The 54746-nt window shown below is 41.4% G+C and overlaps 2 protein-coding genes and 1 pseudogene across 6 annotated transcripts; all 3 read right to left on the reverse strand.

Moving 5' to 3' along the window:
- Window positions 1-573: 573 nt before the first annotated feature.
- On the reverse strand, window positions 574-21920 carry LOC113016188 (OX-2 membrane glycoprotein-like). 5 transcript variants are annotated; one of them, XM_026158816.1, is made up of 9 exons: window positions 21699-21920; window positions 20015-20097; window positions 19745-19874; window positions 18047-18370; window positions 16919-17248; window positions 13931-14215; window positions 13490-13591; window positions 1639-1784; window positions 574-1012 (listed from the first exon to the last, which is right to left on the reverse strand). In XM_026158816.1, exons 3-9 carry the CDS (start codon window positions 19812-19814, stop codon window positions 1010-1012), a joined length of 1260 nt encoding a protein of 419 aa, XP_026014601.1. In that variant the 5' UTR covers window positions 19815-19874; window positions 20015-20097; window positions 21699-21920; the 3' UTR covers window positions 574-1009. The 5 variants fall into 5 exon arrangements, with proteins under 5 accessions (XP_026014601.1, XP_026014600.1, XP_026014602.1 ...); XM_026158815.1 differs by having other exon boundaries at window positions 574-1784; XM_026158817.1 differs by lacking the exons at window positions 574-1012; window positions 1639-1784 and adding an exon at window positions 2300-5342.
- Window positions 21921-22728: 808 nt separating this feature from the next.
- Window positions 22729-24088, reverse strand: LOC113016542 (OX-2 membrane glycoprotein-like; annotated as a pseudogene).
- Window positions 24089-30150: 6062 nt separating this feature from the next.
- LOC113016666 (OX-2 membrane glycoprotein-like) lies at window positions 30151-32021 on the reverse strand. Its single transcript, XM_026159663.1, has 6 exons — window positions 31831-32021; window positions 31422-31760; window positions 30970-31296; window positions 30711-30812; window positions 30499-30552; window positions 30151-30252 (listed from the first exon to the last, which is right to left on the reverse strand). Exons 1-6 carry the CDS (start codon window positions 31883-31885, stop codon window positions 30248-30250), a joined length of 882 nt encoding a protein of 293 aa, XP_026015448.1. The 5' UTR covers window positions 31886-32021; the 3' UTR covers window positions 30151-30247.
- Between the last annotated feature and the right edge of the window lie 22725 nt (window positions 32022-54746).

Consider the following 54746-nt stretch of genomic DNA (forward strand, 5'->3'; position numbering starts at 1 on the left):
GAGCCCCCCCCCCCCAAAAAAAAGTGTACTTGAAGTTGGACAGATGTGTGGGTTACGTCTTTGACTTTTAAATCAAGTTAGACAAGGTCGCCCTCTAGTGGCAGAACAGTAAACCTCTGTTTCGCACTTAGCAGCCAGCTGGCCTGATGATATCTTATTTCTTCCACGCTGTAGTTGAATAAATAAATCCTTAAAATATTCTAAAATGAAGTTGAGCAATGAGTAAAATAATTTCTTGTTAGTGGTCCAGTGCTTTTATTGTAAAATATACAAGAAAAGGACATTGTTTCCGCCAGATAAGCCTGTATAACAATCTTGTTTGGTATAACAGTCAATGTTTTCAGTCAAATTATTTGCTTTAATAACAGCGGGGTCACTGATAACACTGAAAATATATAGTGAGCTACTTGGAATTTTTTTCCTGTCATTGTTACTGTGGAAACTAAACAAAAATCGTTAGATGCTTCACCTCAGGAAGAAACATAAATAAACCAAAAACATAAACAAACAAAAAAAGAAGATAAAAACAGTATTATAAAAAGACAAGAAAAAAACGAGAAAAAACCCCCAGAAAAATTAGCAGAAGACATTGTTTTTGTTTTCATAACATATGCAAGTCACATGTAAAGACAGTTTTAATAATAATAACAATTTATGTAGTCCTGTGAAAAACTGCGTACATCCTTACTGCTTCCACTGGAATTAAGAGGGTAAGTAGCAGTGAGGTGCTGGTAATCAAATGTATTTGATTAACTGATCAGCTAATTAAGTATGAGCACCTCTATAAAAACAGAAGATCTGAAGCTTTTTTTTTTTTGCAAATTATGCCACAGTTTTTTACATGGATGACTCTACAATCCCCTTACCTCAGATTGAAACTGAAAAAATCTAAGAGCTACCCCACAGACTCTACAGGCCTCAGTTAGCATGCTAAATGCTCAACACAGTTCAGGAAGAAGACTGAACGTGTATGGCTTGATTGGAGGGGTTTCTGGGACAGTGCCTCTTCTCACTAAAAAGGACATGGCAACATGGTTTAGGTTTGCAAAGTTGCATCTGAAAGAACCACGAGATATCTGGAACAATGTCCTTTGGACAAATAAGAGCAAAGTACAGATGTTTTGTTATAATGCATAGCTCCATGTTTGCAAAAATCAAACTCAGTATATCAGCACAAACACCCCCAGCACGGTGGTGGAGAGGTGATGATTTGGGGTTATTCCTGTTGCCACAGGACTTGGGCGCCCTGAGCTGACCTCCTCTATAGACCAAAGTGTTTTAGACTTAGATGTGAGGCTGTCTGTCTGAGAGCTAAAGCCTGGCACAGCCAGGAAAATGATCCTAAGCACAGCAGCAAATCTAAATCAGAATGGCTGAAAAAGAAAACAAATGCCTGCAAATGTAAACGAACTGAAGCAACGTTGTACAGAAGACTGAGCAAAAATTCCTCCATAATGATACGAGAGACAGAAAAAGCCAAACACACCAATTCAAGTTGTTGTTGCTTAAGGTGGTTCCACAGACTACTGAATCATACTGTCTGCTTAGCTTTTCCCAGGACTGCATAGAGTCTTATGAAAAAGACTGTAGATGTTGAAAATAGTGTGATTATTTTAGGCATCCATTGTGTTGTAATACCTGACTTGTACTTAAAGAACTGCATGGCGACACTCCTTCAGCTGCTCCACTTTCCTTCCACGGCCCAAAGAAATGCTTGTTTAGGTTATTTGGCATATGGTTGTTCGTCTCCCAGACTGGATAGAGTGGAAAGTGGATGGATGCACCTATTTCATAGCAGCCGTTTTGAGACAAAATAATAGGAAACCAATGATGTTAGTTTATACGTGGTAATTGAATTCAAAATGAAACCAAAATCCAGTTTAAGCTTAAAAGCATACAAACTGTAAGGGTTAACTCAATGCACACTTTCAGGTTTTTTTTGGTGTGAAAATTGACTCACAAGTGAGTCATTTAAATAATATTCGAAAAAAAAAAAACAAATTTTAAACTGGTTAAAGCTATTTTAATCTTAAAATATTTGCATTGGTTAGTCACAGATTTATTCTTTTGTTCTTTTTTTTTTCCAAAGAAGGAGATGCCGTTATACCACTCACAGGTTCTGAAAGTAAAACAGTACAGTCACAGCAGTGGGCTGTGGAGGAAATGAGTTTCAGTATGTAACACCCACGGTCCCCATACATCACTGCCAAACAATCTCAAAAGAATCCAAGCTAGTATGAGGGTATCACTTCATACTATTGTGATATTCAGCAAAATCAATTAAAAGAAGCAGCGAAAAGACAGCAGATAAAGTTTTTTATTTATTTAACCCAGTGCCGATCCACATTAGCTTAAGATTTATCTTGCAGCACAAGTGCAGGACACTATTTAACAGATTTATTGATACAAAAAAGGAAAAACACTGTAAAAGCAACACAATCAGCTTGTTAGCTTCTTATCATCAAAGACATTTATTAATATTTAAACCTTCAAACTGTGTTTATATATAAAGATAACAGACTTCACTGTAGCATTATACTCTGAGTTTCTATGATAAACCAATAACTGCCCATGCAGGCCAATAAACCTAGCACTGGTGCTCCCTACAGTTTAACTCTGTAAATTATAATACTGTACAGCAATGGCAGCAAATGCAAACACACACATAGACATAGATGCACTCTGTGTTTCTTTTGAACTCAGATTACTCACCCAGACACATAGAAAGACACACAAACGCCTTCTATCTCTCAGACAGTTATGCAAACAGTAATTCTCAGGATTCATGTGCACAGAAATTGTTTGGGCGGTGTTAACCACCGAGCACACAAAGGTTACAGGTCGACCACCCGTCTCTGTCCTGCAGGCAGCAGCTAAAAATAACAAACTTTTCATTCTTTTCCACCACAAACCATCCTTCAGGGTGACTCACACGGGCCGGTTTACTAAAAGTCAGATTTTTTTTACTTTCCCGTAACTTGCAAGTTCACAATTGGTGCCGTTTTAGCCATCGTTCTTCTCTACATCACAACCACAAATGGAGGGATGTCAGGTGAAGCAACAGCTTCGCAGTGGTGATATTGGTGTCCCACAGCAATCAAGCAAAGAGCAAGTGATGTGGCTTGAAATGTTCAGCCACCTTAAAAGGTTCAGAAACAAAGTATTTTCACAATTACAAAGTCCAAACGGTTTTGGTGGTTTCGGTTTTTCTGTGTCACGTTTGTTTGTGCCTCTGGTCTTCCAATTCTGAAGAGATTTTCAGTTAATATCTGATGACACCTACATATATGTGACATCAACATTTTTTCTAGTTTAGCGATCTATATAAGGGTTTTAGAGATATATATGCATATATGCATATATATGCATATATATGCATATATATATATAGAAAAGTGTAGTTACAGTCATGGTCAGATGTTTACAAACACTCATCATGGACATGAATGTCATAGTAATTTTGGGCTTCCAATGATTTCTTTGAACTGTTCTTTTTCCAGGGTAGAATGATTGTACAGGATTCCATAAGTTTGAACTTATTTTGGATTTTCTCTAATCCACACAGGCTCAAACATGCATACAGACTCATATACATACATTTCCTTATTTAAATCTTTGAATAAGTGGCGCTAAAGGTTTTACATTGTCTTTAACTTGACAAGAGCAAAGCCTGTTAACGTCTCACTAGTCATCATAATTGACTACAACTGGTAATTTCAATTGCTAGCAAAAAAAGGATTTGTTTTTTCAGCACTCATTGGATTTACCAATATTGTAAAAATTGAGAAGTTCTAAGTAGGAGAATTGTAGATATCTACAAGTTGGGAAGGTCTCTTGAAGCCGTTTTTAAACAACTGCAGACTGTTCAAGCAAGTAAGTACAAGGTATTCAGATGCATCACCACTTTGCCAAGATCTGGAAAAAGACCAAAAGTGTCACCATCAGATTTGAGGAATTTGCTTAGGATGTTCAGGAACATCAAGGCTCAAGCGTGCCATGAGCTGGAAACTACTGGAACACCAGCAACACTGTCCACAGTGAGGCCAGTTTTACATCACCATGGACTAAGATGCCAACTCTGCTCCAAAACTGACACCTTCAAGCTCGACTACAATTTGTAGCAGCCCGCATGGAACAAATGCCTTCTGGAGAAGAGTTTCATGGTCAGATGAGACAAAGATTGAGCTGTCTAGCCACAATGACACAAGGCATGGAGACTGTTTTGCAGCCAGTGGTACTGGGGGCATTCCACAGAGTAAATGTAATAATGAATGAGAATCACTACCTCCAAATTCTGCAACTTCACCTCAAATCAACATTTAATTGACTGACAACACAACTGAGTGTTCCAACAGGACAATGAAACACACATCAAAACTGGTTTTGGAAGGTATAAACGGGCTGACAAGAAGCTGTTGGAATGGTCTTCTTAAACCTCAGCCATACTGAAAATTTGTGAACAACACTTTAAAGCCAGGTCTGTGTCAGCTAACCAACCAACTTAAATGAAGTCTACAAATTTTGGCAACAAGAGCGGTTTTTGCTTCTTGATGACTACCAAGTACATCTGGCTAAAGTGCAACTTGCTAAAGGACACTTAACCAAATGTTAGTATGGTGTTTCAAGCTTTGTGTAATTTGGACCCTGTGTGGATTAAAGAAAATCCAAAATCAGATCAAACTTGTTCACTCAAGTCTTGTTTTTTAAAGTAATTAAAGATTTATATTGCACAATCATTCCACCCTGGAAAAAGTAAAGTTCAAAGAAATCATTATAATCCTCAAATAACCATGACATTCATACCCTAGATGAGTGTTTGTAAACTTCTGACCACAACTGTAAATTTACATGACACTTCATGCAATCATATAGCTACTGAAAGTTGAAAAAATATATAACTCATCACACCATTTTCTGACATCAGAGAATAACTAAAACACACATACAAACACACACATGTACAGACACTACAACGACTTCTTAAGAGAGGAAGCACTGTTTAATCTCACCACTGGAGCTCCATTTTGCCACATCTACTTCTGCATCTCTCAGCCTTGCTATCTTTTATATAAAAGGGTTTCATCAACAAACATCTCCAGTGCTCTACCGTAAGTATAATAACTAGCATTAAATAATGTGGTTTTAGTTCTGTTTACTTTGTAGTAAATTGGTGTCCACACTAGCAGTACCCTCCCAGCTCAGCCCAGTGTTGGCTCAGCTCTGTTCCCTTCCTCCTTCCTCTGAATACTGAATTGAAGGGCACGGTGCTGAGCAGCTAGGTCAGGCTCAGAGCTTCACTGGACCTTCATCAAAGCAGCGGTGAGGGCAGACTCCAAATCAGTCTGGATAGAAAGAGACAGACACACAAAGTTATTTGCCATGCCTGCACCTTTGTCCCAAGAACACCGGAAAATTTTCAGTGTTTAATTTTCCACTTCAAAATCTATCACACAATCCTTCCTTGACAGCCTTGCATGTCCTGTTCAGACTGTAACCGCCTTTTCCTGGTAGGATGTTGTTTAGATTTCATTAGTAAAGAGACTTTTTCAGGTTGATGAGGGCAACATCAGGTTTCTAGGACATTGGTCCATTAGTCACTCGTTAAGTTTTCCATCGATTTTAAACCACTATCAAGAAACCAACCACACTAAGGCCAAAACCCACCCTATTGGTATTTTTTTCCAGACCTGCAGCACTTGTTCATTTAGATCATGCATGAAAACACAGGTGTGTATGTCAGTTTATCATGTTATCATTTTTATCTTCATTATATGTATGAAGTGTATGAAGTGAGAATGCAAAAACTCACAACACCAAAATGGTAAACGGCCTGTATTTGTGTAGTGCTTTACTAGTCCCTAAGGACCCCAAAGCGCTTTACACGTTCAGTCATCCACCCATTCACACACTGGTGATGGCAGCGACATTGTAGCCACAACCACCCTGGGGCGCACTGACAGAGGCGAGGCTGTCGGACACTGGTGCCACCGGGCCCTCTGACCACCACTAGTAGGCAACGGGTGAAGTGTCTTGTCCAAGGACACAACGACCGAGACCGTCCAAGCCGGGGCTCGAACCGGCAACCTTCCGGTTACAAGGCGAACTCCCAACTCTTGAGCCACGATCGCCTTAACCAAGCAAATGAATAATAAAAACATGTACTTATTGTTCTTCTTTGCAAGTTTCATATTGTCTAAGACAAAGTAGTCAGTGACAGGCACTATTAGTGTCACTGTTTGACAAATGCTTATTTACAGGTATTGAATAGCGAAACATTTCACTGGCCTAAAAAAAGTTCGCAAAATGTATATAAAAACACATACATGTACACGTACAGGTAATGACAACAAGGTACACGTATACGTAACATTTGCTCATTTTGACATCAGCTGATGATCTATTAGGATTTGAGAATTATAAACATAATTCCCAGAAGCTAAATAGATTTTTATAATCCTGGTAAAAAGTTCCATCCAGACTGTGTAATGTGTCTAGGAGAAGTCTTGAACAGACATGCATACATATGCTATGATAATTATATGGGTTAAGAAAAGCTAATGGACCAGTCTATAGCCATTTTCATAAAACATAGCTTTATGGAAACGTAGTTTTTAGTATGTGCATTTAAGACCACTGAAAAAGGAGCATGATATGAAAGATGGGTGTAGCAACTAGGACATGAGCAACATTCATGTCAATCCATCAAAAATACCGGTTGAGACATTGAAAGGAGTTACACAAGCTGACCAAAAAAATCCCAGTCTATATGGCATTGTCAGTAACTGGACTGTTTATAAACTCAGTCTTGTAATTTTAAATCCAAAGTGGCTCTTAAGCTGTGGCTATACATAACTGTTTGATTGATCATCCAGTTTTATTAATCAAGATCGGAGTTTGAGGTTAGTCTATAAAAAGAAGCCCTCAGAGTATTTCTAAATGTAAAAATGTCACAATATCATCGGCGACAGGGTGTATTAACTTGATATAAATCCCACTCAGGAATGCAAAAAGAAACACAGCAAGCCCTTACACGTCTGTGCACTCACAAAATCCCCAAAACGCCCCCTCATATCTAAAAAGATCACATACACAAAATAATGAAACACTGCATGAATTCCACAGACATAATTGCCTGCCACACCTAAATCTACATGTGGCAGTAATGTGAGTTATTTAGGAAAGTCTATAGCACCACTGCAAAATCGACACATGGAGGCTAAAAGACAATTAGAGCATCAGCGACAGGTTAACTGTGCTGTGAGTTAGTGGAAAATCATTAGTGCAGATGGAAATTAATGCTTGTTAAAGCTGTTTGTTGTTTCAGTGTGGCAACCAGTAGGTGTCACCTTCTCCACATTAGGAAGCTGTGTTCCTTTTAAGATAACATGAGACTAAAGTTTGTTCCTTTGTCCTCCCTCTGATATCTTGGGAGCTATCAGTTCTGCCCCCATGATTCAAGTGGTAACTGTGTTTGTGTGCTGGACCGGATGTGGTGCCAGCCCCATATTTCCTCTGGTGCCTCAGATTAAAAGATGCCACTGAAAACATTTTCTTTCCATGATTAAAGATTTCACACTCTTATCTTTAGTTGTAGTTCAGCCAGCGGCAGACCTTGCGGTCCACATATCACCACCCAACCACGACAAAAATCATGCAAACACTGCCCCAAATAGACCAGCAACATTTTACTGGAAGAGGCCCCGGCCTTGGTCCTTCTTCCCAGCTGAGATCGAGGCAGGCAGAGTGCGAATTACACCCACTGTTTGAGCAGGAACTACCGGGGCCTATTTGTGGCTTTTTCATGGTCTGTCTTCAACCGCAGACATTACAGTACCTCAATGGGTTCACAGTGGGTTTCTCTGGAACTGGGCATTTCAGAGACTTTTGTCAGCAATAGTTTTAGAGACCGGCTGGTGCACAGTGCAGGATTTTCAGCTTTTCCTCTAACTCAGAGAGGAAGTACAGATGTCCTGAGGTGAATTGCTTAAAAAAATGACATGGTAGGAAATATTAAGGCAAATTACATTACAAGCCATAAACTTAATTTTGTTAGTCAGAGCATCTTTGGAAACACATGGTAACCTGCTATAGTTTGTTTTGTTTTGGTTATTCACCAAAAGAGGTTATTTTGTAATTTGTTTCCAGCACTCAGCAAGATTTGAATCAAAACATGATGGTTCTTGTTGGTTTGGGTGATTATGCTGTTAATATCCTTCCCAGTCCTTATAAATTAGATTAATACTTTTAATTAATGCATAAACTGATGTTTTAACTGTGGTTGTTACTATTTTTCCACAGATATATTTAGGAAAAGTAATGTAAAAACAAGACTTGCATGGAGACTATTTCTTTGGTGGATTTCATGGTTTCATTAACAACAGTTCTGCTCTCATAACAGTGCAAGCTGAGTACAGCCAGGTCCCCTAGCATCTTATGTGTAGCTAAATCCGACAAATCACATGCAGCGACCATGCCTACAAAAATGACAGACAAGATTACAATTACAAGGTGGATGTTAACAAGCAATATTAGATCCTTAGCAGGACTGAAACACAGACAAACTTAGCAGAAGGTCGTTCTGATTTGTAAAAGGAATGTCACTCATGTTTGTTTCATTCTTTGTAAACTACAACTGGCCCAATTTGAAAACCCATTGAATAGTGTGCTGGCATAGTGCTGGGGAAAGTAACTAGCTTTTCTATGCTTCCAGTATTGCCAGGATGTCTGGATAGCTCATACCCGATTGAAGACTCCCTCTCCTGCGTGCCAGGAGACAAAAGCAGATAAATTTACAATAGCTAATAAAAAACGAAATTACCATGAGAAGAGTTTCTAGATTGCGTTTAATCAAATTAAATCTCTTGCTTGTTCTCTACACAAGATTTTAACCTTCATGCAGCCAACGCCATTTCAAAAACAGCTGGTCAAAAGAACTTGGACTTCAAGTGGACTATCAGAATCAGAATACTTTATTGATCCCTGGGGGAAATTATTTGAGCAGGAGCGACTGTAACAGGCTGCACGCTGGTTGGCGCATGCGCACTGAATGTGCTACAAAGGGAAACCAGAAACCATTCTAATCACCTTGAAAGTCAGTATTTTGTATGATGACCTTTATTCTTAAATATATCCTGAACTCTCTTAGGAAGCTTTGTAGTAATTTCTTTAAGTAGTTTTCAGGAATAGGTTTCCAGACTTCTTAAAGGACATTCAAAGCTCTTCTTTGGATGTTTCTGCCTTTTGTTCTGTTCTCTTGTCAACATGATGACACAGTACTTCAATAATGTTGAGGTCTGGGCTCTGGAGAGGCCAATCCATGACTGAGTGTTCCACTGTGTGTTTTTCTATGAAGATACCTTTTTACGGCATTGGCACTGTGTTTGTCGTGCTGAAAAATGAAGCTTTTTCCAACCAGATGCTTTCCAGATGGTATTGCATGGTCAATCTCAATCTGACAGTACTCTTCTGTTTTCATACTTCCATCAAGTTTGACAAGATCACTAACACTACTGGCTGAAATGTGTCCCCAAACTATGACTGTGCCTGGGACTTTTACAGATGGCTGTAGAAATGCACTATTTTACCTCTCTGCTGCCCCCCTCTGTACATATTGATAATGATTTGAAGCAAAAATTTCAAACTTGAACTCTTAACTCCATCAGACCTGTTGTCACTAATTTTCAGTCCAGTTATTGTGTAATTTGGCATACCTCAGCTTTTACTCCCAGTTTTCCTCAAGACCGTGACTTGAGCTAACCTTCCACTGAGATCGTTTCTGATGAGCCTTCTGAAGAGTCAGATGTCTCAGGTTCTGTGTGATTTGTTTTTTATTTTTAAGGAGACAACATTCAGATACTGTTCATCTGCTGTATAGTCTTTCAGGCATGACACTTCTTCTTTTGTCCTCCACTTGTCCAATTTCCTCAGATTGCTTAAGGACACACTGCACACCATACACCATGCAGACATAACCAGTTTTCAGCTAATAGCTCTTTGGGAATCACCTTGGTAGTCACCAAAAATACTATTTTCTGCCCTTCAAACTGTGTTATCTTTGGCATTTTTCACAGATTCAACAAAAGAAATGGAAAGAAATTGTTTTTTTGTTTTGCAAAATACTAGCAACAATCTACCTAAAGATACTATTTAAGATTGTTTTTCCAAAGTTGTGTGTCAAGAGTTTTTCACAGTACTCTACTTTCATATGCAAATAACTCTTGATCCATATGTATAAACTAGATCCAAGTATGGGAAAGATGCATTGCAGCTGAATTTTTACACGTGATACTATGTTTATATTGTGAATTGATCCTGTAACTAGAATTAAATTTTCTATTAATGACAGCAATGATCTTGGCTTAATCACTGTGTCATTAGGTGATATCATAAAATCATTAAATGATCAGTATACATGAAGCTGTCTGATTTTAAAAAATAAAACAAAACTTGTCAGGTTATCTAAAAGTAAAAACAAAGACACTTTGCATCACAGCTTTAACTGCAATCTGAATCACATCACAGTAAAAGCCTGTGTTTGCTCCACATCCCAACTTGGCCAAGACTGGGAAATACATATGGTAAGAGTGTGTCTGTACAGCTGAGTATGAGAGGGGACGTTGTTATCAACTGGGCAGCCTTTCAGCTTAGGACTTGTCACAGTTCCCTCATCCAGGCCCCCTTAATGTCTGCCTTCTTTCTTAGTCTCAGGGATTAGACCAAGAAAGAGGGTCTTTTCTTCTGCCTGCTAACTCCAGACAATCGGCACAATCACTTGTTATTCTGCTCAAGTCCCACATAGTTGGAAAACAAGGAAACTTGTGGTTCAAGGAATGTTTCAAGGAAACAAGGGCTTCATTTCCTGGGAAAAAATCTATTTTTACAACGAAGCCACTGCAATCTATTCAACATATCCCAAGCTCAATTTTCTGGTCAAACATGGCACAATCAATCACACTGCTAACATAGTATTTAAGAGTGTTCCTGACAAAAACAGAACCACCCTTATATCAGCAGCATGAATGGGGACTCTCTTGTGTGGGCAAAACCTAGCTTTGAAACTTGACATGAAGAGGTGACAAGGGTGCAGTGCAGTGAATTCCCACCTTTACAACATCGCTGAAAACTTTTTTTAAAAATTGAAAAAAAAATCTTTGAAAAATCAAACATGAAAATGTCCATGAGGGGATGGCATATTTAAGCTATAATGGATGATAGTTTTTTGACTGTTGTTGATGCGTGAGATTGTATTAGCTATGGATGTCAAGAACAGTCATGTGACCCAACCTTGACACATCAGCTCCACTTTTGTTTTTCTTCCTTTACAGCTTTTGTTTTGCCAGCCAGAACACCAGCTTCAAGCCAAGGCCTCTGTCAATACAGCACAAGCCAGAGTTTCCCTGGCTCCCTTTGGTGTGGAGGTAATTTATCATAAGGGGGAAATGGGCAACCACCCACATGCCACATTACATTGGCAACTCACTCAGTCATTATTGTGGGAAAGGTGTTAACAGCAGAGAAGGTAGTGTCAATGACCTCGGAGAAGGCATCTGCCATGTCGCCTAAGTGTGAAAAGAAGCTGAATATTGACCTTTAGAGGGTGTTTTCTGGTAACTGTTAGTGTGTTTCATGTTTTGTTATAATAAAAACAGCTGAAACATCAGAAATCTCCAACTTAACTGTAATTATATATATAAAAAATATAAACTGTAATATCCTTTTTTGTAATCAAAATTGGCAGACACAGCTATTAACATTGGCAGAACTAAGCTGTGAATGGTTTCCTTCCTGGCAGCTAAGTATCTTTCAGGCTATGCATTTATTGTTAATAAGCAATTTATGCTTCCTTGTATTCCTATTATTTTCCCTGTCTGCAAAACACAATGGATTAATAATGTCAGCTAAAAGAATCACATTTTTTATGCCCAATGGGAACTAAAAAAACAAACAAAAAACAAATACAAATACAAAAACCCACATTCTTAATTTCTAATTAGTTCAACTTGAACTCCAAAGACTAAGTTAAAGATGCCACTGTGACATCACCAACTAATGCTGGCTAGTTAGCTTGGTTAGTAAGGTACATCTGTACTTTTATACTATCTGTGGTATAAAATGGGATTCTATCTTCATCAAAAACAGGTCTTGAAAAAAAAAAAAATTAGTAAAGAGACAAATGAGTTATCAGAATCAAAATATCAGAAATTGGTAACTTATCATTGTCACCAAGAAGGGGCAAATTAGCTCTAGAGACCAACACTGTTTTATGCTCCAAAGATATTTCTTTGGGAACTGACCCACTTTGAAGGCTGATTGAAGTGGTCAATTGAGGAGCTGCTTTTATGTCTTTCTTGAAATTGTTTTTCAGTTCCTGATGTTTGCTCATCATTTTGAGAAGTTATTTATTCTCCCATTGCTACAAAAACAAATATTTACATCTTTGCTGTCAGTGTTGTAAATCTTTACTACGTTAGAGTAAGTTAGAGTCACATTTGTTTCAACTTGGTAGTGAAGACACCAACAATCTTAAAAAAAAAAAAAAAATTATATATATATATATATATATATATATATATAGTAAGTATGTAAGTATGTTAGAAAATAGGGATGACGAGAGTAAACTCTGAGCTAAAACTAGCTAAAATGTTAATGGTAATGATATATGATCTACCTCCTTTATATACAAGCATTCAATAATTTTTCCCCCTTTTTGTTCATTTTCAAAATTACAAATGACAAAATAATTAGGTTTAACTTTGAAAAGAAAACAAGTTTTATCTGTCAGTCCTTGAAGCAGTAGTTGTGCCACTGTAGTTCTTGGAGGCTGATTTGGTATGTCACAGTCCATAAATGCCAAGATGTTTTCTGTTCATGTAACCAGAAGAAATGTGGACACTTTATCACAGTCACGGTGACAAGAGGCACTCAAAACTTGGCCAGCACAGCAGGCCACTAGACAAACACTGCATATGCACTGAGGGTTTTTCTCACATCATGGACATCCTGTGATAAAGGAAAGCCTAGAAAACCTTAAGTAAAGCAGAATTTAATAAAAAAAAAAAACAACAACAACAACAAAAAAAAGTCTGGTAATTTCTTCTGCTTGACATATATAATTACATGGTTCCTCATAAAGGCTTCCCAGAATGACTGTTTTGCTGAACTTTGAGGGAATACCTCAAAGGGCTTCTCATGGACTTTCTTCAGCCATGTTTTCTGGAGCTACTAGGATTGAGAGTGCCAACCATATAAGGGAAATCTTCATATGGTCTCGTAACAGAAGTTAGTCTATGTTTGATGACAGGCTGTAATTTATTATTGCAAAAACTACACTCACTGCATTTCTGAAATGCCTTTTGACACCACTAAACGGCAAAGCTGGCCTTGTTGCGTCAAGCTAAATCCTAGCACTCCAGTAACTGAATGCTATTTAAGAAATGCAAATGTGAAGCTTTTTTAAAAAAAAAAAAAAAAGCTTAGATTTTAGACTCACCATCCGTACAGATGAAGCACTTGCAGAGACACACACACAAGCACAAGAGGAGGACCGCTGCCACACCGCACACAGAGATGAGGATAACCATGGCTGGACCCACTGTGGCACACAAACACACAAGCTCACATTTCCTCCAAAACACAGATGATGTCTAAAAGTAGGATATATATTATGTATGACATCTGGAATAAACATGTTAGGTGATGTGGTAAGACAAGAAAGGTTCTCTGTACTAAAAATAATCCTTCCCGTACTATGTGGCATTACAGGATTCGGGACCCCATCAAAGCAGCCATAATTACCCAGCACTAAAATAGCAGAGAATTCACATTTGTCAACAAAAGCTCCTGTTCCTAGTAAAGGAGCTTTTACACATTATGGCATATTATATTTGCTATAATGTGTGACAGGACAAGACATCATTCAGGAGGTCCTCACTGTTTGTGTTGAGGGACATCAACAGGGGTTTATTCAAACCCGGGTGGTGCACGATGCACTTGATGGACAGGTCGCTGAACAGCCCAGACTGGAAGAGTAGCGTGCTCGTCACTATTGTTGTACCGTCGCCTTGTTCGTAGGCCGACGAAAATGGTGGGCCTAGGGTTCGGTTGTCACTGCCGACGTTCCACATGATCTCCGCTGCAGGCCGGGACTTGGCCGTGCAGTTGGCCTCAGTGATCCCTGAAGGTGAGGTCACCTGGCTCACCTCTGGTTTGGGTAAAACTGTAGAGAGACAGACTGAGTTAATGGCTGCTTGAAGTTTATTTTGCAATTTTTCTTAGGTCATTTTTTCATTCTGTGTTACTCTTTTTTGGTATTCTTTTAGTTACACCACAGAAAACAAAGATTTGCTCATCTGCCTTCCTAATGAAGATGGACAAACAGAGAACATCGCCTGTCAATCTTTCTGCCCCGACGACACAGTGACACAAGTCGTCCTCCGACAGGCCTGGAAACAAAAGCCAGACGGAGAACAGAGCCAGAGCAGCTTTTACTGACTGTGTGTGTGTTTATGTGTGTGTCTGGATCTGGTGTCTGCTTCCAACAGTTCAGACAAAAGCAAAGCCTGTTAGGAAAGCAACATACGCACACACACAAACACACTAGGCTTTGTGTCTAGGGAAACAGTAAACCACTCATCCCCTGGGCTTGATCCCACATTAATCACCACTTTCCCCTCTGTGACACCCCTCTCTCATTATCACTCCAAAAGCACCCACACACGCACTCACAGAGGAAGATCAGCAACTACTCTCACTCCTGGAACTTTTGCTCATGATCACTAGAGCTACATTTAGTCTTCTGATGGAAATCTACGTCCCAACTGACGTTTTAACCCAAAACTCCTTTTTTTCTCTATACCACAATCTTGCACACCATTCAAGTCAAGTTGTGGTATACACTGATCCAATGCAGTTACACTTCTCAGGAGGCGCAGGCCAGGTTACGTGGAAGCTCACAGCATACAATTAAAATGGGACTCTGGTTCTGGCATAAGTTACTGAGTAGATCTGATGCAGAAGTATAATTCATGTGTAAAAGTGTAATAGTGGTCTAAGCAACTCTCTCTCACTGAGGGGAAAAATAGATCAGAACAGTAGTTAATGACCCTCTCCAGTACCTCTCACCTTTGAGCTGCCTGTGGTTTGTTTATACACTGCTTTTCCTTTTCCTGAGCTATATACAGGATCCACACACACATACACTAGTACACATTTCCTCTCAGCCCTCAGTATATTCTCATTGTGGTACATGTCAAGACCCTTTTCCGAGAGGGTGAAAGATAAGGCAGAGACCATAGAAAGGCGCCAGCACCAGTGTATTTAGCCCGAACTTTACAGCCACACCTTGTTTTTCCTCTTTTGTGTATCATGTTCTGGGTTAAAGTTAGGAGCAGGTTTAGGGAAGAAAACTAGTTTAACTTTCTAGCATGTGACACTAACCCATACCGTATAAATGTTCCTGTAAACAAATACAGGATTGGTAATATTAATAATATGTTTTACTTTCAGAGATCCATGTTCCGCGTGGGAAATTAACAATAGCGCTACTCATTGAACTGGAATGATCAGTTTGGTCAGTTCAAGGTCCCATGCCATTTAAATTTTTTTCCAACATATTATTTTTATTCTAAATGACACTAACAATGGGCACAGATTGATGGAAAGGATGGAAACACTTTTCCATGTCAACACCCAGCGAAATATTTATCTGACATTTCCTGGAAACAGCTCACATTAGTCATTTCCAGATGTCCAGAAATAGTCTTATCATCATCTTCATCATTATTATCATTATTATTATTATTATTAAGTGTTCCCATTATAAAATGAAAATTGTAGGTGTGCCTCCTAATACAACTAAAGCTAAAAGAAAATTGTTTTTTTTAATCTGCTCTAGTTTATATTTGCTAGCAAATGCTCATGCTCCAGTATTGTTTGTACCTGTAAGCTGTTCTATGTGTCTAAACACAAAAAAGAAAAAAACCCACATTGCTAGATCTTTCAGGATTTGTGGGTATAATTGATATGTTAGTGCGAAATAGCAAAAGGATAATTTCACAAGGTGCTATAGATGCAACAAGGCAAAAAAAACAAAACAACAAAAACATGCAATTTTAGCTTGTTGCTAGGTAGTTGCACGGCAACATGATTATGCCACAATATATGAGATAGATAAGAACAATCAGGGGTCTCAGATATACCTGTGTGACAAATTTGGTTCCTCAACTCTTAATTCTGAAGGACAAGTTGGTGGTCAAAGAAACTAACAGACAGAGATTTTTGTGTATTTCAATGAGAAGATTGCCGTTGCTCTGTTGTGGGATCTCCCAATCGTTTTATGTGTATATATGGAAAACTGGAGGCTGGGAGAGCAGCAGCAAGGGCCAACACATATAATAGGTACGACACTCACAAGCATGAAAGTAGGCTCTGTGGGAGATATGGGTTGCAAAGTGGCTTGCAGGTGGGTAGCAGCTGTTGTCAAGCTAAGGCAACTTAAATTGGGGGCTCTATATGAGATTTACCAATAAGATGTGTAGAAGGGTATCAGCTGACATGGCATGGTAATAAGATAAGCTACCATGACTACTTATCATGGCTACTGCCTGCCTGAAATAGCGCCTGAGCAATCATCCAGTGTATGATCCTTGCTTGTCTCAATTCGAGTGAGGAGGGTTGTAGTTTAACTTTGAAGAGTATATTCAAAGCTGGGGTTGTGGAGATTAGACATATATAGAGGCGCTGATTAAATATGGCTACTGAGTTGCTAATGACTAAATGTCATGACAACTTTGTCAGCTATATGTAATGACAGACTTTGGATAACATAGAATTCATCACCTAATAGGGAACAATTTCCAAGGACCAAATACAGTAAAAAACAAAACAAAACAACCAAGTAAACAAAAAAATAAGATCTCACCATAAACAGAGAGGCATGTGGTGGCGGCCCGGGTGCCATCTGGGTACGTGTGGAACTCACAGGTGTAGCAGGCCTCGTCCTCCATTCGGACAGCCTTTATCGTCAGCTCAGTGTGTCCCAGGGTTCGGCTCAGGCTGACCTGACCCTTGAACTGTTCCTCTATTTTGTAATGGTTGCCTTCAGCAACGGAGCCAACAGTGGTGGTGTCACCCTGCTCGGCTGTCTTCCTCCACAAGACCTGTCGGACCCTGCCAGGGAGGCTGTACCAGCATGAAAGGGTGGTCGGCTTTCCACTTATGGCAGTCTTATTGCCATCGAAATGCACTTTTCCTGGTACACAGAAAATTGTAGCCAAATCAAGTCATTTTTATTTATACAGCAGATTTTAAAATAACAGGAGTTGCTCCAAAGTGTTTTATAGTCATCTAGTATGGAAAAGTAGCTGTCTACACTGATATTCATTAACTCCATGCAGCTTTTAGGGTATAAGAGATGGTCTTTAAATAAGAATAATGTATGAGCACATTTAGCAGTAACAACAGAAAGCACTAAGGTTAGCAGCCTGGGTGGGCTCTCCTGCTCCTGCTGATCTGAGAGTTCAGACTTTAACCTGCTACTTCCGGTTTTACAGGATTTTGCTGCCCTCAGGCAAAACAAAGCTTATACTGTGCAATGTGACTTCCACAAATAAACACAGTTGCAAAAGAGGCTTTGACTTTATCATAAAGGCACAAAAGTTCAAATGTCAGTTGGAGCTGCTACCTTGAAAAATGCAGACCGAAGACTGTTGTTTTTAAGAAAACAGAATCAAGGGGATGTTATGAGAACCACCAGTAAGGATATTATTGCAGAATGGGTCTAAGGAGCTTGGAGGCTAGTGAAGAGGTTTTATCTCTCAATCAAGAAGCTTCTTCAGTTCCAGGAGAACAAGTCCCACTAGGGTTTAAATACCTGAGACTCTCCATCATTTGGTTTTAGAACTGAAGAAGCTTCTCAGATGAGAGCTTAAACACCTACAAGAAACTCAAAGTTCAGTCACTTCCACAGACATGACAGAATGGGAACATTCCTAAAAACGGCTCTGAGGTTAAAGCTCATTTTAGACATATTTGTAAGATTTACTCTCACCGATGATATTGAAGCACGCCAAGCCTTGTTGCGTGCCCTTGGGGTAAACATCAAAGATGCAGTGGTAGCAGCCGCTGTCAGCAGCCTGCACTTTCGTGAAGGTTATGTAGCTAGCGTTGTGATGAGAGACAGTGAGCTGCACATTTTGGTCTTGGTGACTGATGTGGGGTGACGTCCCCTGTTCGTACGCCAGAATGAGCTTGTGGTGCTTGTTGAGCCAGCGCACTTGGTAGACCATATCACCTGGCTCCGTAGTGATGTTGCAGCCGAGCAGTAAGGGACGACCTGCCTCTGCGGTCAGATTAGCGGGACCTAAAACCTTACCTGACGTAAGGCACAAACACAGAGTCAGCTCCTGTAACTCTAAAGACTTTTTCACTGGTAATTATGTGGGGAAGTAAGAGTAACACTGAATTTAAAAACAAAACCCTATTGCATTACAAAGTTGTGAGGGCTTGAAAAGGGGGCATCTGGACTTGTTTTTTTCTGGAAAAAATTTTTTATGTTTGACTAAAAGTGGTCTGATTGGCCTTTTTAATGCCCAGGTAATGGAGAACCTACAATGAAGTTTACACAAAAATACAAAATTCCATCCATCCATTTTTAGATCACGTGGGGTAATACAGAGGTGTTTCCAGGCTAGCCAAGAGACATAATCTCACCAATGTGTCCTGGGTTTACCCAGGACATACTCATTACACATCACAAGTAGAAGGAGGAGGGGACCTCCAGATCAGATTCCTGAACTCTATGACTAGATGGAATAAAATTAGAATATAATTTAAAATCTTTATTCTGAACCCTAAAAAAATAGGGTTCCCTAAATTTTCTTTAGGGTTTTTCAAATTTTACTGATATGTCAGTACAGACTTTGTGGTTGGTTTATTGAAGCACGCCAATAAACCAACCAGATCCCTAGTTTCAAGTGTTATTTGACACATTGTGGAACTCATTTATTAAATTCTGGTCCCACTTAGAGTAAGCTAGTAGGGTAGACTATCAATTACTGTCTTCCGTGGTGTGAGGCTACCTCATTGCTATTGTATGACAGTGCATTGTGCTCGGCTTCTAACTTGTCAGATGTGGTTAAAAAAATAAAACAGCAATGGGTAAAAGTCCTAGAATAAAATCCACAACCAACTGGTGATGACACGATGGCTAATTCCATTTTTTATAAACAGCTTTTGATAAACACATTTGCTGCTGTGCAAAAATATTGTGCAATTATGCATCGAACTAATGAGTCTAGTAAGGTATGTAGAAATAATCACATCAGCGACACGAAACAGAAGTCAAACAGGTTGGGCACAACTGCTTCAATCTTAGATAATTGCATTTTTTTTAACTCTTAAAAATAAAAAATAATTACAGCTATGATATAGAGCAAGAGTAATATGAAGACAAACCAGGACATATGCAGTTACTTTCTTGCAGAGGCAATTCCATGCAAAACCAAGCTCACCATTAAACAAAAACGAACTCAATAAAGTTAGAGTTTTCTCTTTCTGACTTTTGCAATCTCATGCCTACAGTTTGTAAGCTAACAGTCTGCTCTGAAAACAGCCTAGGCCATTGTGAAACTTTGGTTATAGCAGCAAGTGTAATCATCATGTAAAAAAGGAGGCTATAATCATTTTGCAAAAACACAGAAAAAAAGAAGAAACTCAAAAATTAAACACGCACACGTATCTGGAATACCTTGCGTCGTAGAGACAGCTGCTCCTACGATCCAGAGCAGCAGACGCAGCGGGATAGAGGACCCACACATCGCACACTGAAGCAGGGTAACCGACTCAAGCACTGACCCAATCTTACATCCAGACTGCAGCTGCACACACAAACGCAGTCAGGGAGTTTGACCACAACCTTAATCGCAGCGGGGAAACCTCAAGGTTAAGCACTTTTTACAGCTTCTGGCTAAATAAACAGGACAAAGAAAAAAGGAAATAATATTCCTAAAAATCATACCCCTGTCAGCTGTCCAGTGCTCTACTTGTTGAGCCGCTGCTGGTCAGAACTGTAGATCCTGCATGTTCTTGGGAAGCTGTCAGCTGTAATGGAAAAGCCAGAGGAGGACATTAGCAAAGACGTCAGCATCATAAGAAATTAAACTTTTTCTTTAGTATTCTTTTTTCTTTTGGACATCTGTGCATCCCACGGTTAGTTTCCTTTAAAAGTTGCTGCTATGGCGATTTGTAAGCATCAACAACAACAGATGCTGATTCAAGGAACATTACCTGGGGTCTAATAGGGGGTTTTATATCTTAATCAACAGCATGCGCTCACTCCGGTGAGCCCATAATTATCTGGCAACGCAACACAAGCACACCTCTTACATGTCTAGACAACATCAAGCCCTGAGGTTTCGACATCGATACCTGCAACCACAAAGGAATTACAGTGGCCGGATGCTGAAGATGGAGGTTGGAGGGAGTCATTAAGGTGAGCACAGCATGCACAAGGACATGCAAAGCAGAGGGTGTGCAATCACCAGCCGAGCCCAGCAGTGAGTAAGCTGTAAACATCATACTCTGGCATAGCTCTGCTCTCATTGTTTCACAGAGACAATAGAAAGTCACCACTGTGGCTTTACTTGTGAATTGTACTTGGCTTGCATCAGCTCTCCGCATCCTGGAGAAAAAGGCTGGAGGAATTTGGCACAAAGTGACTTTTGATTAAACTTGCTCTGAGTCAGGTGAAGTGGACTTACTGGTAAAGAGAAACCTGCCTAAACCACAAGACAGACCACGTCCAGACCTCACAGCTTTTACGGGCATTATTTTGCACCATTTACACTGTCAGCCATCTGGCTTCAAACAAGCTGCCTGCTCCTGTTGGGCAACAGTTAAATCACTTTTCCACTATAAAGCCATACTGATGTCTCACAGTAGGCTGGGAGACTCAGTCAACAAAGCCAAACAGATGTAGGCTTTTATTGTGAAAGTCCAGCCTAATTTTCTTCACATCCAAGGCAAGTCATCAATGGAAGAGACAGCGAGGGAGCTAGAAGTTGACTGACAACAACATTTCAAGATCAACAAGTGAGGAAGTGAAACCTGGGTGCCAACCAAAATCCAGCCTCAGGAGACAGACTGAACACATCTTGAACAGATTTCTAAAAATAAATAGATAAATAAATAAAACAACAACAACACACACAAAGATAATTTCCCCCACATTTAAAAACAAAGTTATCACATTTTTATTTTTCAAATAACAAAACGAATTCTCTTTTCATGAGAAAATCACTGTACTTAATAATATACTATATAATACTATAGTATAAAATAATAGGGACAGATTAGTGCAATGCATGAAAAATGCACAGTAAATATCAGTAAGCATATCTAAGTAAATATCAATCCTTTAAAATACTTTAGTCACAGGTGCAAAACAGGAAAAGTGTGATAAAGTTTGAGTTTATATTAATCCAAGTCATTTTAAGTCGATCACAGTCATTCGCTATGAAGGTTAAGGTCAAAGTTAGAGATGCTGTGAAGAATTTGACAGCAGGTGGGTTCAATTTAAACGCTCAAAGAAACAAATGCAAAGCATGCAAGCGTTAACCTTTAAAAATATTTCAGTCCTTCCGCACGTGCTTACTTAAAACTGTTCAGAATTTACAAGGAAAAAAATAAAAATAAATAAATACCTGCTGACAGAGTTTAATCCGCAAAGACAAATGGGACCCGGCGTTCGCCCTGTGCGTCAGGTGAGGTGAAACTGGAAAAGTATAATCCACAGCTCGTACATTAAACCAATACTCCAGCGTGTTGTTTCCTTCTGCGTTTTTTCAGCCCATGAACTTTGCAAACGACCCTCTGAGGACGGGAAAGATGAACAAACAGAGACCCCCAGAGGCCGAATGGCGCAACTGCAGTTCAAGAAATCAACTGCACAGGTTCAACCATTCGTTATTAGAGCTAATCTGCCACAAAGAAGCTCAAAAATAACCTTAATTTATTTTATTTAAAGTGTTTATTCAAGTAGACTAAGTCGTCTTTTTTAATAAAGGGAAAATTAAAAATATTTATGAGTTATTAAAAACCTTTTTTCTGTTCTTTGTTGAATTTGGATTTTAGATTATTCTGAAAAAGGTCATGACCCCAAACCTGTTTTTTGTTTTTTTAGTGGCCTAAACCTTTGTTACATTATATACATCTTTTAAATGTAACTGAAAGCAGCAGTAAATATGAAGGTGAAAACAATTACATGGACAAAGTGGAAGCAGTTATATAAAATGATTTATTTCATGAACAGAAAACATGAAAATAAAATAAAAATCAATGTGAAAATTGTATTAACAAAAATTACAAAAAATAAACACACAGACAAAAAAATAAAGACACACAGCTACAAACATGCATCCAGACAATTAAATTTAATTACAAACTCTCAAAGCTTCAGAACACATTAAACACAATCAGACCTTCTGATTCAGTTTGATTAAATGCATTTTGTTAAGTACTGTATGTTAAGTATACAATGATCAGCTGTCTGCTAGAAAAATACAGAAGACAGCCAATAGGTTTCAGATATAGTAAAAAAACTTGAGAGCATCAGGGTTTCTAATAACAATATCAGAATCAGAATCAGAATACTTTATTGATCCCTGGGGGGATATGACAAAGGTATCTTAGCCATATGTGTTTTTGATTGCGGATTGAATCACATCATATATTTTAGAGCAGCTGCAGGACAAAACAAAGGAGTCAAACCAAAGAGTTAGGCTACAGTAGCAAAGGTGTTAGATTAATTCAGATAGCATTTAAAAGACTTACCTTTTTCCTGTTTGTAAGAATAGTGACAACAGCAACAACACAAACGCAGATCACTGCACCCAACACAATGATCCAAGTAAAATCTGGAAGAAAACAAATGGAAATGTGACATAAAACACTTGAAAGAAATCAGGAAATATTAGACTTAATTTAAAATCTAGAATTTTAGACATGAGGATTACAGAGTAGTGACAAACCCTAATATATATAATGACTTTGAAAAAGGTACCTTCCTTTACCATCTTACCATCATCATTATCGTCATTCCCACCATGCACCTGTTGGACCTCAAGAATCATCACCATCGTTTCTCTCTGAGGAGCAGAGAGCACTCGTGCTGCACATTCCACCTGCGTGCTGTTGTTACGTGAACCTGAGAGCACAGCTGTAGTGGTGACAGTGAATGTAGCATTGGTGTTGGACACACTGACAGTGTTGTACTGTGAGAAGTTGAGGTCTTGTTGTGAGACACTGAGTGTTACAGTGGGAGCAGGTCGACCAGTGGCTGAACAGGAAACAACCTACTCTTCAGTAGAGTTTGACTCTCTGACATCAACAACAGGTTCATGCAGCTCTGTGAAGGATCAGGAAATATTATCAACATGCTCTTACAAACACACAAGCTGCCTACACATTTATGTCCTCCTTGAGGCACTTGTTGTTGGTTAAAGAAGGTAAAAGTTCTCACCATAAACTTGGTGGCAGGGTTTACCTGTGAAGGAGCCTTCAGGATAAGTGTTAAACAGGCAGTGATAGAAGGCTTCATCTTCCTATGTCACATTCCTGATGACTACGATGAGTTCTGTAGTCCAATATATTTAAACTTAACTTTATCTGTGAAGCCGTCATTCACTCTCTGACCAAAGTACTTGTTGTAGGTGGCAACATTTGTCTCCACATCATTTGAACTTTTCTGCCATGCAACCTGAAGGATGTCTTTAGTCTCCAAGAGCTGACAGCTCAGTTCAGCATCTTCTCCCACTGCTGCCAGCACAGTCTGCTGTGTTTGTATCACTGCTGTTAGAGCTGCATGGAGGAAATGAACAGTAAGAATTTCATGCAACAAACTTAAACTGAGTGAAAGAAACAGATGCCACCTCCCTCAGCTTTTCTTTTCTTTTCAAAGATTGATAGACAAAAGCAAACACGTTTCACCTGTTGTACCTCTAATGTGAACATCAGTTACTGCTGAACCGGCTTCTTACCTGCTGGAAGGACTCCGTAGACAAAAAGCAGATATACAAGCACATTCTGTCGCATCATTGCTGCAAGTAGCTGAACTGCAGATTCCTGAGTGCGAAAAAAAAAAAATGGAAAAGTTTTATTTTGAGCAAATGTGACCACATTTACTCCCACGCTCAAAGCCAACGCAGAAAAAGCACTTAAAATCACTAAAAGCAACAAAACGTCCTGCTTTTTATTTACTTTTGCAAAGCTAGTTTGGCTTCCTGAGAATAAAATGTAGGGTGTCACACCACAAAAGAAGTGACGAGCAACTTCATGGTATACCTCTGTCTGTTTCACACTGTTTAAAAACAAACAAACATACTACATACAACAAGCCATACAACAAGCATACAAATTGCTCACTTTTTTTTAAACAAAATGCATTAAGTTACACCACCTCTAAATATTCATCCCTGAAGATTTAACATCCCAAGCGTACCGAACTATATGAGCTGCCACCAAACGAGACTGTCATGGTCCTGCGACCATGACTCGGTAACTTTGTGTTTGTGTTCTTTATTGTTATTATTCTCTTTATTATTCTTGGGCTGTTTTGGGATGGTTTGTGTTTTGGGATTTTAGATACTGGGTTTTGGGTTTGTGCTCCCTCTATTGGTCCCTGGTGTTAGTGTTCCCCTGTCTCGTCAGGTTAATCAGGTCCAGCTGTGTCTCCCACCTGTGTGTGATTTCCCAGTGTCTCTCTGTGTACTTATAGTGTGTGTTTGCCTCTGTTCCTCGTCGCGTCGTCTGTATTCATACCTTGTGAAATCCCCTGCGTGCTCTCCCTGCTGTTCTCCCTTCATGTTCAGGTTTGCCACTCCTTTGTGTAGTTTATCCCAGTTTAGTTCGTCCTTAGTTCTGTTTGCCATCTCCACTTTATGTCTGGTATTGTTAATAAATCACCCTTCACATCTGAATAAGTGCTGCATTTGAGTCCTTCCACTCTTCACACGGCCGCTGCCCCGAACCGTGACAGTGACTGTGTGTGAGACCTGACTTGCACAGCAGACTTTGTTGAGAAAATGATATGCATTCATTACTGTGCCGCTTCTGGTTCCCATCAGTTAAATGCAGAATGGTCTGATGCTGTTTCTCTTCTGTTTAGTTTCAGTCTCTGATGTCTACAAAACTCTCAACTCTACTCCGGGAAACCTGAAGAAACAGAGACCTCCAGTGGCCAAGCTGAGCACCTGCTGCTGAAAGAAATAGAAGAAATTCACGCATTGTTTGCATTGTGGAATAATTCCTCAGCATTAGTGATGGGCAGATGAAGCCCCATGAAGCACTGAAGCTTTTCATCCAATTGGTTCACCCCAACGCGAAGCTTCATGAAGCTTCATTTGCTCTAGCAGGACACCTACTGGACGTAAAAATAATAGCTGGCATGAATTTGAAGAGTGTGGCATTTTGCACACAGCCTGTAAATGTCAACAACAAAAGGAGTGTGTAAAACATGTATATTGTAGTGATGGCAGTATACTGTGTATATTTATAGTGGCAGTATGGGAAATGATTATTTGGAAATGCTTGAAATGGAAATGATCATTTACTGTGAGGTGAGGTGTGGTTGGGGTGTGGACAGTAGTTGTGCTTTTGTAACGTTGAGGTATGGACAGCTACACACTGAGGCTTTGAGCCTCAGTCCTGCCCGTTCACATTTTATTCTGTAAAAACTAAATTTTCACTGCTTTTATGACCTTTTTAGTGGGGAGAACATAGCTAGGATTTAATGATTTAACAAATCTTTTGAATCCTTTGTCCTCCACAATGCTAAATGGCTGGGAGTCCTCAATCACCATGGTAACCAGGTCTTCATCTATTTGAGATTGTTCTCCTGAGGAAAGACAATAAAGACAAAGCACAAATATAAATATCACACACGTCACTTATTACAGTTGTATAATATTGTTATATCATTTAGTAACATTACTGCATGCTATATTATCATTGCATTTGATGGCTCACCTGGTCTTGCTCCACAATCGGTGTCCCCCTTATTCTCATGCAAAGCTCTGTAGTGCCTAAGCATGGATGAGGTGTTGTTGTTATATCCCAGCTCCCTGGCACATAGCAAACACTTCACCTTGTACAAAAGTCAAGACAGCTCAACATAAATTGTATTGCACCATCAGTATCATGAAAATACATCTTCTGTAGAAATTTACATACCTTGTTGGGAGGAATAAGATCAAAATGTTCCCACACAGGGGAGGACATCCTCCTCTTCTTAGCTGGCTCCATTCTCTCCTGACTTTCCTCACTCTCATAAACCTCCAAACTGTCACTAACCGCAACTCTCCATCAAACACCCACATTTTTGAATGAAGTCTGAGGGGTTTATATCGCTGTCATATCTCGCGACAAAGTTCGAACCACTTCATGAACCAGTCACGTGGTACAGCCGGGCAGCGAGGCTTCGGACGTCATCATTTTCAGCTCCTCCCATAAATGAAGCAAGCCTCGATACGCGCTTCGCGGAAACGCCCCCTCCATTACTCGACACACGCTCCGAAGCCTCGATACAGAACGTCCCATCACTACTCAGCATATCTAATTTGCCACAAAGAAAATCAGCCATATTTTTGTGGGATTAAATAAAATAACAAAACAAAGCAGTATTTAGTGTTTTTATGAAATAAATTACATGAAATGATTTATCTTATATTGTCTCCTGAATGTTGCCAGCACAGTCTGTTGTGTCTGTTGAACCTTTAACAGGGAAAAATGAATCAGTCAGCAGCAAACAGAAACACTGGCTACAGCAGCATCCGCTTCTTATGTTTTGGAAGGACTCACACACAAAAAGCAAGTATACAAGAACGCAACGTACCATCATCGTTGCAAGTGACATTGTTTTAGTTGAGCTGCAGACTTTTATGGGTATAAAACAATGAAGAAGTTTATAGTGAAAAAATATATGCAAACTCAGTGCAGACATACCACACAATCACAGACAAGTCTAAAAAAACAACCCTGAAGAAAAACAAGTTGCTTTTCTTTCTGTTTTTGTATCCCCAGGAAGTGAAAAGCAAGAGAAACATTTATATTTTTGCCATTTCCCAGTAATCTGTATCAGATCCTCAAGTAAAGATCATTGAAACAACCTGAGCAATCGCACATGATGAATTTTTAACATGAAAGAAAAAACCTTACATAAACTATTTATCCAATTAGTCATGATGAAATGTGTTCATGTAGAATAAAATGCAACTTTTAATTATGGGAGATGTTAATGAACAGAGAATTGTGTCAGTGAATGCCATCAGGGGTTTGTCAGCAATATTATTCTGATGTACCTTTGTCCCACCTGATTACCTTCATTAAACAGCAGCAGGATAGATGGTGGGTCTGCAGAATGACACACGACATGCAGAATCTTTTATGTTCCTCATTTTGTGTCATTTTTATCTTTTATAATATTTTTTTAAACGTTGAATAATAATATTGTCTTATTAAATTAGAATTTAAAGTGCTTCAAAAACTGCGAGCCACACAATAAAACACAACAAACTTGCATGTCCTTACAAAAAAATTCAAGATTAAACAGGTTTATTGTCACTGTGTTATGGCAAAGTTACAGCTATGGTGCGTTGGAGTGTGAGATTCAAAACAAGACAGAGGTAAGTACATATCCTTTATTAAAAGTATAAAAGATAACAACATGAAAAATATTTTCACTACAGTCATGCATAAAACAGTTCCTCCTGTTCGAGGTTAACATAGCAGATCATCTCCCTCCAGCTCCGTCTATTGCCAGCATCCTCCTCTGTCACACCAACACTCTGCAAGTCCTCCTGATGGCTGACCCCAGTTGTGTACTCCTCGCATGCTCACCTTTCCACCTGTCTCTCTCTCTCATTCACACACATGTATTTTGTCTTTCTTTTATTCCTCTTCTCTACAATGCATGCCTCCACTGCTCCAGGCTCTTCATCTGCTCCCTACTGTCACTACAGATCAAAGTATCATCTGCAAACATCATAGTTCACATAGACTTCTGCCTCATCTCATCAGTCAGCCACATCACCATTGCAAACAAGAAGGAGCTCAGAGCTGATCACTGATGTAATCTCATTTCCTGAACCTACCTGTCACTAAAACGTTCGCTTCAGCACTGCCTCACATCCTTATGTCTTATGACCTGGCCCATCCTCACATACTTCTCTAGATCCAAAAATACCCAGTGAAACTCATTCTGTCCTTCTATATTCTTCTCTATCAACACTCTCAAAGCAAACGTCACATCTGTATTCCTCTTTCTCAGAATAAAGTCATACTCCTTACTGATCATCACTTCTCTTCTTAACTAGCTTCAACAACTATTCCCCATATCTTCATGGTGTGGCTCATCAGCTTTATTCCTCTGTAGTGACTACAGCTCTGCACATCACCCTTGTTCTTGAAAACTGATACCAGTACACTTCTTTTCCGCTCCTTAGGCATCCTCAGTCTGGCTAAAAAGTCCACCGCTGTCTGTCCTAGACACTTCCATACCTGCGGTTGATCCTGGTTAAAGGCATGTCATCAGGATCAATGGCCTTCCACTCTTCGTCTTCATCATAGCTGCCCTCACTTCCTCTTTACTAATTCTCTCCACTCTCTGATTCATTAACACTCTGATTCACTCTACCTTGCTCTGCCACTTGCTTCATTCATTATCTCCTAACAGTACTCCTTGTTACTGAGCAGTTTTCGCTGTAGTTAATCGCTCCTGTAAAATAGTCAGATGTCAGATGTCTATTCATATTAATGTACAGAATTCACCTGCTTGCTGCTACTACTGCACTACTGCACATTCACCCAGTGTACATACTACATGTATATATATATAATGTTCTTCCTCTACACCCCCCCCCAATTTTTGCACATGTCGAGGAGCGTGTCAGGCTACATTTCACTGTGTGTTATACTTGTATAACTATGCATGTGACAAATAAAGAACCTTGAACCTATAGTTAACCACGCTAACCAGCTGCACATCCTTTCCAGCTCAATCTCTCTCTGTCACTTTTTTTTTTTTTTTTTTTTATCTTATCTTCAAGTAGTCTCAACTTTATTAATGTAGTACTGTAACTCTGTTCCAGGCATACTGACAAAAGCACTTAAAGAACTCACTTTTAAAATATTACTCTGCTATGCTTTTACTCTTACTTAAACTCAAACTATGTCCACACACACTGATGTTTTTTAGGAATTTTGTTTGCATGTTTACGCGATAAATGGGCTGGCAGGAGTTTCTGAAAAGCTCCTATTTTACTGATACCAAAACACTATTTACGTTCAGACTAAAGGCCAAAGCTACGTTCACCAAAATGTACCTGTGACCGTAACCTCACACCGCCGCTTTTTCTGCAGCTCTTTTGTTTCTTTCAGTCTGTGGTATGTGTGTAGCCTCTTCATATTTTTGAGGTGGATTTAAACTGTTTCCAACACCATCCCTTTCATGTGAACGTGTAGGGGAAACCCTTGATTAGCTAAGCAAGTTCATGACCAGCTTTGTGTTACTGAAAGATATCCTGGGTATGTTAAACTAGCTTCACAGTACAGGGCCCTTGGCAGCTCATAGTCACTGAGTCAACCACAAACTCCTTTGTATACTGAATTATTTTAGCACCATGAATACAAAGTAGAATATTAGTGAAGTGGAAATCATTTTACCATCATTTTCACCATCATCAGTCCTCTGCCAAATTATTTTAATCTTTCTACAGCTTTAGACAGAGCAGAGGATGGGATATAGGATATATGTCAGGTACATCTTTAAAAATAATTTTACCAGAAGTTACACATGTTCACATTCCAACTCTGTGTTACTCTGAGGCATGTATTTATGTCTACGTCTGAGTTACAGCTGATGGTTTTAGGTGATCCTTGTTGCACTGTATTTAACTGCTGTTAGACTGTATTCAGTTTAACAGTAAAAAAAAATGCCACGCATTTAAAGTGTGCATGTAACTCACATGGTATAACGGCAAGGTATAAAATATTATATTTTAGATATTTTATTGCTATAAAAAATTTATTTCATTTTAGCAACATAATGCAGAACATTTTAGACAGCAGCAACAAAAGATTGGTATTTTTTTGAAGTGCTTAAAACAAGATAAACATTTTACAGTGAGCTGTATAAAACGTATGTAAAGAGCCTTAGATGGAAGCTGAGTTTTAGAGAAGTAAAGATGTGGAGGGGTCATCAGTCTGTGAAAGAAACATTTTGGGGGTTCAGTCAACTAAAGAGTCAGCGAATCTAGAGATTCTACACACACTGAATCCATACATGCAAATTTGAACCCAGCAAACATCTCCCAATATTGGTGTCTATGTGGTGCAGATTTAATAAACCGAGGGAGGAAAATTAATACTTACACAAAGACACATCGATTTATCTTCCAAAGAATTATTAAATAAACATGTAGAAAATGGATATTTATCAAACTGACTTACCAATAATGTCATTGGCTGATTTTTGTGGTATTTTATTTGTTGTTCTCAGGGTCCCTGAGTGACAGAAGGATTTCAAACTTTTAAATAATAAATATTTGCAGATATTAGACAGGTGTCAGTGTAGGTCACATATAAGAGTCATAAAGCATTCTGTTTTAATAGGAAGAGACACATTAAAATAGGACACAAAATAAGTCAAGAGTGAAAGTTACCTCTTCTTGTCTTTTTTTTAAGCAGGACAGCTATGAAAGTGGCTACACAAGCAAAGACTATCTGCCCCACTGCTACACCTGATGCAATGATCCAGAAGGAAACTGTGAGAAAAGCAGGAAAAATATGACACTGATTAACACTGACACATCAATCATGGATCACAGTGAAATGTAGACCTACTGAAGTCATTGTTATTAGCTCCAAATTGACTCAGATAGCATCACTCTATAAATCTGTGACTTTGAAAAAGTTTCTCACCATTATAATCAGCAGTAGCAGCAGCATACACCTGCTGGACCTCAGGAACCGTCACCATCACCTCTCTGTGAGGAGCAGAGAGCACTCGTGCTGCACATCCCACCTGTGTGCTCTGTTTAAGTGAACCTGAGAGCACAGCTGTAGTGGTGACAGTGAATGTAGCGTTGGTGTTGGAAACATTGACAGTGTTGTACTGTGAGAAGTTGAGGTCTTGTTGTGAGACACTGAGTGTTATAGTGGGAGCAGGTCGACCAGTGGCTGAACAAGATACAACCCACTCTTCAGTAGAGTTTGACTCTCTGACATCAACAACAGGTTCGTGTAGCTCTGTGAAGGATCAACAAACACTTTAAGAAAAATGATTTTAAAATGCGATCAACATCTGACAAATTTTCATTTGTTATCTTTTTTGCTGGAGCCTATTGTAATTTGAAGAAGGTAAAAGTTCTTACCATAGACTTGGAGGCAGGGTCTACCAATAAAGGCTCCTTCAGGATAAGTGTTAAACAGACAGCGATAGCATCCTTCATCCTGCTCTGTCACATTCCTGATGACTATGGAACAGTTCCATAGACCAGCATGTTTAAACTTAACTTTATCTGTAAAGCCGTCATTCACTCTCTGGCCAAAGTACTTGTTGTAGGTGGCAACATTTGTCTCCACATCATTTGAACTTTTCTGCCATGTGACCTGAAGGACGTCTTTAGTTTCCAAGAGCTGACAGCTCAATTCAGCATCTTCTCCCACTGCTGCCATCACAGTCTGCTGTGTTTGGATCACTGCTGCTGCACCTTTAACAGAGAAAAATGAATCAGTCATCAGCAAACAGAAAGACTGGCTACTGAAGCATCTGTTCCTTACCTGTTTGAAAGACTCCACACACAAAAAGTAGATACACAAGCACACAATCTGCCATCGCTATTGCAAAGTAACACGTTTGAGATGAATAGGAGACCTTTTTGGATATCAAAAGGTGTAAAAGGTTGGTAGTAAGTGAATAAATGCACACTGAAACTACACAGAAATCAGGGCAGACATACCGCACACTCACAGTTGAGTTAAAAAGTAACTGAACGAAAACAATTGACTTCTCCTTCAATTCTTTTTTTTAACACAAGGAAGGGATCTGCATCAGATCACTTCCTTGTGCTTTCTCAGTAGTCTGTATCAGATCCTCAACAAGTTTACAAAAAACATCCTTTTTAACAGGAATGCCAAAAAGCAAAAAATATTACCTCAAACAAATTATCCCATCAGTTATGGCCTGGTCGTGACCTGATGTCACACACACATGACCGTGGTTTTGCTGTTTGTCACATTATTAAAGTCAGCATTATGTACTGTAATATGCAGACATTAATCTGAGACTCTTTGGATCATTCTGAGTCTCATTAATTATTGCATTAAAACAGATATTTCAATGTTGTATATCAGATATCTGAGAACGAAGAAAACCAACTATGTGTTTGTGGTGTCGCAGAGCTGTATGACTGCACTTGTGTTCATTATGGGTCTGTTTCTATAATTTTGTTTCTAACGTGAATATTTGCACAGACTGACAAACTTCATGTTTCATTCAGTTTATGCAGACTCAATTTATCTTTGATTAAGAATAAAGATGTTTTACTATTATAGAATATGAATAAGCTCTGTTATAGCACTCTGTATCATTTTAAACATAAAAGGCTGGATGTTAAAACCTTTGACCCTCTTATGTGTTTTTAGCCACAGCTTTTTAATCAACTTTATTAAACAGCGGTAGAAATGTGACCATGTGCCATCACTGTTGCAAATGGTCAAGTTTTAGTTAAAGTGCTCTGGGCATAACACTCAGAGATAAACAAAGTAAATATAGACACAGACTACACAAGAAACACTAAGCTTTAACACCCACAGGCAAGCGTGGGTGTTTCTTCCCTTTTCATGCTTCTTCGCCTAATAATTAGAGTTACTATTGCATCAAGTTCCCATTAGTCTAATGCAGAGGAGGCCTTTGGTTGTAGGGTATTTTTATTTAAAGTTTCACGGTCCTGGGTCTTTTGACCCAGCGGTTTGTGTTTCTTACTATTATTATGTTCTTGCGTTCTAGCTTATTCTTATTAGACTTTTTAGTTCCAAGGGTTTTGATTCTGTGCTCCCTCTGTTTAGTGTCTGCCCGTGTGTTCCCTCTGTTCTGTCTGTATAGCGTCTCTGAGTCCAGTCTGTGTATTTCCTGTTTTTCTTTGAAGGTCCATGTCCTATTTCAGTATTTTTAGTTTCGGTTGCTCTGTCTTGTTAGGTCTAACTTCTCCCGACTGTGTTCCCACCCGTTCCTTGTTCCCTCATGTTCCTGCCTGTGTATTTATAGTGTGTGTCCTCCAGTGTTCAGCGTCACGCTGTACCCTCATCTTATGCTGTGTGTTCTGTTTGCCTGCCTGTGTAAGGTTATTTTTGTATTTTCAGTCTGTTACTTTTGAGTTCAGCATTAAAGCTGTTTTGACTTCACGGTTTGCCTCTATGAGTCCTGCGTTTGGTTCCTCCATACTGCCTGCCTGCACACAGCCTTGACATAAAGAGCCAACGTGATGCCTATTAGCTTCGGTAACTCTACCATTATATCACTGTATCAGGTGAGAAAACATCCTCCATCTCCACATAACTATGAAGCAGCATAGTTATCCTCTAAAGTCTCTGTTTACTTTGTTCCAAAACAATCATCTTAACCAGAGACGACATCAGGACTTGTTCAGTAATTTACAGGACTGAACAACAACAGCAGCACAAGTTCAGATTCTAATTTAGATTGTATGTCCACTGCAGTTTAATCTGCTATCATTTAGTTAATATGAAAACAATGTTAGTGTTAGATGTTTAAGTCTGTAGTCGGCTTCATGTTCGAGTTAATCCTGTAATATAGGCTAATATAACTGACAGGGGATTTCTAAACATCACCCCGCAGTTCTTCAGCTGAGACACCTGAGTTAGAAAACACAAACACTGCAGTTGTCTTTTACTTGCGAGGACGGTCACAGAGCGCTCTTCCTTGCAGGAGGCACTCACGGACTCGCGCTGTATCACTGTCAGCGTTCTTTATTTATACAAGCTTGTGTCTGTGTGTACAAAGATAACAGAGTTATTCTAAGAACTCAGAGCTGAGGTTCCCCTTTTCTAAGTCTGCATGTTCTTACAGAAAGAGGAAGCTGTTAGTTGTTTATCACACAAGAGTTCATGTCAAAAGTCACATAGACATTTGCTTAGTGTTCAATAAAAGAACACATTTCATGAAGCTGATCACACTATATACAATTTCCCCCTGACAATAACTAAATCATTTTTTTTTAAAAATACAGTTAATTACATTAACCCTTTCATGCATAGAGGTCACTACAGTGAACAGCTATTCAAAGGCTGTTTGCTTGTATTTGTGTCAGTGTTGATGGTGTACTTGCACATAAACCACTACATTGGACACTGATGTGTCACTCCATCACAACTCTGGTCATTTAATGTTACTATAGATGTACGACATGTGTCATTTTAATTATTGTTATTTCATCCTGTCATGCATGAATTATGACAACCTCAATCTTTAGGCATGAAAAGATGAATAAAAATACTTAAAGAAAAAATCCTGATTGAGGTTGTCATAATTCCTGATTGAATGGGTTACACAATGGGTTACACTTTTGCAATGAAAATAAACCAATAACAACAAACAAACAAACAAACAATTTAGGATTCAACAGCTTGAGGCTACGTCCACACGTACCCGGGTATTTTTGAAAACGCAGATTTTTCTATGCGTTTGCACCTTTTTTTCCACACGTAAACGGCGTTTTCGGTCACTGAAAACGGAGATTTCTAAAAACGCCTGCCAGGGTGGATATTTTTGAAAACTCCGTTTTTGCATTTACGTGTGGACGAGAAAAACGGAGAAAACGCAGTGTCAAAGGTGTGCGCCTTTTTTGACGTCACACTGTGCGCCACGTTGTTTTGGTGAAATTAATTTCTACAATACTGTTACTGTTAATTGTACTCTCTGCAGTGTTTAAATGCTTACATATACACACACAGTTGCTGTCCCTCCACACATACGACTCGGTTCTGCTTCTATGCCCCATCCTTGTTTACTATTTCCCACCGAGGCTTCTAGACTTCTGATTGGCCAACATTTCTACACGGTTAGGAATATATCGCCACCTGTTGCTTTGGCATGTTCGTAGCAGCGTTTTCCTTCATTTCTGCGTTTACGTGTGGACGGGATTATTTTTTAAAATGAAAACGGAAAATCTCCGTTTTCAAAAATACCCGTGTACGTGTGGACGTAGCCTTATTGTGACTGTGCGAGGACGGAGCGCTGGAGTGTGACATTCAAAACAAAACAGACAAATATTTAAAAAAATCTAGTATTAAAGTATAAAGTGTCAGAAATATCAGCATTAAAAAAATAAAAATTAACAATTGAAATCTGGAAGAGTGGCTAAAGCTCAGCCCCAACTGGGTCATGTTTAGGCACAACAAGCCTTAACAGATCTCCAAGCAAATGTCTAAAAAATAAAGGACTCGGGGTGTTGCAATGACCCAAAGTCAAGAGCTCAAACTGACTCAAATGCTGTAGTGGGATCTTCAGAGAGCTGTGCAAAAGTTCTGTCACTCACAGTAAAACATCATTCCTTTAGCTTATGTGCGTTTAGCTTCTGTGTCTGGTGCATTTGTTAAGATCAACTCACTTGGCAGAAAGTTCATATTAAACAGTTGTGTTGCTGTGAGCTGTGTGTTCACCACAGCGTGTTGCTTACAAGACGTAAGCAACACGCTTACGTTGATCGTTTTTTGGATTGTTGTAATTTGGTGTTTGTTCACCTTGTCGTTATTCTTCTTCATAGGTGCTCTGATTGTTCAGATAAAAAAAAAAACCCCAAAAAAACCCAAATATATTTAAAATGTACTGAACTAAACTGAGTGAGGAAAACAGTCTTACCCATGAATGTTATTGGTTGATTTTTCTGCTGTTTTACTCCTCTAAAGATCACTGAGTGATAGAAGGATTTGTAGTTTAAATAAATATCTGCAGCTATTACTGGATAGATGTGGGTTTAGGCTCTTGGAGTCATAAATCATTATCATGTTAATAGAAAGAGATGCATTACAATAAGACACACATTAAACCACATGTGAAAGGTACCTCTTCTTGTCTTTTTCGTCAAGCAGCACAGTGGAGCAACGAAAGGAACAAAGACCAACACCACTACTGCAGCTATTACAGTGATCGAGGAAGAATCTGTGAGAAAAAACAAAATATGACAGAGATCAAAACTGATACATCAGTCATGGATCAACTTGAGACTTACTGATGTCAATGATGTTAGATCCCAGTCAAACTGACCCAGAAATCACCAATCTGTAAATGTGCGAAAGAGTTTTTCACCATCACCATCATCATCAGGTGTCTGTTGGACCTCAGGAATCATCACAGTCAGCTCTCTGTGAGGAGCAGAGAGCACTCATGCTGCACATCCCACCAGTGTGCTGTGTTTACTAGTGATGGGTCGGTTGCGAACGAAATGGCTCTTCGAGCCGGTGTTCTGACAAACCATCCTACTATGGCAAAACGTCCTACCCGTAGGATAATTTTACAGTGTCCCCTGACAAACAGTCCTACTTTGGCAAACCGTCCTAACAGTAGGATAATTTTACGCTGCCTTATGACAAACTGCCCTACTTTGGCAAAATGTCCTACTGTACATAATTTATGCACATTTCTGCTGCCAAACAATAATTCCAGCACAAATTTAAGTAGGGTATGACGGTTTGCCACTTAACTTTGCCCATCACAGTATGCTGATATTCATAAAGCCAGTACGGTTTGACACTTCTTTTTACCCATTAAAGTGTGCTTGTAGGTCACATTCACAAAGGTAGCATGTTTTGGCACGTAATTCTTCCTGTCAGAATTATGCTTCTTGCTCTTATTAACAAAGGTAGCATGGTTTGGCACGTAATTCGTCCCATCAGAGTATGCTTCCAGCTTATAATAACAACAGTAGCATGGTTTGGCACGTAATTCTTCCTGTCAGAGTATGCTTCTAGTTTATAATAACAACGGTAGCATGTTTTGGCACGTAATTCTTCCGATCAGAATTATGCTTCTTGCTCTTATTAACAAAGGTAGCATGGTTTGGCACGTAATTCTTCCCATCAGAGCATGCTTCTAGTTTATAATAACAAAGCTAGCATGTTTTGGCACTTGTTTGTAGAAGCAGTCTGCATGCCAAGGTACTTAAGTTATACAGCTGTCACCATTGAAGTGATTGGAACACCTGACTATATAAACTTTGACAATGAACTCACTCCATTATGGTTACAGTATATATTTATTGAATATATTTACAGATACATATATTTGACATTTATAGATCCAACAGAACACAGGGAGAAAGAACTGAAAAAGAAACAGTATTCATAACAAATTATGCACATTTTTTTACACAAGTACTTGACCAGGCTGCTCTCTTATTGAGCACATCCAAAATGTGCCCATCTGAGACAAAACTCGCACTGCACCTGAAGAGGGGGGGGGGGGGGGTGTTAACCAACATTACGAATTTGATGACAAAATAATTACTACAGTGGCTTGCATAAGTATTCGGCCCCCGTGAACTTTTCCACATTTTGTCAGATTGCATTCACAAACATGAATCAATTTTATTGGAATTCCACGTGAAAGACCAATGTCTCTACCAGCTAGAGACTGGTAGAGACATACCCTAAAACAGCAGTCCCAAACCCCCGGGCCTCGGACCGGTACCGGTCCGTGAGTCGTTTGGTACCCGGCCGCTAGAGTTGAGGCTCAGATGTGAAATGTATAGTTTTCAGGGTTTTTATTGGTTTTCAGCGTTATTTTGTTATCGTTTAATTGTTAACTCGGTTTTCCTTGGTCTTTTCACGTGTGTTATGAATAAATTTTCCTTTTTTTCGGTACTAGTTTTATTTTGTTTTATTTATCCCCGACACCTTAAAGGCCGGTCCATGAAAATATTGTCGGGCATAAACCGGTCCGTGGCGCAAAAAATGTTGGGGACCGCTGCCCTAAAAGACTGGCAGCTGTAATTGCAGATAAAGGTGGTTCTACAAAGTATTCACTCAGGGGGCTGAATAATTATGCACACACCACTTTTCAGTTATTCATTTGTAAAAATTGTTTGGAATCATGTATGATTTTTGTTCCACTTCTCATGTGTACACCACTTTGTATTGGTCTTTCATGTGGAATTACCATTAAAATTGATTTGTGTTTGTGGCTGTAATGTGACAAAATGTGGAAAAGTTCAAGGGGGCCGAATACTATTGCAAGCCACTGTATATTGCATTTGTGGTTTATTTGTTTTACCATTTCAATCATACTGAACTCAGGATCGGCTTCCAGCATGGAACAAACCACACAGTATCAGCATTACCTAGAAACACACTGGCGTTCAACCTAACAGTTTTTAAACAAAACTGAAAGTGCTATTGCAATACAAAAGCGCATGACTCAACTTATCAGCTGATCGCCCTGATGCCGGCCGGCTCGCTGGCCAGGCCCGCAGAAGTACCAGCTGAAATTTGGAGGAAAACACATCGGGGATGCAGAGGTCAAGGACAGAAAAGAAGAAAAAAGGTGACGGTGAGACAGCGGAGGCTCGAAGCGAGGAGGAGGTATAAACCGTGTCTGCCGTCTATCGTGATGGGAAATGTGCGATCGTTGGAAATTAAAATCGACGAGCTCTCAGCACTGGTACGGAGTCAGAGGGAATACCGAGACTGTAGCCTGATGTGTTTCACCGAATCATGGCTGCACCAGGACATTCCCGATGAGAATGCTTCCGTGGAAGGCTTCCACACTGTTCGGGCGGACAGGGACAGCATCGCTAGCAGTAAGCGGAAAGGAGGTGGGCTTGCTGTTTTAGTTAACAACCGGTGGTGTAACCCTGCCAACATAACAATCAAGGAAAGGATTTGTTGCCAGGACACTGAACTGTGTGCTGTTGGACTCAGGCCGTATTATTTACCCTGGGAATTCTCTCACGTCATCTTGGTGGCTGTTTATGTTCCTCCCTCTGCTAACCCCACAGCTGCATGTGACACTATCCACTCTGCCATAGCTCGGTTACAGACTCAGCACCCGAGTGCCTTTATTGTGATCTCGGGTGACTTCAACCATGTATCACTGGACAATACACTACCAACATTCAAACAATATGTGGACTGTCCCACCAGGGGAGAGAAAATTTTAGACTTACTGTATGCTAACGTCAAGGATGCATACAGCTCCTCCTCCCTCCCCCCACTTGATAGGTCAGATCATAACCTGATTCACCTCACCCCCCGCTATGTGCCAATTGTGAGGAGGGAACCTGTGACCACCAGGACTGTTAGGAGGTGGTCAGAGGAGGCAATAGCGGAACTACAGGGCTGTTTCGAGGTGACCGACTGGGAAACACTCTGTGAGCCTCACGCCGAGGACATCAATGGGCTTACTGAGTGTATCACAGACTACATAACTTTCTGCACCGACTCCATTGTTCCAGCTCAGACTGTTCATTGTTACCCAAATAACAAGCCGTGGGTGACTAAGGACATCAAAGCCCTCCTCAACAACAAGAAGAGGGCTTTCAGAGGGGGCAACAAAGAGGAGGTGAGGAAGATCCAGGTGTTACTAAAGGACAAGATCAGAGAGGCTAAGGACAATTACAGGAGGAAGCTGGAGTGGAAACTCCAGCAGAACAGCATGAGATAGGTGTGGAGGGGCATGAAGACCATCACTGGATTCAGGCCAACCAACAGCAGGGGAGCTGAGGGAGGTGAGAATAGAGCCAACGAGTTGAATCTGTTTTTCAATAGATTCAACACCACAGTGTCTGCTCCCACCCCCACTGTTATATTCTGGTCTCATTCACGACAGACTCCAGAATATCTATTTCCTACCCAACGGGGTAGTAAGTTTTATTAACAAGTCATGCGACTCAGATTGGTCCTCTGCCATGTACAATAGCAACATACAGCCTAACCATCCTTACTTGTGTGACACTCTAAAACGTCCGTCCAGCAACACAATCTATTGTGGAACAAAACATCTTGCAAACAATAATTCACATTATTACATCCCTTCTCTTTTTTTTTTTTTTTTTTTTTGGAAAAAACAGAAGTCCTTTTGTTTTGATTTGTCCTTCTTCTCACTGAGGGTGAAAACAATATGAAACACTCAAAGAATACAAAAGCATTCCACTTATTCAAACATGTACATTTCTGTAAGCTGTAGTGAACCTCAATATCCACAGAATACACAACTCTTCCCCTCAAACAATAAACAATAAATCCTCATTATGCAACATAGTCTTTGTACCTAAGTGGTGGAACCACTTTGCGGCCTGACCTTGTCCTGACACCCCCTGTTACCTCGTCAGTCTTGATCTGCCGCTCACGAGTGTCTGAGGGAGCTGTCACTGACCTGGTCAGTGCCCCGGTGTCCGTTATGGCATTTTCCTGATCCACCACGCCTGCATGTCTCAGGTGCCTCCGATTCCTCCTCAGGACACTTCCAGAGTCCAACTGAACCTCATAGGACCTCGGGTCGACAGTCCCAATCACCACTCCCCTGCTCCAAGTGGAATGGCGGTCAAAAGGCTGAACTCTGACACTGTCCCCTAGCTTCAAAGAGTCCATGTCTCGTGCTGATCGGTCATAGCACAGTTTTTGGCGCTTCTGTTTCCTCTCCAACTCCCGCCGGGCTGGAATGACTTTTGGCCTTAGCAGGCTCGTCCTGGTTGGCAAAAGCGTCTGTGTCCTCCTGCTGAGCAGCCTCTGAGCTGGGCTGGTCTCCAGGCCTTGTGATGGTGTATTGCGATGGTCCAGAATCGCAAGATACGGGTCTTGCCCTGCCATTTTTGCCTTTAGCAGCAGCCTCTTTGCTGTCTTTACTGCTGATTCTGCCTTCCCGTTACTCTGAGGGTAACCTGGCGAAGATGTTTTATGCTGGAAACCCCACAGTCGACTAAATCTCAGAAACTCACCGGACGTATACTGTGGTCCATTATCTGAAACAACAATGTCCGGGATGCCCTGTCTGGCAAAGTGAGCCTTCAGCTTTCTAATCACTGTGGTGGACTTAGTGTCCGGGAGATAGTCAATTTCCCAGAAGTTTGAATAGTAGTCCACTGTGATAAGGTAGTCCTTGTTGTCAAACATAAACAGGTCTGAGCCCACCTTAGCCCATGGTCTAGTCGGGATCTCATGTGGAACCAAAGTCTCTTTCTGCTGTCTGTAGTCAACTGACCTGCAGATGTCACACTTAGTCACATAAGTCTTAATTTGTTCGTTCATGCCTGGCCAATATACACACTCTCTGGCTCTCCTTAGACAACCTTCTACACCTAGGTGTGTCGAGTGTAGTCTAGTTATGATCTCCTGTCTCATGGTAGTCGGGACAACAACACGTTCACCTCTAAACACAAGTCCATCCTGACTACTCAGTTCATCCTGGAATGAGAAGTATGGTCTGATGTCACCGTCAGTGTCTCTTTTGTCTGTCGGCCAACCTCTGTGAATTGTATCTATGAGGATCTGTAGTGCTTTGTCGTCTTGTGTAGCAGTCCTTATGCTGTTTAGTCTGTCAGGTGAGATGGGTGCATGAGTGACCATGTTAATGCTCTCTATTTCCTCCTCTATGGAGCCCTGTGGTGAGTACTCTGGAAGATATGCCCTGCTCAACGTGTCTGCTAATAACATGTCTTTGCCTGGCACATACACCACATCTATGTCATATTTCTGAATGCGCATAAGCATCCTTTGCAACCGTTTGGGTGCGCTCAACAGTGGTTTTCTTACAATGGTCTCTAAGGGTTTGTGATCACTGTGTACCACCACTTTACGACCATATGTGTACTGATGGAACTTCTCCATGCTGAAAACTACAGCCAAAAGCTCCTTTTCGATCTGGGCATAACCCTGCTCTGTACGTGTAAGTGCTCTACTCGCAAAAGCCACAGGCTTACCCGTCTGCATGAGTGCTGCACCTAACCCTTTGTCAGAAGCGTCACATTGTACTGTCAGCTCTTCCTCTGGGCAGTAGTATTTCAGGACTGGAGCCTCTGCTATAGTCTCTTTCAGTCTCTGGAATGCGTCTTCATGTCGAGTCGTCCAGTTCCACTCACTGTCTTTGTGTGTCAGTTGTCTCAGTAAGTCGCAATGGTCAGACAGATGTGGGCAAAACTTTGCTAAGTAGTTCACCATACCTAACAGTCTCTGTACTGCCTTCACGTCTGTAGGTCTGGGCATTTTTTCTATGGCCCTAACCTTCTCTGGGTCTATTTTCAGACCGTTGCATGTCAGCTGATGTCCAATGTACGTGGTCTCCTTCTGTTTAAGTTTGAACTTGTCTGCGTTCAACTTAATGTTTTTTTGCCTGCAACGAGTCAAAAACTGTCTCAGCTTCTCGTCATGGTCACGTACTGCTCCAGCATCTGTGTCCCCCTGACCCGTGATCAGCACATCATCTGCAATGATGTAGATCCCTGCCAGTCCATCCAAAGCTTGTGTGAGCTTCCTCTGGAACACTTCCGGAGCTGGGCTTATCCCCATTGGCATCCTCAGCCATCTGTAGCGTCCAAATGGAGTCGAAAATGTTGTCAGGTAGCTCGACTCCTCCTCCAGTTTCACGTGCCAGAATCCACTCTTCACATCGCAGACAGAGAACACTTTAGCCTTTGACAAATCTGGCAAAATGTCCTCAATGGTGGGCAATGGGAAGTGGCTCCGTTGTAGGGCTTTGTTTAAGGGTTTTGGATCTATGCACACTCTTAAGTCCCCACTCTGCTTTTGGACCACAACCATCCCACTGATCCAGTCTGTGCTGCATTCTACTGGTGTAATGATCCCTCTGCGCTGAAGATCTTGAAGCTCCTTTTTTAACGGCTTTATCATTGCAATAGGGACACGCCGTTTTGGTAACTGCACTGGTTTCACAGTTTCATCCACCTCGAGCCTTAACTCTCCCTCCAAACAGCCATCTCCCGTGAAGACATCGGCATACTCTGTTTTAATCTGATCCATGTTCCACTTATTGGCTGTTGGGTGCTCTGAAGTAACGATGCTGTCCAGTTTCAAGATGTTTTCATAGTGTACTTTTATGAGTTTCATCGCTTCGCTGGCTCTCTTGCCCAGCAGTGGTACTTTACAGTCTTTGTCAACCACTTGAAACTCCAACCGATACAGTTTCTGATTTCTCGGGTTACGTAGCTTAACTTTGCATTTTCCCAACGGCTTTATCTTACTTTTGTTGTACATCATCAACACTGTCTGTGTGTCCTCCAACTGTGTGTTCGGGCTTAGCATGTGGATTGGCATTACATTACAACTGGCACCACAGTCAATCTGAAAATTTACAATCTCTTTGCCCATCAGCATGCCTGCAAAGAGTTGAGTGCCTCTCTCTTTGTCAGTGTTCTTTGTAGTTGAAACATGTGCGTCTGCCTCTGTAACACAGAGAACGTCCTCATACTCATCACTCTCACATGCTGTCACGTTGTGTACATTCGTCCTTCTCTTCTGCTCTGAACGTGCCATGCATTTAACTGCAAAGTGGTTTTCTCTGCCACACTTTTTACATTTCTTCCTGTATGCTGGACATTTTTCTTTCTTTTTTTCATGTGTTCTGCCACAAAACTTACAGTCCACTGCGTCGCCGATCCGTTTCTGGCGCACAGCTCCATGCACAGCATGCACCTCCTCCACTGCAGCTCCCGAAATGGTTTTGCTGTTTTCCCGCGACAGCTCCGCGGCTCTGCAGTGCTGTATGCATGCATCCAGTGTCATGTTTTTCTCACGCAGCAGTCTCTCCCTCAGACTCGGGTTGTGAAGTCCACATACAATCCTGTCACGAATCAGTGAGTCCCTTATTACTCCAAAATTGCACGTTTTTGTCAGCAGCTTTAACTCCGTCACATAGCTGTCAATTGTCTCACTGGCGCCTTGGTTTCTCGTGAAGAACCGATAACGCTCCACAGTTTCATTAACTACAGGATTGCAATGATTGTCAAACTTCTCAATAATGTCCTTAACTGTCCACCGATCTCTCGCTGTGTCGCCCATTAGCGTGTCTAGCAGCTCCCTGCCGCTCTCACCAACGAGATAACTGAACAAGCTTACTTTTTTCTGTTCGCCGTCTGAGTCCATGGTCAGCTCCACATAGAGCATAAACTCGTCCCTCCAGGTCTTCCATGTCCGTGATAGGTTACTGGAGTCCAATACCAGCGTCGGCGGCGATTTAAGGCCCTCCATGCCTCGCGGCGGTGCTAACTCGATTAGCCGCTAGTTGCTCACCGCTCCGACAGGGGTCTCTCGGGGGTTCACTCCGGCCGTGCAGCTTGCTCCGCTGTCCGCTCCGCTGCCACCATGTTATATTCTGGTCTCATTCACGACAGACTCCAGAATATCTATTTCCTACCCAACGGGGTAGTAAGTTTTATTAACAAGTCATGCGACTCAGATTGGTCCTCTGCCATGTACAATAGCAACATACAGCCTAACCATCCTTACTTGTGTGACACTCTAAAACGTCCGTCCAGCAACACAATCTATTGTGGAACAAAACATCTTGCAAACAATAATTCACATTATTACACCCACAACCTCACCTGTAGTCAGCCTGGAATCCAGAGCCACACCACTGTGCCAGCCTCTCTCTTCACATGGCGCTGTTGCCTCCAGTGAGATTCCTGACACCCCTCCCCTGTTAACTCAAAAGACACGACGTCGTACTCTCATTCACAGCGCTTTATTCGTTCCGCCATTTTACATACGGACCACAACAACAACACTTCGCGGGCAACCGTACTCTCGCGATAAAACAGAAAATAACAAGTTAACAATCTCCCTCTTTCTTAAAAAAAATAAAATAAGAGTATAAACACACCCCAGTAAACATTTGTATACACACCCCTGTAAACATTTGTATACATATATGTATATATTTATATAAACAAAAAAAACATTTCAAAAGTGCTTTGCTTTACTTAAAGCATACTATCATTGCACACAATAAACAATGGTACATTTGAATGCAAAGACAACTTTGTAGACAAAGGATTACAGTATCCAGAGTCCTTCATCTAGCGCCTTTAGAAGGGTTAAAGGTGAAACTCCCTTTTTCGTCAGACAATCAGCAAGTTGAGATTTTGAATCTGACCAACAAACCTGTCTGATTTTCTTGGCTTGTATGAGCTCTTTAATGCTGCTCATTTCTAGCCTCAGTCTCTTCTCTGTAACCTGCTTAGTAGACTTGAGTGCATCAAACAAGGAATGATTATCAGTTACACAGATCAAAGGAAGAGCGTTTAGACCACTGTTACCAGTTGTAAGCTCAGAAAAAAGTGTTGCCAGGAAGACAGCACTGTCTATTCCATCTGACATGGCAAGAGTTTCTCCTGCCAGTGTACTTCTGACCACGCGCCTGATTTTTTTAGACTGCCAGAAGAGAGGACAAAACTTTCCTCCTTTACCCATAAGGACGATTAATGCCCCTCCTTGAGTACCGCCATCAGGAAGGTTGCCAAATGAAGCATCACTGAAAACAACCAATGCCAGATCCTCACTGTTACCCAAGTGCTGAAACTTAAGAGTCACTTTCTCTGCCTTAAGTTTACGGATAACTTTGTTCACTTCATGAATAGACTGTACAGTTGCATCTTTGATATTAGATCCAAGGCTACATGTGTCAAACATAACATCAGGCCTTGTTTGTTTGGCAACCCACAAAATCTGTCCTATTTTTGACCTGAGTTGCTCACGTTCTGTTTCACTTAAGGGAGCCTCCCTCTGTACAGCCCGTGCTGCTTGTAGCTGAACCGGTTGTAGGTTGTCAATGTAAAGTTGTTGATGCACCTCTATTACATCATTAACTGTACAAATGTCCATACCAACATAAGAAAAGCTGTCATGTTCTTCACGGCCCACAAGGAAGGTAGATTTCAGTACAGGAATGATATGAGTTGCAAAGTGACTTGAACCAGCCCAAAGGAAATCATCAACGTGACATGCAAGCACTCCTGTAACCTCAGATTGTTCATTCTGCCAATAGAACACTGCAGGATCAACCTGTGATATTTTACCACCAGTTTTGAGCATAATGTCTTTGACCTTATTGTACCAATAAAGTGAAGCATCTGCAAGTCCATAAACACACTTTTTCAGTTTCCATAGAACATTGTTCTTGCCAGCTTCAGGTGGGGGACGAAGATAGATGTCTCTTGACAGTTGCATTCCCTGCAAGAAGGCAGATTTAATGTCCATTGAATTTACTCTCCACTTGTTTTGACATATCACAGCTAGCACCAGTCTGAGGGACTCAGACGCACACGTTGGAGAGTCTTTCTGTAGTTCTTTAGTATTTACCTCTTCAAACCCCCGTGCCACAAGTCGAGCCTTTGGGACAACACCATTAGTAGTTTCTTTGAGTGTACAGACCCATCTAGTAGACACACATTTTTGACCCAGGTCTTTCACTTCATCAAACACACCATTACTTTGCCAGCTCTCAATCTCCTGCTGCTTAGCAGAATCAAAGGAAATATCTTTTGTTATGAGTACATCTGCATCTCTGTTTTCAGCTTCAGTGCAAAGACCATCAACAAGTGACATGTCTACAGCTTTCTTTTCACCTTCACTACCATCATGCTCAAGATATTGCACATTGTACCAGTTTTTGTATTGCCCTTTTTCTTTTCCCGCTCTGCCTAGCACTCTGGCTGTGTGTTGAACACCGTTGTCTCTGTTGGTAAAAGCAATCAGCTGTCCTGATCTTAACTTTACATTTGCAGAGACATGATCAGTGGGTGTAGAGGGCTCATTTGCAGTTTGTGTGACAGACATGTTTTCTGTAGTGTGTGTGACAGACATGTTTTCTGTAGTGTTAGTTTCTCTGTCAATAGTGATGTCTTCTTCCTCACTAATACTCTGTTCCCCATCGGGTGTGTCAGTGTCATCATTTTCAACTGCGTCTTTGTTGTCATCATCAGTAGTACTGTGTGATATTTGTTTATCTCCAGTCCGTGAATCCACTTTAGTCAATCTTGACTGGTGTACTCTTACAAGAGTCCCCCCATGTCTTACAAATACAACAGTTCCATCCTGCCCAATAACTACACCTGGACCCTTCCACTCTGTACAGTCGACTCGTTTGTAGTATACTTTATCTCCTGCCTCATATTTGTCATCTGTAGGCCTAAGTTGTTTGCGTAGTGCTCTCCTGATCCTTTCTGAACACTCTGCCTCAGTAAATGCTTTTCTGGAAGCATGTAATGCTGAGATATGTTCAGCTACTCTTGCACTTACAGTTGTGCCCTCTAAGGCAGGTGGCTTATCCATCAACACAGAAGGAAGGTTGGGGTTTTGGCCAAACACAAGTTGATGTGGACTATAACCATGTACATTAAGCATACTGTTTTTGGCCATAAGGGCCCAGTCTAGCGCAGTGTGCCAGTCACATCCTCGTTCCTTTTTTACCTTCAGGAGGATTTCTGTAAGTGTCATGTTATGTCTCTCCAGTAGTCCGTTGCTCCAGGGACTATACCCCGCCGTTGTTTTTACCTCAATGTTGAAGTTTTCAGCCATGTCCCGAATGTCTGTGTTGTTGAACTCTCCGCCGTTGTCTGTGTAGAGCCGTCTGGGGGCACCGTGAATACTTATCCAGGTGTGAATGAAGGAGTTGACGATCTCTGCAGCTTTCTTTGTCTTTACGATGCTGCCAGCACTGAAGCGTGTGAAGTGGTCGATGATGTGAAGGTACCACACATTGGGCTCCAGCTCATGTAGATCCATCGCTACTGTCTCATTATACTCAGAAGCCAGGGGTAGACCAACAGCAGGTCTCGGCTTGGTTTTGCAATATTTCTGACAAATGTCACAGTCACGAACTATCTCTTGTAGAATAACTGCACATTGTTTATCTGTATTGCCAGAGCTTTGGATGAGCCTCAATATCCTCTCTGCAGATGCATGACCAAACTGCTTATGAAGTTTCACAAGGACTTTCTGTTTCTCTTTTGTAGACATTTCAGCAGTTACCATGAGAACTTCATTTTCATTGCAGCTTTCTGTAGTATTTTCATCTCTAATGTCCACACAATAGTGTCCCGAACTAGTGAGCTCTAGGGGAACAGGCTGCTTGAACATGACAACACTGTCATTCTCCATGTCTAGAACAGTCCCTGCTTTCTTGAGAGACGTTTTGCTCAGTAGTAGTGGAATGTCAACAGGAACTACTTCACTTTCAATGTCACATTTTGTTTGTCCAATTTTTGCTGGAAGTTTCACTTTTCTGCTGGAATACACTACAATACCATCCCCAAAGCGAAATGGTCTGGAGCTGGGGGTTTCTGATTGCAACAGCTTGTTTACTTGGCCTTGGCTGAGGTCACGCATGTAACTATCTAGCCACTTTTGACCACAAACTGTACGTGTACATGCAGTATCAATAATGGCTGACCCCAGTGCCTCAGTCAGGAAGATTTCAGAGTCTGTCATTGAGGCTTTAGTGTACAAGGTAATGTTACACTCCTCCACTTTCCCATCTTCAGTTAGCTTTACTTGGTCACCATTACGATGAGGACAGTCTTTCGCCCAGTGGTAAGTGCTCTGACAAATAGCACATCTTGTTCGCTTGCCAAACTTGTCAAGAGGGTTGGTACCTTATAGTGGTTGTCGCTGTCCACTCCGCGACAAAGTACCGTTGTTTCGTTTGTATTTGGGACCTTTTTGTTCCGTAAGGAAAACTGCTTCTTGGTTCAGTTGAATTCCGCTGAAAACTCCGGTTACTTTCCCTCCGAAAATCCGTTTCAGTGCAGACTTCATAGACGCAAACGTTAAGTCCGTGCACGCTGTCAGTGCAAGCTGTCGACTTTTCTCATCAAGACAAGCTGTATCTAGAAGCTTAAATGCTAGCACAGCGTCAGGCAGCGTCATGTTGTACTTTTTCATCCGGTTATAACGCTGTTCAAAGTCTATAATGTAGTCTGCCATGGACACGCTGTGGTTCTTTGCAATGGAGTCAAAACACGAGTAGGCTTCATAAGCGCGGTCTTTCTCTTCTCTCTGAAACACCGCGTCAAGTTTTGCAAGTAGTATTTCCATACCGTCATCTTTGTCTAAATCTTCCGCGGGTATCTCCATGGCCGTTTCTCTGGCTCTTCCCTCGAGGCCCAGCGCCACCGCGAGTGCCTGTTTCTTTTTATCCAGCTCCGTAACCCGTCTCCAGATATTGACTTCATTCTTCCAGCATTCGTATGGCCTGGCTTCATCAAGCTTTGGTGGTACTTTGTAATTGGAAACCATCCTCTGCTACCAATGTTAACTCAAAAGACACGACGTCGTACTCTCATTCACAGCGCCTTTATTCGTTCCGCCATTTTACATACGGACCACAACAACAACACTTCGCGGGCAACCGTACTCTCGCGATAAAACAGAAAATAACAAGTTAACATCCCCCACCCATCACCTTCACTCAATACCAGGTTGAGATGCAAATGAGGAGACTTCACTCAGGCAAGTCTGCTGGACCAGATGGAGTGAGTCCCCTTGTCCTCAAGACCTGTGCCCCCCAGCTGTGTGGAGTCTTTCATAAACTGTTTATGCTGAGTCTGAGTCTGCAGAGGGTCCCAGTGATGTGGAAGACATCATGCCTCGTCCCTGTACCAAAGACGCCACGTCCCAGTGGCCCCCAGGATTACAGGCCCGTGGCACTGACCTCTCACATCATGAAGACCCTGGAAAGGCTCATCCTGGACCAGCTGCGACCCATAGTAAGACCACATCTGGATCCCCTTCAGTTCGCTTATCAGCCTCGTCTCGGAACTGAGGACGCCATCATCTACCTGCTCAATCGTGTCTACACCCATCTGGACCAGCCGGCGAGCACTGTGAGGGTCATGTTTTTTGACTTTTCCAGTGCTTTCAACACCATCAGGCCGACCCTCCTGGGTGATAAGTTAGCAGCGATGCAGGTGGATGCTTCTCTGGTGTCCTGGATTGTTGATTACCTGACAGGAAGACCACAATATGTACGTCTCCCACAGTGTGTGTCTGACAAGGTGATCAGCAACACAGGGGCACCACAGGGGACTGTCCTCTCCCCCTTCCTCTTCACCCTCTACACCACAGACTTCAGCCACTGCACAGAGACCTGCCATCTTCAGAAGTTTTCTGATGACTCTGCGGTGGTTGGATGCATCAGCAGGGATGATGAGACAGAGTACCGGGCTGTGGTCGACTCCTTTGTCACGTGGTGTGAGCAGAATCATCTGCAGCTCAACGTGGCAAAGACCAAGGAACTGATCGTGGACTTCAGGAAGACCAGGAAACACTTGACCCCTGTTTCAATTCAGGGGGTCAGTGTTGACATTGTGGAGGACTATAAATACCTTGGAGTACACATTGACAATAAAATGGACTGGGCTAAAAACACCACAGCACTTTACAGGAAGGGCCAGAGTCGTCTCTATTTTTTGAGGCGACTGAGGTCCTTCAACATCTGCCAGAAAATGCTGAGGATTTTCTATGAGTCTGTTGTGGCCAGTGCGATCCTCTATGCTGTTGCATGCTGGGGGAGCAGGCTGAGGGTCGCAGATGCCAACAGACTTAATAAACTAATCCGTAAGGCCAGCAATGTTGTGGGGATGGAGCTGGACTCCCTCAAGGTGGTGTCGGAGAGGCGGATGCTGTCCAAGATAAAGACAATGTTGGATAACACCTCCCACCCACTCCATGACATGCTGGTCAGTCACAGGAGCACGTTCAGTGAGAGACTGAGATTACCAAAAAGCACCACTGAACGACACAGGAAATCATTCCTGCCTGTGGCCATCTCCCTGTACAACGCATCCACTTAACACACTGTTTGCTGCTACAACTACACGTTTCTTTTCCAACTATTTATTTATGAGTGACTTATGTATGTATGTATGTAGGGCTGGGCCATATTATACCGTTCACGGTAATACCGGTATAATGTTAGGCAACGATAGGAAAATGAAATATCGCGATAGAATGGGAGTAAAACGCGCATGCGCAGTGCCTTTGTTTTCATACGCACATGGCCGATTATTGAGTGAAACAGATGAACCAGAATTTGTTTGTAAAAATGGTGCAACTTCCGTGATGTGGAACTGGTTTGGTGTTTGTCCGTCAGATACACAACAAAGCACATTTTTTTGCAGAACATGCAAGTGGCCGTTCTAAGATGCTCTTAAATCTGGGAGTAATCTGGGTCCTAAACTCCGTATGCTTCAGGTCAAACAACACTGCAGCATCACTTAGAGTTAAAAACTGTCTAAATTCTTTCATCTTTAATAAAACGATCAGTATTGCTGCTTTACCAGGTGTAACTATAAAGTTTAACTTCCAGGCATCCATGAAAACAAAAGTTATTACATTTAACGGAGTTAGAAGTTAGCAGGAAGCTAGCGGAAGTTAGCTCGCTAGTTTCGCTAGTTACCTAAGCATGATATTGCATGTTCTGACTGAGAGATTTCTGAAAAAAATCAAACGTACAGCTCTGCTATCACTTCCAACATAAATGAAGACGGGAAACTAAACAGCAGTGACGTTTGTAGGGTTACTGAAGTTTGGCTAGCTGGTATATAATGATGTGCTACGTGATCGCTAGCGACACAGCTATGTTAGCATAACATAAACAGTGAAGCTGGAGGACGAACACTAACACTTTTCCACTTATAAAAGTTAACGTGAAGGTTCTTCATGGTTAGAGACAAATGCAATCGCATGGCAGGATGCTGTAAACGGACCAAACTTCAGTCAGGAGAACAACTGAGATAATCCATCCACAATACGAGGTTAGTCATTAATATACTGCAACAACATGGGAATAGAGCAGCTACCAGAGAATTCAACATTAATGAATCAATGGTACAGAAGTGGAGGAAGCAAGAAGAATGAGTTTAATAAAGTTTGATTTATCTGACTGCTTTGTTTCGCTTAATGTGCCTTATAATCCCGTGCACCTTATGGTCCGAAAAATGCGTACTGCACACTGCAGTTTAATGTTGCAAAGCACCTCTTTTTAACTTCAGTGGATATTATACCTGGTTATGCTCAGGATATGTCAGCCCATTTCTACTGGAAATGCCTTTTGGTTAAACTTTCAGCAAGGAATTTGCATTTGCACTGTTACATTTTTATAAAGCTTTAATGTACATAAAAACCAGCTTCTTGTTTAAGTGAAAATAAATGGAAGGTTGTCTTTTTGCGCTAGTAATGTTGTGGAGTTGTATTTTGTCTCGCATCAATTATATCGTCGGTTATATCGTTATCGCAAATTTTCAAATATATATCGTGATAAATATTTTTGGCCATATCGCCCTGCTCTATATGTATGTATATATATGTATATATTGTACTATTCTTAGTTAGTGTATTGTCTGTCTTGTCTTAATGTTGGTTTAAAATAGAGCACTGTAACAAAAAATAATTTCCCCCAGGGATCAATAAAGTATTCTGATTCTGATTCTGATACCTCTTAGATATAGCGATACAAGATGGATAATGCACTTTTTAAAACTTCTGGAACCAGTTCCTTCATCTATTCGAGAGCGGAGCTGCTGGCACTAAGAACAAAGGGACAGACCGGCATGCGACACAACATCCCGGCCGAGCTAAAGAGGAGCTACAGAGGCTGCAAAGCTGGAACGAGGAGAGCGGATCACCGGAGGCGATTCAAACCATCAATCCCGACAGTGATCATGGGCAACGTGAACTCGTTACAGAATAAGATTGATGAACTGTGCGCTCTGAACAACCACAGACTATACTGTGAGTGCAGCTTGTTTACCTTCACGGAGACGTGGCTAACCGAGCTAACGCCGCAGGCTAACGTAGACCTATGCGGTTTCACATCCGTGAGAGCCGATAGGGACACGCAGGCCAGCGGAAAAAGCAGAGGTGGGGGACTCATTGTCTACGTTAACAACAGATACTGTAACCCTGGACACGTCTCCGTTAAAGTTTCGGTATGCCGTCTGGACCTGGAGCTGCTAGCTGTTAGCTTGCGGCCATATTATCTACCTCGGGAGTTCAGTCATGTGATCTGTGTGTGTGTCTACATCCCTCCGAGGGCCGACGCAACAGCTGCCTGTGAGAAAATACACACAATCACAGCAAGACTTCAGACACAAAACCCAGAGGCTTTCATTATTATATCTGGAGACTTTTCACTTTTCACCAGTTTGTGAATTGTCCCACAAGGAGCAACAGGACAATTGACCTACTGTATGCTAATGTGAGAGATGCATACAGAGCCACCCCCCTCCCCCCACTAGGGAAGTCAGACCACAACCTGGTTTACCTACAGCCACAATACACACCCCTCGTCCAAAGGCAGCCGGTCACAACGCGCTCCATCCGGAGGTGGACCCCAGAAAAGGAGGATGCTCTGAGGGACTGTTATGACACCACAGACTGGGATGTGCTCCTGAGCCCACATGGTGAGGACATAGAGGGGGCGACACACTGTCTTACAGACTACCTCAACTTTTGTGTGGACACGGTCGCCCCTGCTAAGACGGTACGGTGTTATCCTAATAACAAACCGTGGGTAACACAGGAAGTCAAAGCTGTCCTCAACATGAAGAAGAAGGCTTTCAGGAGCAAAGTGAAGGAGGAGATGAAAGCAGCACAGCGGGAGGTGAAACGCTGCCTGAGGGAAGCAAAGGACACCTACAGGAGGAAGGTGGAACAGAAGTTGGAGAGGAACAATATGAGGGAGGTCTGGAATGGTGTGAAAACCATCACAGGCCACAACACCAAGAAAAGCACAGTGGGGGGGGGGGACTGTGGAGAAGGCAAACGAACTCAACAACTTCTTCAACAGGTTTGACCAGCCCACAACCCCCCCACCCTCACCCTCACCTTCACTACAGAGTCCAATCCCCACTCTCCTACCTCCCTCGCTTCCCCCCCTTCCTGACACCATGATACCCCCCTCCTCCAATCCCTCTCTCAGCAGCAAGACATCTCCCCCCCTCCCCTCCTCCCAAACATCTCCCAGTGTCACAGTGGATCAGGTCAGGAGACAACTGAGGAAGCTTCGCCCCAGAAAGGCAGCAGGCCCAGACAAGGTGTGTCCTAGGATGCTAAAGGCGTGTGCTGCTGAACTTGGGGAGCCACTACAACGAGTCTTCAACCTCAGTCTGCGACTGGGGAGAGTGCCCGCCCTATGGAAGACATCCTGCATCGTCCCGGTCCCCAAAAAGAACCGGCCCAATGAGCTGAATGACTTCCGACCGGTGGCACTGACGTCACATCTTATGAAGACTCTAGAGCGGCTCTTCCTCAACCTCCTCCGACCACAGGTACAACATGCCCAGGACCCACTACAGTTTGCATACAAGGCGGGTGTCGGAGTGGAGGATGCCATCCTGTACCTCCTACACAGAGCCCACTCACACCTGGATGGGGGAAAAGGCACGGTCAGGATCCTGTTTCTTGACTTTTCCAGTGCCTTTAATACCATCCGGCCCTGTATGCTTCAGGAAAAACTGAACAGGATGGAGGTGGACCCCTGCCTGGTCGCTTGGATCTCCGACTACCTCACCGACAGACCACAGTACGTCAGGCTGAAGGACATCACGTCTGACACAGTGGTCAGCAGCACAGGAGCACCACAGGGAACAGTGCTGTCCCCTCTTCTCTTCACCCTGTACACCTCTGACTTCTGCTACAACTCTGAATTATGCCACATTCAGAAGTTT

This window comes from Astatotilapia calliptera, chromosome 23 (assembly GCF_900246225.1).
Source record: "Astatotilapia calliptera chromosome 23, fAstCal1.2, whole genome shotgun sequence".
In the NCBI taxonomy this organism is placed as follows: domain Eukaryota; kingdom Metazoa; phylum Chordata; class Actinopteri; order Cichliformes; family Cichlidae; genus Astatotilapia; species Astatotilapia calliptera.

Coding starts and splice junctions, on each gene's coding strand:
- LOC113016188 (XM_026158813.1), bottom strand. CDS start 19,814: ATGTGTGGGTCCTCTATCCCGCTGCGTCTGCTGCTCTGGATCGTAGGA. Junction 18,371..19,744: donor AGCTGTCTCTACGACGCAAG/GTATTCCAGATA, acceptor GCCTTACGTCAG/GTAAGGTTTTAGGTCCCGCT. Junction 13,592..13,930: donor GATGTCCCTCAACACAAACA/GTGAGGACCTCC, acceptor TGTGTGCCACAG/TGGGTCCAGCCATGGTTATC.
- LOC113016666 (XM_026159663.1), bottom strand. CDS start 31,885: ATGGCAGATTGTGTGCTTGTGTATCTACTTTTTGTGTGTGGAGTCTTT. Junction 31,297..31,421: donor ACCCTGCCTCCAAGTCTATG/GTAAGAACTTTT, acceptor GATCCTTCACAG/AGCTACACGAACCTGTTGTT. Junction 30,553..30,710: donor TAAAAAAAAGACAAGAAGAG/GTAACTTTCACT, acceptor TCTGTCACTCAG/GGACCCTGAGAACAACAAAT.